General features: G+C 45.5%; 1 protein-coding gene across 3 annotated transcripts; it reads left to right on the top strand.

The window, feature by feature from the left end:
• Positions 1-20,115: 20,115 nt before the first annotated feature.
• LOC114808698 (alpha-1,3-mannosyl-glycoprotein 2-beta-N-acetylglucosaminyltransferase-like) lies at positions 20,116-37,276 on the top strand. 3 transcript variants are annotated; one of them, XM_029056519.1, is made up of 2 exons: positions 20,116-20,213; positions 34,497-37,276. In XM_029056519.1, exon 2 carries the CDS (start codon positions 34,644-34,646, stop codon positions 36,003-36,005), a length of 1,362 nt encoding a protein of 453 aa, XP_028912352.1. In that variant the 5' UTR covers positions 20,116-20,213; positions 34,497-34,643; the 3' UTR covers positions 36,006-37,276. The 3 variants fall into 3 exon arrangements, 2 of the variants coding, with proteins under 2 accessions (XP_028912352.1, XP_028912351.1); XR_003756505.1 differs by lacking the exons at positions 20,116-20,213; positions 34,497-37,276 and adding exons at positions 20,345-20,471; positions 21,936-21,975; XM_029056518.1 differs by lacking the exon at positions 20,116-20,213 and adding an exon at positions 20,357-20,471.
• The last annotated feature ends 34,813 nt before the right edge of the window (positions 37,277-72,089 follow it).

Genomic DNA, 72,089 nt, shown 5'->3' with positions numbered 1-72,089 from the left:
TAACATTAACTAACCTGACTTTTGATGCTCTAGGCATGTGATCATAATATTTCTGATATTTGTTAAAGCCTCTCACTAAGGGCCAAGAACTGTATTAAGTGCCGAGGTAAATACAAGATGATTGGTTTTGACACAATCCTTCTCCCACTGAGGCTCACAGTTTAAGTGGGAAAGAGAATGTGTATTTAATTTCCATCTTCTAGATGAAGGAACCGAGTAGGGGAGAGTCAGAATGCTTACTGAATTCTTCAGGAGAGAGACCAAGTGATCTTCATTAGCACAGGCACAAAGGGACTATGACATTAGGAGGAGAAATTTGTCCCGGGAGACTGAAACCTCAGGGCCCTTGCATTCCTTTTTTTGCTGTTGCAGAAGATGAAGCATTGGGGTGTTCCCAAAAGAGAGGGAGGCCGACTCCTCTGTCAGATACGTCTTGCAAAACTGTAGGAAGTTCATTATCCCCACTAATAGGCTCCATGCTTGATCTGCTTAATTGGTTTTTCGGGGACCAAATTGGGTTTGGCAACCCAAGCTGGGGCTTGGACACTTTTGCGAGCTTGATAGGCAAGGTGGAGAAGCAGCCTTTTGCAATTCAGATAGTAAAAGTAATAACTGTGGTATTTGTTAAGTATTACTCTGGGCCAGGCACTGTACTAAGCTCTTGGGTGGATACAGGATTATCAGGTGGTACACAGTGCCTATCTCACATGAGGTCAGAACAGTCCCAAGTAGGAGGACAAAACCGGTGTGGCTGTGAATTTGGCAAAAATGGAGAATGGTTGTAGAGAGCGGTCTCTTAACCTGTCTTGTTAATTTTGAGTCCTCTAATCTGAGCCCCATCCTCTTAAACATCTGTCCTTCTCCTCTAAACTGTAAACTGATTATTGGGCAGGTAATGTGTCCGCTAATTCTGTTTCACTGTGCTCTCCCAAGTGCTTAATACAGGGCTCTGCGCATAGTAAGTGCTCAATAAATATTATTGATTGACTGACTGACTGACTGACTGACTGACTGACTGGAGAATTGCAGTTTGGAACAGCAGGGTTACACATATGCATATATCCCACAATATCCTATCTTTCTCTCCTCTCCCTCTACTATCAAGCAACCAATCAGTGGTATGAGTTGAAGCCTCATTAAGGAGGAAACACTGCATACCCTTTAGATTACAGTAGGCACAAGATGCACATTCCCTGCCTTCAAGGAGGTTGCCATTTGAAGAAGGAGACGCGCAGACAATTGCTTTATGAACTATGGGGAGCAGGAGAAAGACCAAGGATAGAACAGGTAATTTAAACAGTAGTTACCCTTGCCCTCCTCAAGCTGGGGAAGAAAGGTAAGACCCGAGCTGCTTCTACTGTGGAGTTCCCCGTAGAGAGCCGCTGCTACCACAAGGTGACCCTTCCCCTCCCCAGCTCCAAACCCGTGTTCTGGGTTGAGCTCTGCAGTGTAGGAAGGGAGATTTAAGCCGTGTTGTTTCCCCATGATCTGAGGTGAGCCTCACAGTGCAGAGAGGGAATGCTGAGCTGGTACCGCTCCTCCTCTCCCCACTCCCTCTCTCCTGGGGTGCCACACCAAAGGTCAGGTGCACCGCCATTTTACAACACCTCTGCAAGTGCCTCTGTGCCCGCTTGCAGCAGGCCCGGCTTACTGTTGAACTAGCTGCAGGACTGTTGCGCTCTTCCCACATACACCCTGATTCCGCAGGCCATGATGCTTCCCCCAGTCCCTGTTCTGGAGTGCAACTTGCAGCAGCTTCTGGATCCACCTCCAATCCCCTCATCACATCTTGTTAGTGACCGTATTGTCCCGTCGTTCCCCAACACGTTGATATTTGGGGATGCCACCCCGCCAAGGCCACGAGGCTCCAACATGGTGGGTAGGACCACAGGTAAAGATCAACAGACCATTGGAAGAGGGACTAAGAGTGATGAATGGGTACCACTGGAAACAGAGGGATGCTAACTTCCTTTTCAACTGCCAATGAGAAGTCACGAAACCCAAGAGATTAACACAGGAACTAATGAGTGTTTGGATTTTGGGGGAGTCCAAGGGGAGCTGACCACTTCAGTGGGGGGCAGGCTTATGCAAATGAATAGGTAAGTACCCCATGCTCAATACCTGGACCAGAAGCCACTTGCATAGGGCTCCCAGGAGAGAGTAAGTCAACCCTTTGGGAAACTCAAATCCCTAAGTGGCCAAGGAGGTGTTGCTGAGCCAACAGAAATTCCCAAATGTTTTCATGAGTAGTCTTCATTACTACTCATTAATCATTAATCATTAGTCATTAATCAAGACGGATTAAAGATTCCTAACTTGGAATAAATTTCTTACTGGGTTCTCTACACTCCACCTCTCTGGGAGTGGTACCATCAGTAATCTAAGGCAGAATAGTGGGTTGAAGGGAAGAGAGTTGCTATTAGTCTCCAACTTCAAATCCGAGTACAACTTGTGTTGATCAGTGTCCAGATTCTTCTTATTCTGGGGGATCAAGGAGGCTGATGCAGGTGGATTAGGATGAGTGATCTGGTGCTTACCTTCTCACTGTGCCTCTTTCTCACCTGTCCCACCTTCAACCCCTGGCACATGTCCTATCTCTGGCCTGGAACACCCTCCCTACTCAAATCTGCCAAACAATAAAACTTTCCCCCTTCAAAGCCCTATTGAAGGTTCACCTCCTCCATGAGGTCTTCCCAGACTAAACCCCTCTTTTCCTCAGCTCCCCCTCCCCTCCATGTCACACTGTCTCGCTACCTCTGGTCTCCCCCTGCCCCCTTTCCACAGCGCTTGTGTATAAATGTACATATCTATAATTCTATTTATTTATATGGATGCCTGCTTACTTGTTTTGATGTCTGTCTTCCCCCTTCTAGACTCTAGGCCCGCTATGGGCAGGGATTGTCTCTATTGCTGAATTGTACTTTCCAAGAGCTTAGTACTCTGCACACAGTAAGCACTCCAAAAATATCACTGAATGAATGAATGGATAACACGTTAGCAGTTTGGAGGAAGAGGAAAAGGCATATTTTAGCTATGTTGTGAAAGTGGTACTGACAGAACTTGGTGATGGATTGAATATGTGAGTTGAAAGACAGAGAGGAGTCAAGAATAATGCCAAGTTATAGGCTTGTGAGACAGGAAGGCTGGTGGTGTCGTCTACAGTGATGGACAGTCAGGGAATCAGGGGGAGACCAGGGCTTGAGTGGGAGATAAGAAGATAAGATAAGACAAGGTCAAGAAGTGTAATTATTAATTTAAAAGGTTGGAGGAAACGCCTGTAGCTACTGCTCACGGTTATCTGAAGGGATGAGAGAGACAGCCTGGACTGGAGGAGACCTTGTAATCAGAGATACCTGCGCTGGTCTTGGCCATTCTCGGACTGAATGCTAATGGAGAATAATCATCCTGGGTTGGAAGGCTTAAATGGTGTCAGGGATCTCATCCCTCTGGGTTGAGGGCTTAATGGCAGCAGGATCTTTTATGATTAATGTTTTGTGCATGATAATGAACTTATTTAATGGTGACACTGAATATCGTGGTTTGTTCTATCGCTGAAGCTGAGTCACGAGGCCCTGCCCCAGCCCTAATTTGGGCCTACTGGGAACATAACAGCAGCAGGCTGAAATACAGACTGGAGTTGGGAGAGACAGGAGGCAGGAGCGTCAGCAAGGAAAATGATAGAGTCATCAAGGTGGGATAAAATAAATCCTTGGATTAACATGGTGGCAATTTGGATGTGAGGTAACCCCCCCCCCCCATTTAGGTGGTGGGAGGCAGAAGAGGATTCCACGAAAGAACGGAGAATGAGTGGTCAGAGAAATAGGAGAACAAGAAGGGAGTAGTATCAGTGAGCCAAAGTTGGATAATGTTTCCAGGGTGAAAAGGGTGGTCGAGAATGTCAAAGACAACAGAGAGGTGGAGGAGGATTAGGATGGAGAAGACGTTGGATTTAGCGAGGAGGAGATCAGTTTTGACATTCGACAGGGCAGTTTCTGTACGGTGAAGGGGACAGAAGTCAGATCAGAGGGGGTCAAGAAAGAATTGGAAGGGAGGAGCCTGAGGCAGCAGGTATAGGCAACTTGCTCAAGGCGTTTGGAGAGGAATGGTAGGAGGGAGATGGGGCAATAACAGGAGGCAGCATGGGGTGAAGGGAGGTTTTTTTAGGATGGGGAGATATGAGCATGTTTGAAAGAAATGTGGCCTCCTGTCCAATCTCCCATTGAAGGCCCCTCACCCAGGTCTGGATATCCAACTCCAGCAGATAATGGACTGCTTCTCTATATGGACTTGCTGAAATGGGCTCAGAGCCTCATGGGGTCCAGATGCCTTCTGGGAACAGAAGTATTAGCAGAGTTGGATTAAGATTTCACTGACCTTCTGTCAACTAGATTCAATCCCTCAAGACCATTCCCCCTCTCTGTTCTCTGGAAACATCTCCATCTTCTCCTCTGTAGCTGGGACCCTAGGCAATAAATAAACCTGAGTTGTGTAGAACTTAGGGTGCAGCACTGGTGATGGAGCACCAAAAGATAGGATTTGAGGGGTAATAATAATAATAATGTTGGTATTTGTTAAGCGTTTACTATGTGCAGAGCACTGTCCTAAGCGCTGGGTAGACACAGGGGAATCAAGTTGTCCCACATGGGGCTCACAGTCTTCATCCTCATTTTTTTTTTTACAGATGAGGTAACTGAGGCACAGAGAAGTTAAGTGACTTGCCCACAGTCACACAGCTGACAGGTGGCAGAGCTGGGATTCGAACTGGTAGTGGGTAGTGGAGGAACCACTGGGAAGGGAAAGGAAAAAGCGGGAGCCAAAGGAAAGGAAGACTGAAATACAGACTGGAGATGTTTTCACGAGTAGTCTTCAGGAGAGACTCACTGCTTGGAAGGGGGATCACTGGCAACGATTTATGTTACCCTGCCAGAGAGGGTGAAGGGCCGTGTGTCTATCAACTCTTCTCTTCCAAGACCTTAATACAGTGCTCTGCATGCAGTATGTGCTCACTAAATGCCATTGATTGATTGATTAATTGGAGGGATTTATAGGGAAAAGAGGTAGAGGGGTTTGAGGAAGCTGATGAGTGGGAGGAGATTGATGAAAGGGAAGGAAGGTAGTTAGGGTGGGAGAAATGGGAAATAGCTGGGAGCTAATTTGAAGGGGAAAGCTAGAGAGACTGAGAGAAAGGAACTTGTTGCCGACAAGGCAACAACCTACCATGGTCTCTGGAAGAGAACCTACAAAAACCCACGACTCCTTTCCAGCCCCAGCATCCCAACATAATTAATTAAAGAGTGAAACAAAATTCCAGAGATCTGATGCAGTGCTGTATACTTGAAGCAGGTGAATTGGAACACCCACTGATAGTGTCCCCTTCAATGTAATGGAGCCAGGGATGTCCCTTATTTATGGTATTTGTTAAGTGCTTACTATGGGCTGGGCACTGGTCTAAGAGCTTGGGTAGATAGAAGCTAATTGGGTTGGACACACTCCCTGTTCCACCTAGGCTCACAGTCTTAATCCCTATTTTACAGATGAGTTAACTGAGGCCACACAGAAGTGCCTCTAGGTCACGCAGCAGACGAATGTGACCTCAAAAAGCTCCAGGGGTTGCCCATCCACCCGCCACATCAAACAAAAACTCCTCATCATTGACTTTAAAGCACTCAATCACGTGGCCCCCTTCTACCTCACCTCGCTACTCTCCTACTACAGACCAGCCTGCACACTTCTCTCCTCTAATGCTAACATTCTCACTGTGCCTCATTCTCATCTTTCTTGCCTTTGACCCCTCACCCACATCCTGTCTGTGGCCTGGAATGCCGTCCCTCCTCAAATCCAGCAGACAATTACTCTAGCCCTCTTACAGTCACTTAATTCTCTGTGCCTCAGTTACCTCATCTGTAAAATGGTGGTGAATACTGTGAACCCTACGTGGGACAACCTGATTACCTTGTATCTACCCCAGCGCTTAGAACAGTGCTTGGCACATAACACATACCAACATTATTATTAAAAGCCTTATTGAAGGCAAATCTCCCCCAACAGGCCGTCCCTGACAAAGCCTCCTTTTCCTCTTCCCCCACTGCCTTCCGCATCAGCCAACTTCCTCTCTTTGTTCATCCCCCTTCCCAGCCCCACAGAACTTCTGTAGCATGGCTCAGTGGAATGAGCACGGGCTTAGGAATCAGAAGTCATGGGTTCTAATCCCAGCTCCTCCACCTGTCAGCTGTGTGATTTAGGGCAAGTCACTTTACTTCTCGATGCCTCAGTTCCCTCATCTGTAAAATGGGGATTGAGACTTGAGCCACACGTGGGACAACCTGATTACCCTGTATCTACCCCAGCGCTTAGAACAGTGTTCGGCACATAGTAAGCGCTTAACAAATACCAGCATCGTCATCATCATCATATCCATAATTTATTTATATTAATGTCTGTCTCCCCAGCTCTAGACTGGAAGCTCGTTATGGACAGGAATGTGTCTGTTTATTGTTGTATTGTACTGTCCCAAGCACTTAGTAGGGTGCTCTGCACACAGTAAGCAGTCAAAATGTATGATTGAATGAATGAATGGAAGTGGCGGAGCCCAGATTAGAACCCAGGTCCTTCTGACTCCCGGGCTGAGGCTTTCTCCACTAGGCCACGCTGCTTCTCCCTATTCCCCCTTTACCTCTCAGCGTTCCATTCCCCTCCTTGGTTCTGCTCTGGTGACAGGTTTCCTGTTCTCCAAAGTTACCTTGGGGCAATCGGAGTCATTTCTAATGTATGCCTGCATATTTTGGAGGGCTCCCTGATAGAGTCAGCATAATCCTTTCAATTGGCATGGTCAGATCAGCTGGCATGACCTCTGTACCTTGAAAATCCCCTATCAGTCAATAGTATTTATTGAGTGCTTACTGTGTACAGAGCACTGCACTAAATGTTTGTGAGAGTACAGTGCAACAAAGTTAGTAGCCATATTTCATGCCCACAGTGAGTTTTCAGTCTAGGGGAATCTGAGCCATAGCTGGAATTTCCATCCTTCTTGTCTCACAGGTCCGTAACCTTGGTGTTATCCTTGACTACTCTCTGTTATTCAACACATATATTCAATCTGTCACTAAATCCTGTAGGCCCCACCTTCACAGCAGAGCTAAAATCTGCCCTTTCCTCTTCATCTAAACTGCTACCACGTTAATACAATCACTCATCCTATCCTGCCTGGACTACTGCATCAGCCTCCTTGTTGATATCCCAGCCTCCTGTCTCTCCCCACTCTAGGCCATACTTCACTCTGCTGCCCCGATTACTTTTCCACCTAAAAGTTCAGGATATGTCATCCCGCTCCTCACAAACTTCCAGTGGTTATCCATCCACCTGAGCATCCAACAAAAACTCCTCATCATTGCCTTTAAAGCACTCCACCACCTTGTCCCCTCTTGCTTCTTCTTGCTTCTCTCCTCTATAACCCAGCTGCACAATCTGCTCCTTTTGTTCTAGCCTTCTGACTGTGCCTCAGTTTTGCCTCTTTCACCACCGACCCCTAGCCCATGTCCTGCCTCTGGCCTGGAAAACCTTCCCCCTTCAAATCTGACTGACAGTTACTCTCCCTCTCTTCAAAGCCTTATTGAAGGCACACCTCCTCCAAGAAGCTTTCCTTTTCTCATCTCTCATTCCTTTCTGCATCACCTGTACTTGCTCCCTTTGCTCTTCCCCGCCTCCCAGCCCCACGACACTTACATACATATCTGTAATTTATTTATTTTTAATTGATGTCTGTCTCCCCTGCTCTAGACAGTAAACTTGTTGTGGGCTGGGAATGTGTCAGTTTACTGTTGTATTGTACTCACCCAAGCACTTAGTATAGTGTTCTGCACACATTAAGCACTCAATAAATATGATTGAATGAATGAATGAATGAATAAATGATCACCTGGAGACAGGTAATAATGTTGGTATTTGTTAAGCGCTTACTATGTGCAAAGCGCTGCTCTAAGCGCTGGGGAGAGACAAGGTGATCACGTTATCCCACATGGGGCTCACAATCTTCATCATCATTTTACAGGTGAGGTAACTGAGGCTCAGAGCAGTTAAGTCACTTGCCCAAAATCATACAGTTGACTAGTGGTGGTACCGGGATTAAAACCCAAGACCTTTGACTCCCAAGCCTGGGCTCTTTCCACTGAGCCACGCTGCTTCTCTGCACCGTGGAGTTTTCCGCAGGCAGAGTTTTCTTGCCCCTCTGTGATTATTACTTTCAACCATCCCCCTCCCTTCCCTTTTTTCCTTTCGTAACTGTGGTTTTGAGGCTCTTTCTGGAGAAGATGGGATCATCTCTTTCTTGCTGCCGTTCAAATGTCATTAATGGCTGTTGCCAGTTGCTGTTCTGATCCCATCACCCTGCCTTGTGCTTCATTCATTACTGTGCCATGAACGTGTCTGATTTGCCCTGTCCTCCTGTTCCTTCTCATAAACCACTCACCTATACAATTTGAATAATTTGATCATTTCCTTCCCCACCAGCCTCAAATGTCATCCATCTTAACAGAACTATCTAAGGAGTAGGAAAGGGACCTAGGAGTGGATGAAAAGAGTTAGTTAGATCAGTAGAAGGGAGCTAGTTTGAGGCATAAGGGAGTTAGCTTAAGATAAGAAGGAACTTAACAGTTCCACAGTGCTTTTCAGGACTGTGTTCTGTAATATGCTAATGAAACATAATTTTTCGAGATGATCCCATTGAGCCGTGATTTCATGGAATCTTCCCACCTGGTCTCTGCAAACTTTATATTAGGAGGTCGCTGGACTTTCTGAGCAGGAGGACTGCACTGGGGAAGAGAGAGATGGGATTTTGTGTTGAAATTCGTGTAATGTAATCCAGATCCCAGGTCTACAATTGATAATATGTAGAAGCCAGAGTTAGCTTAAAATACAAATCCTATTAATTCCCAAATGCTTGCAAATTTCAATAAAGATGACTAACAGACTCATCTTCCACTGGAGCAAGGAAAACTATAAATTCTCCAGGGGTTAAGGAGTGGATGGGGAGCAGGCAGTTGGAATTGCTGTCAGATGTCAGATACAGATGTCAAATACAGATGACTCGGGAAAGGCAGAGGTGGGGACGGAGACAGGGCCATGTAGGATAGTATTTCAACCCACTGGCCTCGAGGTTGATAGGCTTGATAGAGTGCAAAGACATAGGAGGAGGTCAACAACGTGGGTGTCACAGCCCTGTGGCAGCACTGACCCAGCCAAAAGGGGAAAGGAAACTCACTGGGTGTGGAGAGTAAAAGATATGTGGAGAGAAAACTATGAAGGCTTGACATTAAGTTTTCATGAGGGCACATATCCTCCAAGAGGCCTTCCCTGAATAAGCCCTTCTTTCCTCTTCTCCACTCTCTTCTGTGTTGCCTTGACTTGCTTCTTTTTTTCATCACCCCCAGACCCACAGCAAGTATGGCTATATCTATAATTTTACTTATTTGTATGAATGTCTGTCTCCCCCTCTAGACTATATGCTCACTGTAGACAGGGAATGTGTCGGTTCTATTGTTGTATTGTGCTGTCCCAATGACTTCTTACAGTGCTTTGCACAAAGTAAGCACTCCAGAGATACAAGCGACTGACTGACTGACTGACTTCATCATTAATGGTACTTACAGTAGGTACTGTGTGCACAACACTGTACATAAGCACTTGGGAATCTATAATTCAAAAGACTTGGTTGACATGTCCCCTGTCCTCACTAAACTTACACTCTAAAGGGGTGGACAGGTAATAGTGCAAATAAATCATTTGTAATATGTAACTTAGAGATTGGTTATATATTAACAAGTATAATTATTATTATTGCTTATGATCGTTTTTGTCAGAGGCAATATGGCTTAGGGTCAGCCAAGACTAGATCTTTCAGGTCTGGTCATTATGCTTCAGGCTGGTAGTGTGACCTTGAATAAGTCACTTGATCTTTCTATCATACAGTTTCAGTAAGTGGGGTTAATATACCCGCTCTTACTGGCATGACCATGATCATGATGATGAGTAATCATGAACCCTCACATGACTTAGTGGTCATGTTTGCCCTGATTTTTGGGTATATTTCATATCTAACACTGAGCTAGGCATAAACAATGAATTTTTCAATCGCTGTCTGTCCACAGGGCTCAATTTTCCCTCCTTTTGAAAATGCATAAATTGAACCTGGTGTTAGAGGTATTGAAGTGGCAATCTGGGCCAGAGCCAAGTTTGTCGCATTAAACTCATTCCTTCTGTGGGCTTCCTGAGGGGAAAGAGGAAAGACTGTTATTAACAATAATAATAATAATGACATTTGTTAAGCACTTACTCTATGCCAGGCACTGTACTAAGCACTGGATCTGTCTTCCTATCCTTGATTCTCCTTTGTGGACTCAGGGATGTGATCTTCCAATATATATATTACTCTTTCTTTACAGAGGAGTCTCATATGACACATGGTGAATAATAATAATGATGTTAGCATTTGTTAAGCTCTTATTAGGTATTAGGCACTGTACTGAGTGCTGAGGTAGATACAAGCAAATCTGGTGGGACAAAGTCCTTGTCCCACATGGGCTCACAGTCTCAATTTCCATTTTACAGATGAGCAAATTGAGTCGCAGAGAGGTGAAGTGACTTGCCCAAGGTCACACAGCAGACAAGTGGCAGAGCTGGGTTTGGAGATGTAGATCTGTGTTTCATCTGCATAGAGGTGGTAGTCAAAGCCATGAGAGCAAATGAGTTCACCAAGGGAGTGAGTGTAAATGGAGAACAGAAGATGAAGGGGAGGTGGAGGAGAAGGAGTAAGATGATAATGATTTTGATCTTGGCGATTGGGGAAAATGGACTGATCCTCCCTATAGGAGGCTCACGTCTAGTGTCCTTACTCCCCAGGTCTGTCCCTCAATATAACCTTCTGACTCACAGCTCCATAGTTTATCCCCTAAGCCATCAGTGATGATGATAATGATTCATTCATTCATTCAATAGTATTTACTGAGCGCTTACTATGTGCAGAACACTGTACTAAGCGCTTGGAATGTACAAGTCGGCAACAGATAGAGACAGTCCCTGCCCTTTGATGGGCTTACAGTCTAATCGAGGGAGACAGGCAGACAAGAACAATGGCAATTAATAGAGTCAAGGGGAAGAACATCTCATGATAACAATAGCAAATAAATAGAATCAGGGTAATGTACATCTCATTAAACAAAATAAACAAAATAAACAAAATAAACAAAATAAGTAGGGTGATGAAGATATATGCAGTTGAGCGGACAAGTACAGGGCTGAGGGAGTGGGACGGGAGAGGGGGCAGAGGAGAGGAAAAGGCTGGAGAAGAGGGTTTAGCTACAGAGAGGTGAAGGGGGAGTAGAGGGAGCAGAGGGAAAAAAGGGGGAGCTCAGTCTGGGAAGACCTCTTGGAGGAGGTGAAGAGGGGAAATGAATTAGATTGTCGGAGGTGAGGAGGGAGGGCATTCCAGAATTAAGGAAGGACGTGGCCCAGGGGTCGATGGCGGGATAGGCGAGACCGAGGGATGGTGAGGAGGTGGGCGGCAGAGGAGCGGAGCGTGCGCAGTGGACAGTAGGAAGAGAGAAGGGAGGAGAGGTAGGAGGGGACAAGGTGATGGAGAGCCTTGAAGCCTAGAGTGAGGAGTTTTTGTTTTGAGCGCAGATCGTTAAGCAACCACTGGAGGTGTTTAAGAAGGGGAGTGACATGTCCAGATCGTTTCTGCAGGAAGATGAGCCGGGCAGCGGAGTGAAGAATAGACTGGACCGGGACGAGAGAGGAGGAAGGGAGATAAGAGAGAAGGCTGACACAGTAGTCTAGCCGGCATATAACGAGAGCCTGTAGCAGTAAGGTAGCCCTTAAGGTGGAGAGGAAAGGGCGGATCTTGGCGATGCTGTAAAGGTAAGGATCAGTTGTGTAGGGTGAACGAGAGAGATGAGTCAAAGATGACCTCGAGGTTGTGGGCCTGAGAGACGAGAGGATGATCGTACCATCCACGGTGATAGAGAAGTCTGGGAGAGGACCGGGCTTGGGAGGGAAGATGAGAAGCTCAGTTTTGTTCACGTTGAGTTTTAGATGGCGGGCAGACATCCAGGTGGAGATGTCCTGGAGGGAGGAGGAGATGTGAGCCTGAAGGGACGGGGAGAGGACAGGGGCAGAGATGTAGATCTGTGTTTCATCTGCATAGAAGTGGTAGTCAAAGCCGTGAGAGCGAATGAGTTCACCAAGGGAGTGAGTGTAAATGGAGAACAGAAGATGAAGAGGAGGTGGAGGAGAAGGAGTAAGATGATAATGATTTTGATCTTGGCGATAGGGGAAAATGGACTGATCCTCCCTATAGGAGGCTCAAGTCTAGTGTCCCTACTCCCCAGATCTGTCCCTCAATATACATCTAGCCACATGGCCCCAAGACAGCCCCATACTGGTGTTCCCCAGAGCATTCCAGTGGCAATCAATCAATCAATCAATCAATCAGTGGTATTTGACTGCCTTCCACCTGTTAGACACTGTACTAAGCAAATGGGAGAATACAACAGCAAGAGACATGTTGGCTACCCCCAAGGATCTTAGTATTTAATGGGGAGATGTTATTTACAAGCCGGGTAACCTAGAAGAAAAAGGATAAATCAGGGAGTGGTACAAACATTTCCGCATGAAACAGTTGAACAAATAATTGAATGTACATGTTAATATATGTATAGAAAGCATATATAAATAAAAATATATGTACTTGAGTGCTGAAGGTAACAGTGAAGTACACAGGTTTGATAAGAGTGGGTGTTGGGCTTACAAAATTGGGATGTTGGGAAATAAATAGAAAAAACTTCCTGTAGGCAGTGAGAGTTTAGGAGGACTTTGAAGATGGGAAAGGTAAATTGGGTTTGGGATAGGGGGATTCCTCTAGTTGATAGATTCTTCTATTATAAATAACAGATGAATCTCAGTCCAGTCTCAAAGTCTTTGGGACTGAAAACCTTTGTAAAAGAATTTATGAGGTTGATAGTGGTTCACTCAACATCCCTTGTACACTCTCACATGTGTCAGTCCTATTCTTACTGCATCAGTGAGTGCAGTGAGGAGTAAATTCGCAGAGGTGTAACACACTGCAGACTGCACAGGATGGTATTTGACCATAACATAGTGGTCAAAATGTACTGTAGCTACTTAACCCAGGAGGCAGCTACCTTGGTAGCCTCTGAGGTCTTCACCACCCTTCTAGCCAGTTACTTTTCATGATTCCTGATGAGCTTGTCCACCATGTGCAACATCCTGAGTGGTCTGCAGTTCCCACGATTGCATAGATCCAATAGGCAATCCCTTCCTTCTGGCTGTTTCACCACTTCTACCCACCTCCCCTTGCCACCTCCTACCATAATGAAAACACTGGCAAGAATTTGGGAGAAGGAAGGGGAGCAGCACTTCTTCACACAAATCATAGTAGTTTAAGATATGTTGCTAGAAAGAGGGCAGTCTCTTGGGTGAGAGGGCCAGGGTGGGCATCCCCTTTTGGTCCATGTTTTCATTCAATCAGTCAATCACTCAATCACCTTGCCCCCATTTTACCTCACCTCACTACTCTCCTACTAGATGCAGCCTGATCACTTTGCTGCTGTGTTGCCAATCTACTCATCATACTTCGATCTTGTCCACCTCACTACTTACCTCTTGCCCATTTCCTGTCACTTGTCTGGAATACTCTCCCTTTTCATATTTACCCATCCTGCTGCCAACACACACTCTCCAGCTGCTGGAAGGAATCCTAGGCTGGGCCCCGCGGGCCGTACCCTGTTCCCCAAGTAAGATCCAACCTCCTTCCTTCCATTTATCTCCTCACTGACCTCCCTGCCTCCTGTCTCCCTTAACTCCAATCCGTGGATTTTTCGTGGATCAACCTGTTTCACAGATCATTTATCAACAAAAATATTCAGTTCTGACTCTCCATTTCTCAAGAATCTTGAATGGCTGCCCATTCACCTCCACATCAAACCGAATCTCCTTACCATTGACTTTAAAGCACTCAGTCAGCTTTTCCTCAGCCTACCTCAACTCATTAATCTCCTACTACAGTCCAGCCCACACACTCTGCTCTAGTGCCAGTTTATTCACTGTGTCCCGATCTCATCTACTGCTCCACCCATGTCCTCCCCCTAGCCTCGAACTCCCTCCCCCTCAGACCACCTCTCTATCCCCCTTCAAAGTATGACAGAGGTCACATATTCTCCAAAAAGCCTTCCCCAAATAAGCCCTTTATTCCCCTCCTCACTCTCCCTTCTGTTTCATCTATATACTTGGATCTGTGACCTTTGGACATTTAATATTCACCCCACTACCAATCCCACAACACTTATGAATATATCTTTGAATTTTATATTATGTTATTTATTCGTATTAGTGTCTGTCTCCCCCTCTAGATTGTAAACTTCTTGTGGGCAGAGAATTTATCTGTTATAATTATTATATTGTCCTCTTCCCAAATGCTTAATACAGTGCTCTGCACACAGTAAGCACTCAATATATACAATTAATTGATTGAGCATTTACTGTGTGCAGAGCACTGTCAAAAAGCACTTGGGAAAGAACAACATAAAGAAGCTTATAGGCAACTTTCCTGCCCATAATGGGCAAGAGAGACACACAATAATACAAATAAATGAATTATGGATATGTACATAAGTACTGTGGTGATGAGGGAAGGGTGAATAAATGGTGCAAATCAAAGTGTTATGGGAGTTCACCTATAAACAAGGAAGGGACAAGTAACTCAGTTTAAGGTTTTAAGAGAAACAAGAAAGCATAGAGTGTTTTTCAGTGGTTGGCACCAGCTTCTTTAATCCACCCCTTCCATTGATCAGTCAAGGAATGGTATTTAGTGAGAGCTTGTACTAAGCACTTGGAAAAATACATCAGAAGGAAGACACAATTACTCTGTCAGCAAGGGGCTTACAGTATAATGGGAGAGACGGACAGAAATTATTTACACATACTGAAATTTGGAGAGAATGTAAGGGTACAATTGGGAGTAGCACGATTCTGTCAGGATGAACTAGTTGAATCAATGCCTAATGTACATTTGAAAATATGTCTATTCTTAGTTGGTGAAAATGGATATAAAAACATAAATGCTGAAGTTGGCTGTTAGGCCGATAGAGGTTGGATTGTTAATAATTAATTGAGGAAGCTGTCTTGAAAGAGATGGGATGTGAGAATGGCTCTGAAGGCTGGGAGAATTGTGGTCTGGTGGATTTGAGTTGTGAAAGAGGTCCAGACCAGGGAAAGAGCATGAGGAAGGAGATGGCGTCAGAAGAAACTAGAACAGTGAGAAATTGATCTGGAAGAGGTAAAGGGGGAGAGCTGAGGAGAAGCGAGGGAAGACCTCTGTATTGTAGCAGGTAGGAGTCTCTTTCATGGGGAACTCCCATTTGGTTTTGTCCTCCCCAAGGAAAAGCCCCCCAGGACCAGCTTCTTCAGTTCTCCCTTCAGTGTCTGACAGGAGCCAGACAGGTCAAAGAAGAAGCTGAAAGAACAAGACAGTATATGAGAAGTGCTTGGATCAATTTGATAGCAGTTTGGATAGAGAAGAAGGGGTTAATTTTACCAGTGTTTTGAAGGTAAAACTGAAAGGATTTCACAATCAGCTGTCCAGATCACCTTTCTACAGGAACCTTCTGAACACATCAGCCCCCTCCTCAAAAATATCCAGTGCTTGCCTAGCCACCTCTAGGTATTGAACAAAAACTCCTCTCCATTGGCTTTAAAGCAGTCCACCACCTTGTACCCTCTATCTCACCTTGCTGCTCTACTACAGTCCAGCCTCATGCTTTTCCCTCTAGTGCTAACCCTCTTACTGTGCCTCGATCTCACCTGTCTTGCTGCCAACCTCTGGCCCACGTCCTACCTCTGTCTTGGAATGCCCTTCCTCCTCAAATCCTACAGACAGTTGCTCTCCCCACCTTCAAAGCCTTACTGAAGGCACATCTACTTCAAGAGGCCTTCCCAGACATTTCAGATTGTCCAGGATTTTTCAGTCTACCTTACCTTCCAAGAGACTTTTCCTCCTCTCCCATTCCCTTCTGCTTCACCCTGACTTGCTCACTATGGTCTCCACCTTGCAGTCTGTCTGCCCCCCTCCACCCCCAAGACTGTAAGCCTGCTGTGGGCAGGGAATGTTACTGTTTATTTTGTATTGTACTTTCCCAAGCACTTAGTACAGTCATCAGCACACAGTAAGCACTTAGTGAATATAATTGATTGATCGATTGAATGAATGAATGAATGAATGAATGAATGAATGAATGGGTGAGAATAGATGCAGAACTGAACCTTGAGGCACTCAGACAGTTAGATGAGAAACAGAGTAGGAGCCTGTGAAAGAGATGGAGAAGGAGGTGTGATAGAGATAGGAGGATCACTTGGAGAGCACAGCATCAGTGAAACCAAAGTTAGTTGTTATTTCCAGAAGAAGGGAGTGTCAAAGGCAGCAGAAAGCTCAAGGTGGATTCCGGTGGAGTAGGTCACTGGATTTGGCAAGAGGGAAGTCATTAGTGACCTTAAAGAGAACCATTTCTGTGGAGTTAAGGGAGTGGAAGCCAGACTGCAGGGAACTGAAGAGAGATTTTGAGGAGAGAAAGTGATAGCAGCAAGTGTAGGCAGCTCACTCAACTAAATTAGAGAGGAATGACAGAAAGGAGATGGGCTAATAAACTGGAAGGTGCCATGGAATCAGGGCACCTGGTTTACAATCTGAGAGAGATTATAAATTTGCTATAGGTTAGAAAACATGTCGACTAATTCTGCTGTATTATACTCTCCCAAGTGCTCAGCACAGTGCTCTGCACATAGCAAGTGCTCAAAAAATATGATTGAGTGATTGATTGAGAACAGGTATCCATTTCACAGATGGGGAAACTGAGGTCTATAGTGACTACTGGTCTGAGGTCACACAGCAAGTCACTGGCAGACTAGAATCCCAATCTACACAGAAACGAGCCCTGGCTTCTCTGGGAATATCAAGAAGACTTCATCACATCCTGCTTTCACCATTCCACCTTCCCCTCCTTCAAAGCCCAAAGCATTTGCCTCTACCACCCCCTCCAGATACTTGTTGCTGTCATCTACCAGCCTCCTGGTCCCACCTCTGACTTTTTCAACTACCTAAACTGCTTTCTCACCTTCCTTCTCTTCTTCTCTCTGCCCACTCTGATCCTCGGAGACTTCAACATCCACATGAATGTACCCAGTGACTCCTCTGCCGCCTGCCTGCTAACCCTCCTCGACTCTGCCAACGACCTGCTGCACCATACCTCGCCCACTCACCGACTCGGTCACACCCTCCAACTCATCATCTCCTACCACTGCACTACCTCCTCCCTCACCAACTCTGAAATCCCTCTCTCTGACCATAACCTTCTCATCTGCCTCATCTCTCACACTCCCTTCCCCTGCAAATCTTTGCTACTCCCCCACAGAGACCTCCACTCTCTTGATCCCATCCATCTTTCCAAAAGCATCTCTGCCCACCTGCTCCCCGTCCTCACTTCCCACTCTCGATGATCAGGTCTCCGCTCTCAACTCCACCCTCTCTACTCATCTAAACTCTCTCGCCCCCCTTTCCCTCCGCCGCTCTCGCTCCACCAACCCACAGCCCTGGGTTACCGCCTCTGTCCGCCTCCTACGCGCCTATGCTCAAGATGGCCAGCGCTGCTGGAGAAAGTCCAAGCACCAAGCCAACCTCATACATTTCAAATTTATCCTTTCCTGCCTTAACTCTGCCCTCTCCTCCGCCAGGCAAAACTTCTCCTCCCTCATCGACACCCATGCCCATCACTCCCACCAATAGTTTCAGACCTTTTACTCTCTCCTTAGGCCCCCTCCCCCATCCCTCACCCCCAATGATCTGGCCACCTACTTCATCACAAAAATCAACACAATCAGGTTTGAGCTGCCCAAAGTCAACCCTCCTCCACCTGCCTCTCCACCCTCCCACCCCTCTCCCCTACTTTCCCATCTTTCCCTGCAGTACCCTCAGAGGAGATCTCCTCCCTCTTCGCAAGTGCCACCCCCTCCACCTGTGCCTCGGACCCCATTCCCGCTCACCTTACAAAAACCATCGCCCCTGCCCTCCTCCCTTCCTTAACTTCTATCTTTAACCACTCACTCTCCAATGGCTTCTTCCCCTCTCCCTTCAAACATGCCCAAGCCTCCCCCATCCTAAAAAAACTCTCTCTTGATCCCACTTTCCCTTCCAGTTATCGGCCTATCTCCCTACTACTCTTCCTTTCCAAGATCCTAGAACGAATCATCTACACTCGCTGCTTACAATTCCTTAACTCCCATTCTCTCCTGGACCCCCTCCAATCTGGCTTCCGTCCCCTCCACTCTACTGAGACTGCTCTCTCTAACATCACCCATGACCTCCTTCTTGCCAAATCCAGTGGCTCCTACTCCATTCTAATCCTCCTTGACCTCTCAGCTGTCTTTGACACTGTCGACCATCCCCTCCTCCTCCATACCTTATCTCACCTTGGCTTCACAGACTCCGACCTCTCCTGGTTCTCCTCTTATCTCTCTGGCCGGTCATTCTCGGTCTCCTTTGCAGGCTCCTCCTCCCCCTCCCATCCTCTGTTGGAGTTCTTCAAGGGTCAGTTTTGGCCCTCTTCTGTTCTCCATCTACATTCACTTCCTCGGTGAACTCATCCACTCTCACGGCTTCAACTACCATCTCTACGCATATGTCACATATCTAAATCTCTGCCCCATCCTCTCCCTCTCCTTTCAGGCTCGTATCTCCTCCTGCCTCCAGGACGTCTCCACCTGGATGTCTGCCCGCCACCTAAAACTCAACATGACCAAAACTGAGCTCCTCATTTTCCCTCCCAAGCCCGGTCCTCTCCTAGACTTCTCTGTCACTTTGGATGGTACAACCATCCTTTCCAGCTCTCAGGCCCGCAACCTCGGCATCATCTTTGACTTGGCTCTCTCGTTCACCCCACACATCCAATCCATTACCAAGACCTGCCAGTCTCACCTTTATAATATCGCCAAGATCCGCCCTTTCCTCTCCACTCAAATGGCTACCTTACTGCTACAAGCTCTCATTATATCCCAGCTAGACTACTCTGTCAGCCTTCTCTCTGATCTCCCTTCCTCCTCTCTCTCCCCGCTCCAGTCTACTCTTCACTCCCCTGCCTGGCTCATCTTTCTGCAGAAACGCTCTGGGCATGTCACTCCCCTTCTTAAAAACCTCCAATGGTTGCCTATCAACCTCTTGACAAAACAAAAACTTCTTACTCTGGGCTTCAAGGCTCTCCATCACCTTGCCCGCTCCTACCTCTCCTCCCTTCTCTCTTTCTACTGACCACCCCGCATGCTCCGCTCTTCTGTTGCCCACCTCCTCACCGTCCCTCGGTCTCACCTATCCCGCCGTCGACCCCTGGGCCACGTCCTCCCATGGTCCTGGAATGCCCTCCCTCCTCACCTCTGCCAAACTAATTCTCTTCCCCTCTTCAAAACCCTATTTAAAGCTCACCTCTTCCAAAAAGCCTTCCCAGACTGAGCTCCCCTTTTCCCTCTGCTCCCTCTACCCACCCTTCACCTCTCCACAGCTAAACCCTCTTCTTCCCTCTTTCCCTCTGCTCCTTCCCCTCTCCTGTCCCAGACCCTCAGCAGTGTACTCGTCCGCTCAACTGTATATATCTTCATCACCCTATTTATTTTGTTTAATGAGATGTACATCACCCTGATTCTATTTATTTGCTATTGTTTTAATGAAGAACATCCCTTGACTCTGTTTATTGCCATTGTTCTTGTCTGCTTGTCTTCCCCGATTAGACTGTAAGCCCGTCAAAGGGCAGGGACTATCTCTATCTGTTGCCGATTTGTACATTCCAAGCGCTTAGTACAGTGTTCTGTACATAGTAAGCGCTCAATAAATACTATTGAATTAATGCCTTCCCTCTCCCGAGTCCCTCCTTTCAGCAGCTCCAGCCGACGGCGCGCATGCGCACCTTTCTTTCCATTCCACCACCACCCTAGTTCTCCCCGCGCTAACTCTCGCTTAATCTGACCAACTCTAGGCATCCACCGTTTTACACTGCTCTGACACGTGACCTGCCGCGCACCGTGCGTCATTCTCGTCCATTAACTCGCGAGCTCGGAGGTCCACAACAACTTGTCAAGGGGGTACGGAAACACAGGAAAACGAGAAGGTGAGTGGAGTGGGCGGGGAATGGGAGCTAAAATATTGGGCGGGCGTGGGGGCGGTGCTGGTTGCTAGGGGTTTACTTCCGGCGGTTTCGGGCGGAAGCAGTTGTGGTCCCGAATAGTACCAGGGGTGGGAGGGACAGTGATGTTGGGGTGAGTGGGAAAGGGAAGGGAATGGGTGGAGAGAGCCGGAGCAGCGCCATGAAGAGGCTTCTCCTCCTCAACCCCCACTCCCCCCGTCCCGGGCGAGCGGCAGCGATCAGGTAACGACCCCCAGGCACGCCCCCGCGGGGGATTTATTCAAAGAAGGGGAATGGGTGCCGCTGTTAGCGCAGATGAGAAGTACCCGGGGATTTTACCCCTGGGAGGGAAAATGGGCTATATAAAGAGATTACGACCCGGCGGGGTACTGTAAAGAGTTCACTGGGGAAAGGGGTGTGTGGGTTATATTACGAGATTTTAATTATATTATGGAAGGTTCATTAATTCGTTCATTCAGTAGTATTTATTGAACGCTTACTATGCAAAGCACTGTATTAAGCGCTTGGAATTTACAATTCGGCAACAGATAGAGACAATCCCTGCTCAATAACGGGCTCAAAGTCTAAACGGGGGAAACAGCAAAGCAAAACAGTACAAAACAAAACATCATCAAGATAAATAGAATCATGGAGATATACACCTCATTAACAAAGTAAATAGGGTAATATATAGTATATATAGATGAGCACAGTGCTGAGTGGAAGGGGGAAGAGCAGAGGGCGGGGAGGTAAGGGGAAGAGGAGGAGCAGAGGGAAAGGGGGGCTCAGTCTAGGAAGGCTTCCTGTCAGTAGGGCTTTGAAGAGGGGAAGAGAGTTAGTTTGGCAGACCTGACGAGGGAGGGCATTCCGGGACAGCGGTAGGACGTGGGCCAGGGATTGACGGCGGGACAGGCGCGAACGGGGGACCGTGAGAAGGTGAGCGGTAGAGGAGCAGAGTTTACGGGGTGGGCAGTAGAAGGAGAGAAGGGAGGAGAGATAGGAGGAGGCAAGGTGATGGAAAACTTTGAAGGACAGAATGAGGAGTTTTTGTTTCATGTGAAGGTTGATAGGCAACACTGGAGGTTTTTGAGGAGGGGAGTGACATGTCCAGAGCGTTTCTGTAGGAGGATGATCCGGGCAGCAAAATAAAGAATAGACTGGAGTGGGAAGAAACAAGGAAGGGAGATCAGAGAGAAGGCTGATACAGTAATCCAGCCGGGATATTATGAGAGCTTGTACCTGCGTGGTAGAAGTTTGGATGGAGAGGAAAGGGCAGATCTTGGCGATATTGAGAAGGTGAAACTGGTAGGTGTTCGTGACGGATTGGATGTGTGAGGTGAATGAGAGAGCTTGGTCAAGGATGACAGCAATGTTGCAGACCTGTGAGACGGGAAGGATGGGCCTGCCATCCACAGTAACAGGGAAGTCAGGAAGAGGACAGGGTGTGGGAGGGAAGATAAAGAGCTCAGTCTTGGACACGTTGAGTTTTAGGTGGCGGGCAGACATCCAGGTGGAGACATCCTGGAGGCTGGAGGAGATATGATCCTGGAGGGAAGGGGAGAGAACCGGGGAGGAGATGTAGATTTGGGTGTCATCTCTGTAGAGATTAAGAGTTGAAGCCGTGGAAGTGAGTAAGTTTACCAAGGGGGTGAGTATGGACGGAGAACAGGAGGGGAACAAGAACTGACCCTTGAGGAACCCCTGCAGTTAATGAATGGAATGTGGAGGAGGAGCCTGCAAAGAGGACCAAGAATGAACGGCCAAAAAGATAAGAGGAGAACCAGAAGAGGACGGAGTCCGTGAAGCCAAGGTGAGATAAAGTGTGGAGGAGGGGGGTGACAATCAACAGTGTCAGAGGCAGCTGAGAAAGAGGTTGAGGAGGATTTGGATAGAGTAGGAGCCATTGGATTTGCTAAGAAGGAGGACACTGATGACTTTTGAGAGGACAGTTTTGGTAGAGTGGAGAGGATGGAAGCCAGATTGAAGGGGGTTCAGAAGAGAGTTGGAGTTGAGGAATTCAAGGCAGCGAGTGAAGGCGACTCATTCTAGGAGTTTGGAAAGGAACGGTAGGAGGGAGATAGAAAGAAAACTGAGGTTTTCAAAAGTGAGGTTGAGAGATTTTTTTTTAGGATGGGGGCGACATGGATATGTTTGAAGGTAGAGGGGAAGAAGCCAATGGAGAATGAGTTGTTAGAGATAGAAGTTATGGAGGGGAGGAGGGAAAGGGGTGATAGTTTTTATAAGGTAAGCGGGAATGGGGTCTGAAGCACAGGTGGAGGGAGTGGCACTTGTGACGAGGGAGGAGATTTCCTCTGAAGATACTGCAGAGAAGGATGGGAATGTAGAGGAGAGGGTTGGGAGCCGGGGGATAGAGAAGGGGGAGGGGTGACTTGATAGTATTATTTTTCGTAATGAAGTAAGTTGCCAGATGGTTAGGGCTGAGGGATGGAGGAGGGGGAGAAACACGGGGTCTGAGGAGAGAGTTAAAAGTCCAGAACAATTTGTGGAGGTGATGGGCATGGGCGTCAATGGGGAATTGGATGTTGAAATCCCCAAGGATAAGGGGTTTCAGTGTAAATTCATTATGGGTAGGGAATGTGTCCACTAATTCTGTTCTCTTGTATCAAGCTCTTAGTACAGTGCTCTGCACACAGTAAGCACTGAATAAATGTCACTTAGTAAGTATCATTGATTGATATCACAAGAAAGATTTTGAAATTATTCCATTATAAGGAAAGAAATAGGCACGAGAGGAAAAATATAGCTAGGTGACATTATTGCAGGGATAGGCATGTGTGTACTGTGAGTGTGGCAGGGGAGTGCATTCATTAAAAGGTGAATATCTGGGGCTATGCCATGAAGAATAAGTAGAGTTAATCAATCAGTAGTATTTACTGAGTGTTTAGTAAGTTCAAGCACAGTCCTAAGTGCTTAGGAAAGTACAATAATAGTCTTTGCTCTAGAGGGGTTTACAGTCTAGTGGGGAGCCGGACAAAGTATATTGCAAGTAGGGAAAGCAACTGACTATAAGGACATAAACATACTGCTTTTTCCGAGTAGGGTGAGTGGGCAGGGTACAGATGTAAATATATATGTGATGAAGAGTTGGGTGGTGACATAGTGAAATTAGTCAGGGAAAACTCCTTGGGACAAATGTGATTTTAGTAGGACTCTGAAGGTGGGAAGAGTGGTAGTCTGTTGGGTATGAAGGGAGACAGGACATACTGGAAGGAGGGGCAGAGTGCACGGGCAACTACAAGAGAAGAGCTTGATGCACAGTAAATAGTTTGGTGTTAGAGAAAAGAGGAGGAGATTAAATATCTATGGAGAAGATATTTAATTACCTCCTCATGGAGGGATAACGTAGTAAAAAGATAACTGGTTCAGTGGGAGTGGTGATGTATAACCATTCTGTGGAAGAAAAACTTCACACTATGTGTAGAAAAAGATATGTGAGAGGCAAGTTTATTACTACTGCTACTGCTTCCAGCACCAACAGGGACAGGCTGTTGAGCAACAGAGATTAATTCATTCAGTCGTATTTATTGAACACTTACTGTTGGCAAAGGACTGAACTAAGTCCCCTGCTAGTCAAGGCCACCTTGGTTCTGAAAAAAAAACAGAGCTTCCTAGTGCAGCGTCTAATTTAGTATAAGTACAATACAGGGTAAATACATTAGGATAGGTAGCAACACCTTTTAGGGCTAAGTTTTCTACCTCATTCTCAAGGGGATTAAACCCATTTAACCACACTAAAGGAGTAGTTTCATCTTGTTGTCAACTATTCCTGGAGAGTAAAGTGAAGATATGTTGTGAACTGGATTGCTTTCATAACCAGAGGCAGGCCTAGTGCTGAAAAGGCTACGAGAGAGAGAAGGGGGCAAATGCAGGAGCTTGACCATTTTTCTTCCACACGTTCAAGGATGGGGATATCAAAAGATGATCTCCCAGGAAGGAGGACAATTTCTGATGGGCTCTCAACAAGTAGAGAACAGGTGTTTGGATTTACCAGAAGGTAAGGAATGGAGGTATTATTTGACTCTCTTTCTGGAGAGTGGTACCTGTGGTTAGATCTTCCATCAGGAGGGGAACCGGGAGATCACTGCAGCCCAAAGGCAGGCACCAGGTTGTTCTGCCTCATTTCAGGGGAATACAAGTGGTTCATTCATTCATTCATTCATTGAGCACTGCACTCCGCACTCGGAAAGTACAATTCAGCAATAAATAGAGGCAATCCCTACCCATCGGGCTCAAGTCTAGAAGGGGGAAGTCAGGCAGCAAAAAAACCAAAGCAAATGGTCAGGAATCAATACCATCAATGTAATGAAATAGAATTATAGACATATACACTTCATGTGTACATACATACATAAGTGCTTTGGGGTGGTGGGGTAGAGCAGAGGGAGGGAGTAGGGACGATTGGGAGGGAAGAAAGAGCATTCATTCAGTAATATTTATTGAGTGCTTACTATGTGCAGAGCACTGTACTAAGAGCTTGGAATGTACAATTCGGCAACAGATAGAGACATTCCCTGCCCAGTGACGGGCTCACAGTCTAATTGGGGGTGGCAGATGGCAGAGCAAAGCAGAACGAAACAAAAACAAGACAACATTATCACAATAAATAGAATCAAGGGGAGGTACACGTCATTAACAAAATAAATAGGGTAAAAAATAATATATACAAGTGAGCACAGTGCTGGGTTGGGGGGAAGGAGGAGAGGTAAAGGGGGCTCATCTGAAGTGAGGGGAAGGGGGAGGAGCAGAGGAAAAGAGGGAGCAGAGGGAAAAGGGGGTTGGTCAGTCTGGGAAGGCCTCCAGGAGGAGGTGAGCTTTCAGTAGGGCTTTGAAGAGGGGGAAGTGTGCTAGGAGGTGAGCACTGGAGTAGAGCCATGTCTAATATCTATACTGGGGCTAATTGCTTTCTATAATCCCTGGAGAAGAGAGTTAATCATGCCGGAAGTGGATAATAAAGTAAGCTGGGGACCATGACAATTTGTTCCCTTGGGGGTTGTCATTTCTGAGCAGTGGTTGGCTTGGGGACAGCATGAATTTCTGGAGGATTTTTCAGAGTGTATGAATGAAAAATTCAAAATTGCTTCTCAGGAACATGATCGACAGACTATTCCCTGAGTGGCAGTCATGAGAAGATAATCCTCATGGAGGAACTTAACAAGCAAAAACCCATGGAAAGCCATGCCACTCTCCCACCCTTCTCCCACACTCTTAAGTTTTACTGCCACACAAGAACAATAAAGTACAGGTTGGCTGTCCTAGGGTAAGAAAATGCCAGCGTTGTGAGGCGGGAAAGCCCAAAGTTTCCTGAATCTGACAGTTCCTAAAACAATGTGCAAAGGGCTCTTTTACCCTTCTCCATCTCCAGAAAATGATAGTCTAGCATAAGGTCTCAGGATGACGATACTGTGCCCATGCTTAGACATGTGGGACATGGTTTGGGTCCAACCTGATAAATGTGTATCTACCCCAGGACTTACAGCAGTGCTTGACACGTAGTAAGCATTTCACAAATAGCATAAAAATAAAAAAACAGCTGGTAAGAGTTCCCAAAAAGATGTTAGAGTGAAGATTTAGGACTACAATATTGGGAGGAGCACACAGGCTAAAATGAGGAGAGCATTGTACTCAGTTTGGGGATGTTCAGTAAAACAGAGTTGGTGCTCACGATGTTTGTCCATCAGGAGGATACAATCTACAGTCAGAGGCAGACCACTGATAGTGTCACTAAGAGAGTATAAAGTTATGTACTTAAGTGCACTGGGGCCCAGGGTGAATATCAAAGTATAAAAGAGGTACATGGGGGCAGAGCAGGTAGAGGTAATGAAGGGTTAGGGAAAGCTTCTTGCAGGAGATGAGATTTTAAGGAGGTTTTTGAATGTGGGGAGAGTGCTGGATTGTGGGATATGAAGGGGGAAGGTCTTCCAAGAAGGAGGAATCATGGGCAAGGAGTCAGTAACAAAATAGACAAGATTGAGGCATTGTGAGTAGGTTGGCATTAGAGGAGTGAAGTGTGTGGGCTGGGATGTAGTTCAGACCCCATTCCCTCCCACCTTATAAAAACCCTTTTCCCTTCCCTCCTCCCCTCCTTAACTTCCATCTTCAACCGTTCTCCAACAGTTTTTTCCCTTCTGCCTTCGAACATGCCCATGTTTCCCCAATCTTAAAAAAACCCTCCTTTGACCCCCACAGTCCCCTCCACTTTTTGCCTCATCTCCCACCTACCCTTCCTTTCTGAACTCTTGGAGCGAGTCGTCTGCACTCGCTGCCTTAAATTCCTCTCCTCCAACTGTCTTCTGGACCCCCTCCAATCTGGTTTCTGTCTCCTCCACTCCATTGAAGCTACCCTCTCAATAACCTCCTTCTTGCCAAATCCAATGGCTATCCTAATCCTTCACGACCTCTCAGCTGCCTTTGACAGTGTCAGCCATCCCCTTCTCTTCAACACGTTATCCAACCTGAGCTTCACTGACTATGTCCTCTCCTGGTTCTCCTCTTATCTCTGGCCGCTCATTCTCAGTTTCCTTCATGAACTTCTCCTCCCACTTCCATCCCCCAACTGTAGGGGTTCCTCAAGCGTCAGTTCTTGGTTCCCTTCTGTTCTCCATCTATACTCACTTCTTTGGTGAACTCATTTGCTCCCACGGCTTCACCTCTCATCTCTACACAGATGACACCCAAATCTACATCTCCTCCCCGTCCTCTGTCCCTCCCTCCAGTCTCGCAGCTCCTCCTGCCTTCAGGACATCTCTGCCTGGATGTCCTCCACTATCTAATACTCAACATGTCCAAAACTGAGGTCCTTATCTTCTCTCCCAAACCCCGTCCTCTCCCTGACTTTCTCATCACTGTGGATGGCACTACCATCCTTCCCATTTTACGAGTCCGCGAACTTGGTGTCATCCTTGATACCACTCTCTCATTGATCCCACACATCCAATCCATCACCAAATCCTGCTGGTCTCACCTTCACATTGCCAAGATCTGTCCTTTCCTCTCCATCCAAACAGCTATCTTGTTAGTACAATCACTCGTCCTATCTTGACCGGGTTTCTGCATTAGCAGTCTCTCCCAACTTCCTGTTTCTCCCCTCTTCAGCCTGCTGCCCAGATTATTTTTCTTCAGAAATGTTCTGGGCAAGTCACCCGCTGCTGAAAAAATCTCCTGTGGCTGTCTATCAACCTCTGTATCAGGCAAAAACTCCTCACTGTTAGCTTCACAGCTCTCCCTAACCTTGCCCCCTCCTACTTTAACTTCCTTCGCTCCTTCTACATCCCAGCCCGTACTCTCCATTTCTCTGGTGCTAACTTCCTCACTGTGCCTTGTTCTCACTTGTCCTGCTGTTGACCCCCTAGCCCACATCCTACTTCTTGCCTGGAATACCCTCCCTCCTCAATTCCACCAAACAATCACTCTCCCCCGGTTCAAAGCCCTACTGAAGGCTCCCCTCCTCCAGTCGGCCTTCCCAGATTGAGCACTCCTTTTCCTCAGCTCCCCTCCCCATCACCCCAACTCTCTCCCTTTGCTCTATCTCCTCCTTCCTGCCCCATAGTACTTATGTATATATGTACATATCGATAATTGTGTTTATGTTAATGCTTGCATGCTTGTTTTGCTGTGTTTATATCTCTCTAATTCTATTTATTTATATTTTGTTTTAATGTCTGTCTCCCCCTCTTCTAGACTGTAAGCCCACTATGGGCAGGGATTGTCTCTCTCCTGTTCTCACCTGTCCCGCTGTTTGACCTGTTCCTTTCCTGCTCTCGCCTTTTCCTCACCATCACTGATACCTAGATTGCTCACCCAGATTACACGGTCTCTTCTGCTTTGTCCAGTGGAGGCCTCTTCTTCTCCTACTCCCTCACTCACCGGGAAAGGAGGAAGTGTCGACTTCCATCTCACACCCCAATGGAGCTTTCGCACCATCCCTCCTCCCCATTCCTTTCCTTCCCCACCTTTGAAGCCCATATTGTCCACCTCTGCCACCCCCTCCAGATTCTTGTAGCCATCATCTAACTCCCCCTGATCCCACTTCCAACTTCTTTAACCATTTTGACCCCATTCTCACCTTCCTTTTCTCCTTTTCCATACTTTCTCTGATACTCAGAGACTTCAATATCCTCATGGATGGTGACTCCTCTGCCACCCACCTTCTGTTTACTCCTTGACTCGGCCAACCTCCTGCTCCACCCTACCTCGCCCAGTCACCAACTTGTTCACACCCTCGATCTCATCATCTCTTACTGCTGCACTATCTCCCCCTCACCAACTCTGAAATCTCTATTTCTGACCATAGCCTTCTCACCTGCCTCCTCTCTCACACTCCTTCCCCTTGTAAATCTGTATTACTCTCCTACAGAGACTCCTCTCTCTGGACCCTATCCATCTCTCTCAGTGCATCACACCCCACCTGGCCTCCCTGTCTACTCTGCCCACTCTTGGATGACCAGATTGATGCTGTCAACTCCACCCTACTCAACTCACTCACTCCCCCATGCCTTCGTCGCTGTCACACCACTAACCCACAGATTTAGATCACTGCCATTGTCCACATCTTTCGCTCTTATGCTCAAGCTGCTGAATGCTACTGGTGAAAGTCTAAACACCAGGTCAACTTTGTTCACTTAAAATTTAACCTTTCCTGCCTTAACTCTGCCCTCACCTCTGCCAGGTAAAGCTATTTTTCTTCCCTTATTGACACCCATGACCATGACCCACATCAGCTCTTCCAGACATTTAACTCCCTCTTCAGGCCCCCGTTCCTCCCTGGCCTCCATTCCTCACCCCCAACGATCCGGCCACCTACTTCATTAGAAAAACTAACACCATCAGATCTGAGTTCCCCAAAGTCACTCCTCCCCCTTCTCTTTCATTCATTCATTCACTCACTCACTCACTCACTCATTCAATTATACTTATTGAGTGCTTACTGTGTGCAGAGCAATGTACTAAGTGCTTGGAAAGTATAGTATAGAGACAGCCTGAACCCAACAATGGGCTCACAGTCTAGAAGGCGGGGGAGATAGACAACAGAACAAAGCAAAACAAGTAGACAGGCATCAATAGCATCAAATTAGATAAATATAATTAGAGATATATTCATATCATTAATAATGTAGAGTAATTCGTATGTATAAATATACACAAGTGCTATGTGGGGGAGGAGGGGGTAGAGCAGAGGGAGGGAGGGGGTTGATGGGGAGGGGAGGAGGAGCAGAGGAAAAGGGGGGATCAGTCTGGGAAGGCCTCCTGGAGGAGGTGAGCTTTCAGTAGGGCTTTAAAGAGGGGAAGAGAGCCAGTTTGGCGAATGTGAGCAGGAAAGCATTCCAGGCCAGAGGTACGAGTGGGCCAGGGGCTGACAGTGGGACAGGTGAGAACGAAGCACAGTGATGAAGTTAGTGGCAGAGGAGCAGAGTGTGCTGGCTGGGCTGTAGACAGAGAGAAGGGAGATGAGGTAGGAGGGGTCAAGGTGATGGAGAGCTTTGAAGCCAATAAGAGTTTTTGCTTCATGTGAAGGTTGATAGGCAACCACTGGAGATTTTTGAGGAAGGGAGTGACATGCCCAGAGCGCTTCTATAGAAAGTTAATCCGGTAGCAGAGTGAAGTATAGACCAAAGTGGGGAGAGACAGGATGGGAGATGAGAACGGAAGCTGATGCAGTAATCCAGTCAGGGTATGATGAGAGATTGTATCAACAATGTAGCAGTTTAGATGAAGAGTAAAGGGCAGATTTTGGCGATGTTTTGAAGGTGAGATTGGTAGCTTTTGGTGACGGATTGGATGTGTGGGGTGAATGAGAGAGCAGAGTCAAGGATGACACCAAGATTGCAGTCTTTTATCCCCTTCCGTTCAACCCCCTCCTTTACTTTCCCATCCTATCCAGCAATATCTTCAGAAGAGAAGATATTCAGGTGCCACCCCTCCACCTGTGCTTCAGACCCCATTCCCTCTCACCTTATAAAAACTCTCACCCTTTCCTCCTCCCCTCCTAAACTTCCATCTTCAACTGCTAACTTTCCAACGGCTTCTTTCCATCTGCCTTCAAACATGCCCACATCTCCCCCATCCTAAAAAACCCCTCTCTTGAACCCACTGCCCCCTCCAGTTATTGCCCTATCTCCCTCTTGCCCTTTCTTTCCAACCTTTAGAGCGTCTACACTCGCCTTGAATTCCTCAACTTCAACTCTCTCCTGGACCCCTTCCAGTCTGATTTCCGTCCCTTCCACTCCACTGAAACTGCCCTTTCTGAGGTCACCATTGACCGCCTTCTTGCCAAATCCAGTGGCTCCTACTCCTACTCTATTCTTGGCCTCTTAGCTTCCTTTGACGCTATCGACCATCCCCTTCTCCTCAAACGATATCCAACCTCAGCTTCGCAGACTCCGTCCTCTCCTGGTCCTCCTCTTATCTCTCTGGCCATTCATTCTCAGTCTCCTTTTAACTCATTCGCTCCCACAAATTCAACTTTCATCTCTACGCAGGTGACACCCAAATCTACATCTCCCCGTTCTCTCTCCCTCCCTGCAGGCTTGCATTTCCTCTTGCCTTCAGGACACCTGCACCTGAATGTCTGCCCGCCAGCTGAGCTCATTATCTTCCCTTCCCAATCCTGTCCTCTCCCTGACTTCCGTCACTGTGGATGGCATAGCCTTCCTTCCCGTCTCACAAACCTACAACCTTGGTGTCATCCTGGACTCCGATCTCTCATACCCTTGGTATCATCCTTGACTCCAATCTCTCATTCACCCCATATATCCAATCCATCAGCAAATTCTACTGGTCTCACTTCCATAACAATCGCGAAGATCCACCCATTCCACTCCATCCAAACCTCTACACATGCCGCTCCTCTGCCACTAACCTCCTCAGTGTGCCTCATTCCTGCCTGTCCCGCTGTCGACTCTTGGCCCACATCCTACTTCTAATCTGGAATACCTTCCCCCCTCACATCTGCCAAACTAACTCTCTTCCCCTCTTGAAAGCCCTTCTGAGAGCTCACCTCCTCCAGTAGGCCTTTGCAGACTGAGCCCTCCTTTTCCCTCTGCTCCTCCTCCCCTCCCCATTTCCCCTACTCCCTTCCTCTGCTCTACCCCCTTTCCCTCCCCATAGCACTTGCATATATTTGTACATATTTGTTGCTCTATTGTATTAATGATGTGCATTTACCTATGGTTCTATTTATTTATTTTGATGGTATTGATGCATGTCTTCTTGTTTTGTTGTCTGTCTCCCACTTCTAGACCATTGTTGGGTAGGGATTGTCTCTATCTGCTGTCAAATTGCATTTCCCAAGCTTTTAGTACAGTACTGTGCACACGAAGCACAGTAAATACAAGTGAGTGAATGAATGAATGAATGAAATGAATGCTATCTTGTTAGTACAATCACCCGTTCTATGCTGACTGTATTTATGCATCAGCATTTTTCCTAGTATCCCAACCTCCTATCTCTCCCTGCTTCAGTCTGTACTTCTCTCTGCTGCCCAGATTATCTTTCTACAGAAATGCTCTGGGCATGTCACCCTCCTCCTCCAAAATGTCCAGTGGTTTGCCTATTAACTTTAGCATGAAGCAAAAACTCCTTACTATTAGAGAAGCAGTGTGGCTCAGTGGCCCGGGCTTTGGAGTCAGGGCTCATGAGTTTGAATCCCAGCTCTGCCACTTGTCAGCTGTGTGACTGTTGGCAAGTCACTTAACTTCTCTGTGCCTCAGTTCCCTCATCTGTAAAATGGGGATTAAGACTGTGAGCCCTACATGGGACAGCCTGATTCCCCTGTGTCTACCCAAGCGCTTAGAACAGTGCTCTGCACATAGTAAGCACTTAACAAATACCAACATTATTATTATTATTGGCTTCAAAGCTCTCCATCGTTTTGCCCTTCCTACCTCACCTCCCTCCTCTCCTTCTACAACCCAACCCACACACTCCACTCCACTGCTGCAAACCTCCTCACTTTGCCTTGTTCTCACCTGTCCCACTGTCAACCCCTGGTCTATATCCTACCTCTGGCCTGGAATGCCCTTCCTCCTCTCATCTGCCAAACTAGCTCCCTTCCCCCCTTCAAAACAGTACTGAGAGCTCACCTCCTCCAAGAGGACCTCCCCTCCCCATCACCCCTACTCCCTCCTTCTGCTCTATCCCCTTACCCATCTCAAAGCACTTCTATATACTTGTACATATTTATTATTCTACTAATGATGTGTATTTACCTATAATTCTGTTTAACTGTTTTGTTGCTATTGATGCTTGATCTGTTGATTGATTGATCTGTTGATCTGTTGCCGACTTGTTCATCCCAAGCGCTTAGTACAGTGCTCTGCACATAGTAAGCGCTCAATAAATACTATTGAAAATACTATTGAATGAATGCTTGTCTACTTGTTTGTTTTGTTGTCTGTCTCCCCCTTCTGGGCTTTGAGCCTGTTGTTGGGTAGGGATTGTCTCTATCTGTTGTCAAATTGTACTTTCCAAGCGCTTAGTAAAATGCTGTGTACACAGTAAGCACTCAGTAAATACAATTTAATGAATTAATTAATTCAGAAGACATATGGTGGACTTGACGTCCGAATGCTGATCACTTGATTCCCCATGCCTGATCCTTTCTACTAGGCTACTCTTCTTTGGTGTCAAAATGGGCAAGACTTCAGTCCTTGAGCATTGGAGGAAAGTTACACTCTCACTCCTAATCCAGCAGGGTTTCAGGGAATTCAAGGTATTGGGTATTTGTTGAGTTCTGTGCTCCAGTGGCTTGGACTGTAAGGTCGGGAGAGATGAATCTCTAGAACTGAAGAAAAAAAAACTTGGGGTCAGGATTCTGGCTTTTACTATTTCTGGCACGTTATGTGCTTGCCCCTCTCCTCTCTCCCCCGCAGTTTCCAGAAATGAAACTTCCAGGTTGGAAAATTCTCCTCCCTATCCTAACTTCCTTCTGCCCTAGTTCGCATAGGAATTCATATAAAATTAAAACCAATGACAGGAGGAAACAGAGCGTAACGTTGGTAACCTGAGGACAGTAGAGTTGGGAGCTGAGAGTTGGATGATGCTTTAGAATCAGGGTAGGTGTGTCCAATTTGGGAGATTTAGGGGCTGTTGGAGCCAGATCTCTAGGCCTTCAAATTGAGAGACTAGTGCCTGGGTCCAGAAGGTGGACTTGATGGAGGGAAAAATCAGGGTTTGAGCACTAAGAATAAGAAGCAAATATAAAACTAGAATGGAGCTGAGGCCCTAGGAGAGAAGAAAGCAGAAAGCTGGGTCACAGGAATTAGTTTATAGTGACAAAGGCTGGGAACAGAATGCAGGAAGATAGTGTGGTCTAGTGGAGAGAGCACAGGTCTGGGAGTCAGAAGGACCTGAGTTCTAATCCTGGCTCCACTATTTGCTGTGTGGCCTTGGACAAATCATTTCTCTGTGCCTAGGTTACCTCATCTGTACAATGGGGATTAAAACTGTGAGCCCCATGTGGGACGGGCTGTGTCTACCTGTTTAGCTTTAACTCTCCCACTGTCTCCCCTTCCTGAGGTAAGCTATCCTTGTCCCCAAGACTCCTCTAGTTATTGCTCCATATACTTCCTACCATTCCTGTTCAAACTCCTCGAGCAGGTTTACACTGCATGTCGTTACTTCCTCTCTTCCAAATCTCTTCTTGATCTTCTGAAATCCAGCTTCTATCCCCTCTGCTACACGGAAACATCTCTCTAAGGTCAGTAATGACCACCTTACCAAGTACAGTGGACTCTCAACCATCTTAATCCTCTTTGACCTCTCAGCTGTCTTTGAAACTGTGGACCACCACGTTTCCATTGAAACACTGTGTTTCCACTGACACTGCCCTCTCCTGGTTCTCCTATCTCTCTGGCTGATCCTTCTCAATCTTTTTCACTGGTCCCACCTCTGCACACCACCACCCTACCCCACTGAAACTATGACAGCCCCTCAAAACTCCATCTACATCTACTCCCTTGAAGAACTCCATTGGTTTCAGCTACCATCTCTAGTGCTAATGACCGTAGAAGTGATCATGGATTGACTAGATATAATCCCTTCCCTCAAAGAGTTTCTAGTCTAAGGAAGGCAGAGAGAAACAATAGAAGGAATTCCAGATAAGGGGAAGAATCAGAGCTTAGAGTGAGATCCAGAGGTGCTGGTTGGAAACTTCCTTTGTCTAGTGGGTTCCAGGTGCCCTGTTTCTCCCAGCATGAATGGGTTGTGTTAGAACCGCTTGATAATGACACGTCTCCTCTCTTCCCTGTCAAGGTCCGTGGCTGCTATCTGAGCTGGCATGTAGGCAAATCCCCTCAGACAGAGGACTGGGGGTGCCGAGCAGAGGAGGAGCTGCGAGGGGCCCCCTCTCCCTTATTGCCATCCCCGCACCACACTCCCTGCCCTGGCCGTGGGGCTAGGATGCTGAAGAAGCAGCGTACGGGACTGGTGCTGTGGGGTGCCATCCTCTTCATGGCCTGGAATGCCCTTCTCCTCTTCTTCTTCTGGACCCGTCCATCCCCCAGTGGCCTTACCCCAGCTGCACCCTTCGCCAAAGACCGTGCCAGTCTAACCCGCGAAGTGATCCGTCTGGCCCAGGATGCTGAGGTGGAGCTGGAGCGCCAGCGTGGGCTGCTCCAACAGATACGGGAGCACAGCGCCCTCTGGAGCCGGTGGCAGGCCGAGGTGGCGGTCGTGGGGGCTGAGGCCGTGGCGAGGGGCTCCCTGGCCCACCTGCCCACTACCCCAGCCCTGCCTGCTCTCCCAGTTCTGGTAATCGCCTGTGATCGCAGTACGGTCCGCCGCTGCCTGGACAAGCTGCTCCATTATCGGCCCTCAGCTGAACGATTCCCCATCATTGTCAGCCAGGACTGCGGGCACGAGGAGACAGCAAGGGTCATCGCCTCATACGGCAACACAGTCATGCATATCAAGCAGCCGGATCTGGGTGACCTCCCCATGCCCCCTGAGCACCGCAAGTTTCAAGGATACTATAGGATCGCTCGCCACTACCGCTGGGCCCTGAGCCAGATTTTTCACACCTTCAAATACCAGGCGGCTGTTGTGGTGGAGGATGACTTGGAGGTAGCCCCAGACTTCTTCGAGTACTTCCAGGCCACCTATCCACTGCTGCGGGCTGATCTCTCACTCTGGTGCGTGTCGGCCTGGCATGACAACGGAAAGGAGCAGATGGTGGATGTGACCCGGCCCGACCTGATCTACCGCACAGACTTCTTCCCCGGCCTGGGCTGGCTCCTGCTGGCCGAGCTGTGGGATGAGCTGGAGCCCAAGTGGCCCCGGGCCTTCTGGGACGACTGGATGCGTCGGCCTGAGCAGCGACAGGAACGGGCCTGCCTGCGGCCCGAGATCTCGCGGACGCTCACCTTTGGCCGCAAGGGGGTCAGCCAAGGGCAGTTCTTCGACCAGCACCTCAAATTTATCAAGCTGAACCAGGGCTTTGTGCCCTTCTCCCAGCTGGACCTGTCCTATCTGCAGCGGGAGGCCTACGACCGGGACTTCCCCGCCCAGGTGTACGCCGCCCCCGTGCTGCGGGTGGAGGACCTGCAGGCCAACCGGCAGCGGGAGCTGGGGGAGGTGCGTGTGCAGTACACCAGCCGGGACAGCTTCAAAGCCTTTGCCAAAGCCCTGGGGGTCATGGACGACCTCAAGTCGGGCATCCCCCGAGCCGGCTACCGGGGCATTGTCAGCTTTCTCTTCCGGGGCCGACGGGTGTACCTAGCCCCACCGGAGGACTGGACTGGCTATGACCCCAGCTGGAGTTAGCCGTGGGAGGGAGGCCTTTTCCTCTCTTCCCCTGCCATGGGAAGAGCTGGGACTTTGGGTGGGATCTCCTCCTCCTCTTCCTTCCTCAGTTCTGTTTTTTCAATCTTAAGATTGCTGTTTTTCTCCATTCTTTCCGAGTGGCATTTGAGTGCATCTTCTCCTCCAGATTGTGGGCAGGGAGGGTTGGAGGCCACATAGTCAAAACAGAGATGTGGTGTTACAGGCCAGAGCTCATCCAAGGAGGACAGAGGATCCAGCCGTCTTATAGCCAGGGAGACAGGGCACATCCTTCATGCTCTGGGATGTTTTTGTTTCCACTCTGTGCCTGAGAACCTGCTCCCTCTTCCCCTAAGGGCTGGGAGGGAAGTGGCTAACAGCCTGCTCTCTCTTTCCAGCCTCCCCTTTGGGGGAGGGTCCCTCAGCAGTTCTGTCCCTCTAGTCTGGGGCTCACCCCATCCTCTCGGGCTTGGAAATAGAGCTGCATGGGTTCCCACCCCGAGAGCTGGGGTTCCATGATTCTGGGCAAAACAAGACACTAAAGGGAAATTGGGGTAGGTCTGTTCAGTGTTGTCATGCATTTTTCTTTCTCATTTCTGTCTCTTTTGTGTCTCTTACCTCCATTTGTGTGTTTTGAGGGCCCCTCTGTTTTCTCTTGTGCTGTCCTCACCTCTGTCTCTCTCCCCCACCCTACCTCCACTTCAGTCAAGGTCCTGCTTGCTCTGAAGAAAATAAATTTGGAGGTGGGAGGAGTCTTTCCAGGCCCTGGAGTGCTCAGGGGAGGGAGGGGAGAGGTGAAGATAAAAAAGATATCTTCATCTGTTCTCAAGTCCTCCCTGTTGCTTCTGACAAGATTAGGTCATGAGTCTGGGCAAGACTAGAGAAAAGAAACGATAATTGTCTCCCCTTCCCCCACCAATTCCCCTCCCACCCTTCACTGTCAAAATAAATATTCCCACCTTCTCAACCTTTTTTTCAGAAAAATGGGTCTCAGGCATTTTAGACGTTCACTATAGAAGATGCTTCCTCTTATGGTATTGAAATGTTTTGGCTCTTCTCCCCCAGCAGTGGAATACTGGAAAATGGGAATGGCAATTTGAAGCACCACTTCTCCAAGGCCCTGAACCCAGCAGTCCAGGGGGAACCCGCTGGGCTAATGTAGGGGTAGCAAATGTCTATTTTTTTGTTTCTTTATTCTTTCCTGACCTTGGTTCCATGGAAGAAAATTTGAAGGTGCAGAATTATTTTCCAGAATAAAATAAAAGCTGACTTCATATCCTGAGGCTTATTTCTCTCTGCGGAAAGAGATGGCCAGAGGAAAGAATAAACAAAAAGGGTACAGAGGGCAAGAAGGTGGGAAGGATATGACGGAGGGGAGATGGAGGGAGTAGAAGGGAAGGAAGGAAGGACAGAAGTAGGGAAAAAGAGGGAAAAGTGAGAAATTGGAAGGAAGGGAGTAGGAAGAAGTAATGTGGTGTCAAATTGCCACTCACCCTCCTGGGATCAGGAAGGTATGTTGTTAAAATAAAATTGGGCCAGTTCAGAACTACAGTTGGCCACTTACCTTATTCAAGCCAGAAAGCATAGGATCCTATACCCTGCTTTGAGAAGCAGGGAACAATCAAAAAAGGCTGGCCAAGACATCATGATTTTATAGACTGGGTGGCAGAAAGTGTTTTTCCTCATTATGGGTAGTAAAGGACCGTGCTACTGTGCTGGTGCTGGGATCATCTAGGATTCGAGAGATGGGGCAGGGTCTTCTACCATTGGCATTTAGCCCCCAGAGACTTGCATTGGCTCAGATACCCACAGGCACAAATCCTGGAATCCCAAAAGGGCAGCAAAGCAGGAGAGCTGTGGGTGAAAGAGAGGTTAGCAAGGTCAATTAGCTTCCCTAGGGAGAGGGACTTTGATTGTCTTGTCCCTTTTTCTGGTGGGGTGGGGGTGGAAGTGGAAGGCAGAGAGCTGCTGGGAAGGCAGTAGCAGTTTGGGTGAAGCTTTAGTCCTTGCCAGCTTAGGCCCCCTCAAAGACCCGCCCTCCACTCTCCCTGACAATGCAGGAGATCATACCTCTTCCCAAGTCTGCCCAATTTGAAGTATGCTCTGTATGTGCTCTGGCAGAGCCAGGGGACGGCCATCCTGTTTCTTATATTATTATTGGTACAATTCTTTTTATCAATTTGTTCCCTTATCCTCATTAGATTAGCCACAATTCTTCTGTGGGTCTGGTCCTTACTTCCATTTTCATAAGGACGGTGTTTAAAATGCTGCAGATTATCTCGGGCGAGTAATCTTCATCCCTCCTCCTGGCACTTCAGCCCAGCTTCCTCCTTCCTGGAGAATGGAGGTTACATTAAGGAAGATTTTTCATTCAATCAATCAATACTGACTGATTGAAAAATACCATCGATCAATTGCTTACTGCCCTTGTGGAGTAAATGTCATCCCTCTCATTGAAATTTCAGTCCAGGTTCCCCTGCTTCCTGAAGATTGGAGATTACATCAAAGATTTTTCTAATCCAGGCTCTGCCATTTCTCTGCTGTGTGTCCTTGGACAGGTCACTTCACTTCTTTGTGCCTCGACTGCCTCATCTGTAAAATGGGGATTAAGATGGTGAGCCCTACGTGAGACATGAATTGTGTCCAACCTGATTAGCTTGTATCTATCTCAGTGCTTAGTGCAGTGCCTGGCACATAGTAAGCACTTAAATATCATAAAACAATAAATAGTTTTGATTGATTAATTGATAGCTGACTGCTCTAGGGGAGTAACCTCCTCTTTTATTGGTATTTCAATCCAAGTTCTCCCCTCCCTGGAGTTTGGAGGTAATATTGAAGATTTTCACACATATGTACTGATTGTTAAATACCATTGATACTGACTTCTCTTTTTTTTTACGGAGTTTGTTAAGCACTTATTATGTGCCAGACACTGTTCTAAGTGATGAAGTAGATACAAAGTAATCAGACTGGACACAGTGTATGTCCCAAATGGGGCTCATAGTCTTAATCCCCAATTTAAGGATGGGTAACTGAGGCACAGAAAAGTGGAGTTGCTGCCCATTCTTCTTACTGGCATTTTGGTCCAAGTACCCCTCCCTACGTATTGGAGGTAACACTGAGGGAGACTTTCAACCAGTTTTCTTTTAATGATAATGTTGGTATTTGCTAAGCGCTTACTATGTGCAGAGCACTGTTCTAAGCCCTGGGGTAAACACAGGGGAATCAGGTTGTCCCACGTGGGGCTCACAGTCTTAATCCCCATTTTACAGATGAGGGAACTGAGGCACAGAGAAGTGACTTGCCCACAGTCACACAGCTGACAAGTGGCAGAGCTGGGATTCGAACTCATGAGCCCTGACTCCAAAGCCCGTGCTCTTTCCACTGCGCCATGCTAATGATATTTATTAAGTGCTTACTATGTATACTATGTACCAGGCACTGTAATGAGTAATGGGTTAGATAGAAGCTAATCAGGTTGGGCACAGTCATGTCCTGCATGAGGCTCAAAAATCTTATCACCATTTTACAGAAGAGGTAATTAAAGAACAGAGAACTTGCCCTAACAGACAAGTGGTGGAGCTGGGTTTAGAATCCAGGTCCTTTTGACTCATAGGCAAGTGCTCTGTCTATTAGACCCTCCTATTCATCCTGGTCTCCTTTGACTTCTTTGCTCGGGCCGTGCTGGAGGTCAAGTCAGCCTCAGGGCCCCTCAAGGCTTCTGGAACTTGCAGAGCCCACCTCTCTTTGGGGTCAATCTTCTATGGCTCCATCCTCTCCCAAGCAGTTAGAACAGTGGTCTAAACATGGTAAGTACCCAATACATATCACAGGTGGTGATGATGATGATGATGATGATTCCTCACTTGCCTGTTGGGTAATCTTGGCAAGTCACCTCTTTGTGCTTCAGATTTCTCATCTGCAAAATGGGGATTCAGTGCCTGTATTTCTCTTCCTACTTGGACTTCCCAACTGTGACTTGGACCTCCAACTTGGGGCAGGAAATCTGTCTGATCTGATCATCTTGTGTCTACTCTAGTGCTTAATACAGTGATTGGCCCATAGTAAATACTTAATACATACCCCTGTTGTTATTGGGAGAGATCTGTAGAGTAAGTAGATGTGATCTGTGCCCTCATTTACCAGATCCCAAAGGAAGGAACTCAGCTGAGGGTTTTGAGAAGCCAAACGGGTACCTATACTTCTGCCTTGACTTGACTTGGCTTTTACCTGTGGCTTGATGGTGGAACAGTCACCTAATCTGTAAATGCCTGTTTTTTCTTGGGTTACTAGTAATAGTAATAATAATGGTATTTATTAAATACTTACAATGTATTGCACTGTAGTAAGTGCTAGGACAAGATTGGGCCCAGTCCCTGTCCCAGATGGTGTTCACAATTTAAAAGTGTGGGAGAATAGATATTTTACCACCATTTTACAGATGAGAAAACTTGGGCATAGAGAGGTCAAATGGCTTGTTCAAAGTTGTATAGCAGGCAAGAGGCGAAGATGGGATTTGAACCCAGTTTGTCTGACCCCTAGGCCTGGGTTCTTTCCATTAGGCCATGCTGAACCTCCAAAAACAAGAGCATTGTACATAGGGTTCACAGTCTAAGAGGAAGAACAGCTATTTAAACCCCATTTCGACTAATGAGGAAACTGAGTCTCAGAGAAGTAATGGGACTTTAGGAAACTGAGTGACCTAGTGGAAAGCACAAGGGCTTCGGAGTAACAGGATCTGGGTTCTAATCCCTGCTGTGCCAATTGCTTGCTGTTTGACCCTGGACAAGTTACTTAACTTCTGTGCCCCAGTTCTCCCATTCTTCCCATTTAAATTGTGATCCCCAAGATGGACAGTGACTATGTCCAACCTAATTAACTTGTAAGTACCCCAGCACTTAGAACAGTTGTGTCAAAACTTGCCGCCCTAGGTCATACTTCACTTTGCTGCCTGGGTCATTTTTCTACAAAAACATTCAGAACTTGTTTCTCAACTTCTCAAGAAACTCCACTGGTTGCCCATCCACCTTCACATCAAACAAAAATTCATCATCATTGGCTTCAAAGAACTCAACCATCTCGCCCCCTCCTACTTTACCTTGATAGTCTACTACAACCCAGCCTGCATACTTCACTCCTCTAATGCTAACTTTCATTCATTCATTCATTCAATAGTATTTATTGAGCGCTTACTATGTGCAGAGCACTGTACTAAGCGCTTGGAATGAGCAAGTCGGCAACAGAGACAGTCCCTGCCGTTTGAAGGGCTTACAGTCTAATCGGGGGAGACGGACAGACAAGAACAATGGCAATAAATAGAGTCAAGGGGAAGAACATCTCGTAAAAACAATGGCAACTAAATAGAATCAAGGCAATGTACAATTCATTAACAAAATAAAGAGGGTAATGGAAATATATACAGTTGAGCGGACGAGTACAGTGCTGTGGGGATGGGAAGGGAGAGGTGGAGGAGCAGAGGGAAAGGTGGAAAAGAGGGTTTAGCTGCAGAGAGGTAAAGGGGGGGTGGTAGAGGGAGTAGAGGGAGAAGAGAAGCTCAGTCTGGGAAGGCCTCTTGGAGGAGGTGAGTTTTAAGTAGGGTTTTGAAGAGGGGAAGAGAATGAGTTTGGTGGAGGTGATGAGGGAGGGCATTCCAGGACCACGGGAGGACGTGGCCCAGGGGTCAACGGCGGAATAGGCGAGACCGAGGGACGGTGAGGAGGTGGGCGGCAGAGAAGCGGAGCGTGCAGGGTGGGCGGTAGAAAGAAGGGAGGAGAGGTAGGAAGGGGCAAGGTGATGTAGAGCCTTGAAGCCTAGAGTGAGGAGTTTTTGAGGAGTAACCTTCTCACTGTACCTCAATCTCATCTATCTTGCTGCTGTCACCTCGCTTATGTGTGCCGGTCCTCGCTCCTCACATCCAACAGATAATTTCCCTCATTCAAAGCGTTATTGAAGTCACACCTCCTCCAAGAGGCCTTCGCAGACTTTGTCCTCCTTTCCTATTCTCCCACTCCCTTTTGCATCACCCTGACTTGCTTCTTTTGTTCATCGCCTCTGCCCCCGCAAAGCCTTTGTACATATCTGTAATTTATTTACATTAATGTCTGCCTCCTCCTCTAGACTGTAAACTCATTGTGAGCAAGGAATATGCCTGATTATTGTTATACTGTACTCTCCCAAGCACTTACTAGAGTGCTCTCCCTACAGTTAGCATTTAATAAATACAACTGAGTGAATGAATGAACATGTTAGTGCTTCATAAATATGATTTTTTTTTTAAGTGATTTGCCCAAGATCTAACAGCAGGAGAATCCTTATTCTGGTGTACGTAACTTTACACTTAACTGCTTCTCAATCTGTAATTTGTTTTAACGTCTGTTTCCCCTACTAGATTGTAAATCCAACAGGCCACTTCTTATTCTGGTGAACATAACTTTACACTTTACTGGTTCCCAATCTGTAGTTTGCTTTTACATATGTCTCCCCAACTTGATTGTAAGTCCACAGAGGGCAGGGACCATGTCTATCAATTCTACTGTACTCTCCCAAGTGCTTAGTACTTCACTCACTGGTTTTGTCTTATTTATTTAGCCTTTACTGTGTGCAAACCACTGTGCTAAGCCCTTGGAAGAATACAGTATAACAACAAACAGATATATTACTGCCCACAATAAGCTCCACAGTCTAGAAGGAGAGACAGACATTAATATAAATAAATAAATAGGTAAATAGCTATATGTGTAAGTGCTGTGGGGTTGGGAGGGGTAGGTACAAGGTAATCAAGTTGTCCCACATGGGACTTACATTTTTAATCCCTATTTCACAGATGAGGTAAAAACTGAGGCAAAGAGAAATTGACTTGTCCAAAGTCACGGAGGTGACAAGTGGTGGAGCCGGGATTAGAACCCCCAAGCCTATCCTTTTTCCTACTTTCCAAGCGGTTAGTACAGTGCTCTATACACAGTAAGCGTTCAATAAAAACGATTGAATGAATGAGTAGAAGCCCACAGGCAAAGAATAAGGAGAAAGCCAGAAACTTGGGGGATTTATAGTTGCCAGAAGTAACTTTGAAGTCTGCATACATTCAAGAATCTCAGGATGTCAGGATTGGGTATCTAGACCACTTTCTGGCATCAGGCAGATGACAGCACCACTTTGCTGTCAGCAACCCAGGAAGCTCCCCACTTTGTCCTAATCCTGAGGGTAACACTGCCTTGGGTCATTTCCTAGTAGCAGGCAATTATAAAGCCAGTGTGAACATGTTTTGGAAAGAGCCTGGGCTTTGGAGTCAGCGGTCATGGGTTCGAATCCTGGCTCGGCCACTTGTCAACTGTGTGACTTTGGGCAAGTACTTAACTTCTCGGTGCCTCAGTTACCTCATCTGTAAAATGGGGATTAAGACTGTGAGCCCGACGTGGGACAACCTGATTCCCCTGTGTCTACCCCAGCGCTTAGAACAGTGCTCAGCACATAGTAAGCGCTTAACAAATACCAACATTATTATTAATAATAATATTATTAATATTAATAGTAATGTTGGTATTAATAATAATAATGTTGGTATTTGTTAAGCGCTTACTATGTGCTGAGCACTGTTCTAAGCACAGGGAGAGATACAGGGTAATCAGGTTGTCCCATGTGAGGCTCACAGTTAATCCCCATTTTACAGATGAGGGAACTGAGGCACAGAGAAGTTGTGACTTGCCCACAGTCACACAGCTGACAAGTGGCGAAGCCATGACTCTGGCTCCCAAGCTCGGGCTCTTTCCACTGAGCCTCGCTGATATCTGAGGGAGGGCTTTTAGACTGGGGATGGGCTTTGAGCTTGTGGCTCTTGGCTTTACTTCTAGCAGAGCATATTCTGAGTGAGCATTTCAATTTCAAGCCAACAGTAATGATAACTTATTGCAGTACTTCTCCTACATCTGATCCTATGACTTTAGATATCATCAGATGGTGGAATGAGGGAGAAGATAGGAGTTGGAAGGGAAGGTAGGATATTCATTCATTTATTCATTCATTCAGTTGTATTTATTGAGAGTTTATTCTGTTCAAAGCACTGTCCTGAGTCCTAAAGAGAGACAATCTCTGCCCACAGTGGGCTCACAGTCTAGAGGAGGGAGCCAGATATCAATTCAAGTAAACAGGCATCAATATAAATAAAATTATAGATATGTAGATATATACATAAGTATATATACATAAGTGCTATGGGGAAGGAGGAAGAGCAAAGGGAGCAAATCAAGGTGATGCAGAAGAGAGGGGGAGCTGAGGAAAAGCAGGACTTAGTCTGAGAAGGCTTCTTGGAGGAGTTGCACCTTTGAAGGGGGAACAGTGATTATCTGATGGATTTGAGGAGGGAGGGTATTCCAGGCCAGAGATAGGACCTGGGCCACAGCTTGATGGTGAGACAAGCACAGTGAGAAGGTTAGCACCAGAAGAGTTGAGTATGCGGGCTGGGTTAAGGAAGAAAAGAAGGGAGATGAGGTAGGAGGGCACAAAGTGACAGGGAGCTTTAAAGCCAATAGTAAGGAGTTTTTGTTTGATATGGAGGCGGATAGGCAACCACTGGAGATTTTAGAGGAGGGGGACAACATGCCCTGAAGGTTTTAATATATAATCTGGGCACTGAAGTGAAGTATCCACTTCACTGAAGTGAAGTATGGGAGAGGCAGGAGGATGGGAGGTCAGAAAGGAGGCTGATGCAGTAGTCCAGTCGGGATAGGATAAATTATTATACCAAAGTGGTAGTGGTTTGGATGGAGAGGAAAGGGTGGATCTTGGTGATGTGAAGATGAGAGCCATGGGATTTTGTGATGTGAAAATGAGAGCGATGGGATTTTGTGATGTACGTGGCTATGTGGGAGCGAATGAGTTCTCCAAGAGAGGAGTGTTGATGGAGAATAGAAGGGGACCAAGAACTGAATCTTGAGGAACCCCTACAGTTAGTGGATGGGAGGGGGAGGAGGAGCCCATGAAGGAGACTGAGAATGAGCAGCCGCAGAAATAAGAGAAGAATCAGGAGAGGACGGAATCAGTTGAAACCAAGGTTGGATAATATATCCAGAAAGGGTTGGTCGAACAGTGTCAACAGCACCTGAGAGGTTGAGGAGGATGAGAATGGAATAGGAGCCACTGGATTTGGCAAGAAGGAGATCACTGGTGATAGAATGAAAAGGGCAGAAAGCCAGATTGGAAGGCATCGAAGAGAGAGTTGGAGGAGAGGAATTCAAGGCAGTGACTATAGAAGACTCGCTCAGGGAGTTTGGAGAGGAAAGGTAGGATAGGAGGGAAATGGGGTGATAATTGGAAGGGGCTGTGGGGAGAATGATGATGATGATGGGGAGAATCCAAACAACTTTCAGTTTTTTTGTTTTAATTGTAAGGCTCTTCCCCTCCCATGCTCCCTGCCCTCAATTCTTGAGTTGGGAGCCACATCTAGAAAGACAGAGAACAGGTTCAAATGGGTTCAAACAAGCAACCAAGGTTATTTTCCAGTGCATAGAACAGCTCCTTATCTGGTCCACATCCTTCTTCTGTCCCAGTCCTGTCCTCTTATCCAATGTCTATCAAAAACCTTGAGAAAACCAAATATTATCAAATAAAGTTAATTACTATTGTTTTCCTGTTTTCCTTTCATCCCCTTTTAGACTCTGAATGTCTTGAAAGCAGGGTTGCCTGCAGAGAGAAGGTTGGGGGGTCTCTTCTGGTCCAGAGAGGGCAGGGCAAGGTCAGGGCAGGAGCAGGTCATGGTGGAGGAGGAAGGGGAATAAGATGAGGAAAAGCCTCAGATCTTCAGCCCCCAGACTTTCCTCACCCTGGCCCTCCCTGTTGTGTCACTCTCAGCAACACTACTTCCACTGGTTCTCTCTTCCACTTCCAAGCTGGTCTGGCCTCATTCCTCCATTTGCAGGCCCAGGAAGGTGAAGACAGATATGCATGCAAGTTAACCAAGGCTACACAAGATTAGCTGTGAGGTTCATTAAATCAGAGCCACAACCCACCCCCACCCCCCAAAAAATTATAAAAATATCTCCCTAAATGCAGATATTCTTATGATTTGAGGAGACCTGGAAGGTGGAAGGGGAGGAGGAGAGGAGAGTGATGCTAGAGAAAATCCAGGAAACATAAGAAAGGAAAAAGCTGGGACAAATAACACGTGACAAAGCTACTTTCCTGGAGAATTTGTAAAACAGACATTGGATCCGCTGTGAATTCAAGAAGAATTGTTTTCTCCTCTCCTGATAGAGTTCCCACTCTTTTGCTATTTCAAAACATAAGGATGTGCTGAGAATGAGAAAGAGGAGGATGGGTCATTGAAGATGCTGAAAATACTGCAAAGGTGGTGTTTATAGTAATGATCAAGAGGAACAGGGAGAATTGTGATCACATAACCTTAACGTCAGGAAAATGGAATCTGTCACCTACAGAATGAAGGAGTAGAAAGAAAAGGTTAGAGAAGAGAAGGGAAGAATGGTTGAGGTGTTTATCAGAAACAGAGAGGTGTTCTTATCCTTAGAAGTGACTCTGCCCATTGTCATTGATCCCTCAACCCTGGCCTCTCTTTTTACTCCATTCTGTCCAGTGGGAGAAATGTATATAGAAAAGTTGTGGAATGTAGAATTGAGGGAAGATGGCCATTCACTCTCTCCCTATCATCACTCCCTAAGATGCACCAGCTAATGCTTTCTCTAGGTGTTCAAAGCTGTCCTCACTCCCACAGACGAAGTAATCTTGGAAGAATATGCAGAGAACTTGTCTTCTCTCTGACCAATTCATTCAATCTTATTTATTGAGTGCTTACTGTGAGCAAAGCACTGTACTAAGCACTGGAGCGAATACAGGATAATAACTCATAGAAACATTCCTTCCCACACAGTGAGCTCACAGTGTAGAGGAGGAGACCAACATTACTATAAATAGATAAATTGCATGTACTTACAGATATATACATATGTACTGTGGGGAGAGAGGAAGATGAATGCAAGAGCAAGAAAGAACAGTGTAGAAAGGAGTGGGAGAATAGGAGAGGAGGGCTTAGTCAGAAAAGACTTCTTGGAGGAGATGTGCCTTCAAAGACTTGGAAGTTGGGGAGACAAATTTTTATTGATATCTATGTGCAAGTCCTTTGACACTCCTGGGATTGAGTCAATTAATCAATATCAGTATCAGTCAGTGATATTAATTCAATATTTTCTGTGCCCAGAGTGCTGTGTAAAGCACTTGGGAGAGTACAATACAACAGATTTGGTAGTCACATTCCTTTTACAGAACTTACAGTATAGGGTAGGAGACAGACATTAAAATAAACTATGAAAAGTATATGTGTTTGTTGTACTTTAAATCCTTAGTGCAGTGCTCTGCATGCAATAAGCACTCAATAAATAGATTGAATGAATGAATATATGTGCTATGGCAGGGGAAAATTATGGAGTCACTGTCAGAAAGTTAAAGGTTACAGGTTCTAGATCACAGACAATATAGGAAAGGGAGGAGGAGAAATGAGGTCTTAGTTGGAGAAGGCATCTTGCAGGGAGTGTGATTTTAATAAGGCTTTGGAAGTGGGAAGATTGGTGATCTGTCATATATGAAGGGGGAGGGAGTTGAGACAAGAGGGAGGATATGGGAAAGGGGCTGGTGGCAAGACTAATGAAATATGGATAGAATGGTATTAGAGGAGGAAAGTGTGAGGGCCAGGTAGAAATAGGAAATCAGTGAGGCCAGAATGGAGAGAAATTAATTTTAAGCCAATGCTGTGAATATTCTGCTTGAATGTGAGGTGGATGAGCAACCACTGGAATTTAACTGAACAGTTGGGAGATGTGGATGGAAAGAGTTTTTTTAGAAAAATTATCCAGGCAACAGAGTGAAGTATGAACTGTCATGGGGAAGACAGGCAGCAGGTGAAGTATGAACCCATTCCTGGTGCCAGGAACATACAGCCTCAAGCAATCCTTCACTACATAAATCATGAGCAAAACTGCACAGTTGATGCAATAAAAGGACATGAAACAAAAGACAAGAGGGATAGTCTGGGTAGCTCTGCACTCCTGGAAGGATTTTGGGGAAGAGCTGGTATTATGGATGTGCTGGACCTGTTTGCAGTGTTGGTGAAGGCGAAGCAACATGGTATAGTGATTAGAGCAAGGGTCTGGGAGTCAGAAGGTCATGGGTTCTAATCCTGACTTTGCCACTTGTCTTCACTGTGTGACCTTAGGCAAGTCACTTCATCTCTCTGTTCCTCAGTTACCTCATCTTTAAAATGAGGCTTGAGACTGCAAGCCCTACTTGGGATAGGGATCATGTCCAAACCAATTTGCTTGTATAGTAAGCACAGTATAATAAGCATAATAAGCTTGTATAAAAGTACAATAATAATAATAATAATGTTGGTATTTATTAAGTGCTTACTATGTGCCGAGCACTGTTCTAAGCGCTGGGGTAGACACAGGGGAATCAGGTTGTCCCACGTGGGGCTCACAGTCTTAATCCCCATTTTACAGATGAGGGAACTGAGGCACAGAGAAGTTAAGTGACTTGCCCACAGTCACACAGCCGACAAGTGGCAGAGCTGGGATTCGAACTCATGAGCCCTGACTCCAAAGCCCGTGCTCTTTCCACTGAGCCACGCTGCTTCTCCTGCTCGGCACATAGTAAGCGCTTAACAAATACCAACATTATTAGTACAGTGCATGGCCCATAGTAAACGCTTAACAAAAACTACAATTATTATTAGTATTACCATGTAGCCACTAAACCAGCTCCTGAACAACACAAAGATGACATCTCAGAAAGTCAAAGCAATAATAAATGTAATACCTTCTAAACCAATCACATCTAATGAACCTGAACAAAATTCCCTGTCAACATAGCACTCTTAGTGACTTCAGTCATTCTTAGAATATTTGCCTTAAAACAGAGGATCCAGTGTAAGTGAAGAAAGTGAGGATGAACTTGTGGGAAGCAATGGGAAGTACTGGAACTGATTTTGACAGTCTGTTACACGTTTATGAGATATGGGGTGCAAAAGAAAAGACCCTTGGAGACTCTCCTCATATACAGGATGTTCTGGCAGCCAATAACACCCAAAATTTCCTTCTACCCAGTGGCCAATAACATCCCTAGGATAGTTTTGGTCAGAGCATCACTGTGTTGTCCACAGTCAGGTGGGTGGGGATGATCAGGTCTATGGGTTTTAACTGGTGGGGCTGGGAAATGAAGACATGGACATTCAGCAGCAGCAGTAGAACTGAGTTTCCCAGAAGCCCAGTTCCAGTCTGAGCCAGGAAGAAAATGAAGAAAACCAAATCCTCCAAAAGCATTTTCTGATTTCCTTCATATCCACAGAACTCATAGGATCTTATGGAAACAGCTACGATAGGAATTATCAACCTTAAATTCTCAGATGAGAGAAATTCAGATATCAAAAACAGTATCTGACTTCCTTTCTTCCAAATGAAGGCTACATCTACTATGTGTAATTTGAAAATAACAACTTCTCGTTATTGGCCCTACTGTTCATCATGAAAATGCTAGAAAGTTATGGGTTCCTTGATGCTGGGATTTGGTTGGTAAAATTGTCTTGAGCTGGAGTCAGTATATTCAGAGATTGATGATAAGAACCCAAACAATAATTAGATTTTAGCTGATTTGCTTTAGTTACTGGGGGAAATCCCTGCCCATTTATACCTTCCCAAGTAATATTACTAATAATAGTATAATTAGCATCAGTAACAGTATCAGTGGTAATAGTAACAGCTATTAGTAGCAGGAGTAGTAGTAGTAACAGCTTTTCCACTATTCATTTTCTTCACTCCCATGAATGAGCAGCAGAGTGGTGGTGGTGGAAATCCAGATATCAGGCTTGTCCACCTGGGTGCTTTAAATCTTCCCTTTTCTCTGTCCAGGAACAGTATTTCTCCATCCTTATTGATTCCCATTGCCATTGCCCTTGCCATTTGTTTCAGCTGTAGAATTCCTTCATCAAAACCCCTGAGAACCTTGCTTTCTCCACCTGTTTCCCCTAATGACATGGCCACATGCTTTAGTGAGAAATTTGAAACCATCAGGCATAAACTCCCAATTATCTCCCATGCTCCTCTCCAGGAACCCCTCCTCCTGACTCTTCATTTCTCACATTTTTCTGCCAGTACCTCGAAAAGAGATCTCCTGCATTCTCTCAAAATCCACCCTCTCCAACTGTTCCTGTGACCTCAACCCTTTGCATTTCATCAAAGCTCTTTCCTCTGTCCCTTCTTTGCTTTCTGACAACCAGCTTCAAGAGTTCATTCCCCAAGACTTTTTTCCCATTGTTTTCAAATACAGTCATGGTTTCCCTAGCATAGAAAAACTTTCCCTTGACCCTGTGACTCCCTCTAGTTATCATCCCTTCTCCCTCCTATCATTCTTCTACACACTCCTTGATAAAAATGTCTACACCCACTCTGTCCACTTTCTACCCTCCTTAACCCTTGCCAATCTCCCAACCACTCCACCAATGATCTCCTTCTTGTGAAATCCAACAGATTCTTCTCCAAGTCAATCATATTTCCTGAGAACTTTCTGTGTGCAAAGTACTAAAGCCCTTGGAAGAGCACAATATAACAATATAATAATAGAAATAAGTATGGTATTTGTTAAGTGCTTACTATGTATCAAGCACCGTTTTAAGCAACTCTTCAAAGCAATAGAACAGACATATTTACTGCCACATCTATCTTTAATCTTCCTCGACTTCCCAGTTGCTTTTAACATTGTGAACCATCTCCTTCTCCTCTAAACATCCCACCTTGGCTTGTGAGCAAGTCTTCTCTCATGGAACTGTACACCATCTTGGCTACACTGTCACTGTTCTCTCAAGATTCTCCATATATCTCTCCAGCTACTGTTTCTCAATGGACTCCTCTTATGGACTCCTCTTCAGTCCTCAGTCCCCTAATTCTGGGAGTCCCTCGTTCTTAGTTTTGGGTCTCCTACTAATCTCCATCTATACCCACTCCCTTGCAGAATTTATTCACTCCCATGGTTTGAACTACTATCTCTATGTGGATAATTCCCAAATCACATCTCCACCCCTGTTCTTTTTCCTTCTTTTCAGTCTTGCATATCCTCTTCTCTTTAGGACATCCTTATTTGGATATATCACCAACACCTCAAGTATAACGTGTCCAATACAAAAATCCTAATCTTCCCACCTAAACTTTATCCTCCCCCTGACTTTTCCATTGCTGTAGACTGCACCACCATCCTTCCCATCTCACAGACATGTAACCTTGGTGTTATGGGGATTAGGATTGTGAATCCCATGTTGGACACGAACTGTGTCCAAATGTTAGTTTGTGCTCCCAGTGCTCACAACAGTGTCTGGCAAAGACCATTTTTATTAAAAATCCTTAACTCATCTCTCATTCCATTCCATATTTAATATTTTACCAGATCTTGTTATTTCAACCTTCTCAAGGTTATTTCAACCTCCTCTCCATCTAAACTACATCCAGTTTCCAGTTTACTGTTTAAACTCCATCTAAACTTCTAAGACAGTAATCCAAACATTTATCTTATCTCACCATGATCATTGCATCAACTTCCTTGGCTGACCATATGCTTTCTTCTCCCCCAACTCCATTCGGTACTTCATTCTGCTGCCTAGGTAATTTTTTGACAAAACTGTTCATTCCATATTTGTTTATTACTCCAGAACCTCCAGTGGTTTTTCACCCACCTCTGCATCAAACAGAAGCTCCTTTCCATTTGTTCTAAAGCACTCGATCATTTTGTCCCTTCCTATCTTACTTCCCTGATTTCCTATTACAGTCCAACCCTCTTCAACTATCTAGTGTGAACTTACTCACTCTACCTTGATCTCATCTCTCTCACTGACAAACTCTTCCTCACATGCTGCCTCTGTCCTGGAATGCGCTGCTATTTCCCATCATTCTCTGCATCAAGAGCCTTATTTAAAGTACATCTTATCCAAGACTCCTACCCTTATTAAGCCCTTGTTTTCTCTTCCCTCCTCTTCTTTCTGTATCACCTTGTACCCTTTACTTACCCTCACAGCTGTTATGTACATATCCACAATTTATTCATATTAATGTCTGTATCTTCCTTTAAATTGTAAGCTTGCTGTGGGCAGGTAACGTATCTATCAACTTTCCTAATATATTCACCAGAAATCTTAATACAGTGTACTGTGCAAAGTAAATACTCAATAAATGATTGATAGCAGTATTAGCAGCAATGGTAATCATATTTATTGAGAGCTTACTGTGTGGAACACTGTACTGAGCACTTGAGAGTGTACAATAGAGACATTCCCTGCCCAGAGTGAGCTTATACTCTAGAAGGAGAGACAGAATTGATAAAAATGAAATTACAGATATTTACATAGGTGCTTTGGGGATGGGACAAATAAAGGGAAAATTCAGAGAGATGCAGAAGGGAGTGGGAGAAGAAGAAAGGAGGGCTTATTCAGGAAAGGTCTCATGGACGAGAAGTAGCTTCAATTAATCTTTGAATTGGGGGGGAGTTATTATCCATAGTAACAGTAGTAGGAGTGGGAGCATAAGAGCAGCCTGGCCTAGTATAAAGATCCTAGGCCTGGGAGTCATAGGTCCTGGGTTCTAATATAATTTCTGCCAGTTTTCCTGCTATGTAACCTTGGGCAAATCACTTAACTTGATATGTCTCAGTTTCTTTATCTGTTAAAATGTTACCTTGTACCTCCCCCATTGCTTAGAACAACACTTGGCACATAGGAAGTGCTTAACAAATACCATCATTATTATCATTATTATTAAATTGGGATTATATGTTTATTTACCAGGCTTTATTCACTTTGACCCTTATGTGTGACAGGGACTGTGGACAACCTGATTAACATATACCTGCTCCAATGCTTAGAGTGGTGCTTAACACATAACAAAACCTAAAAAAACCCCATAATTATAGTAGTAATAGCAGTATTAGTACCAGTATTAGTAAAAATATTAGTACTAACAAGATGCAGTAGTAGCAGTACCAGTAATAATAGAAGTCCTATTGATAGTAATAGTGGTAAAGCAGCAGTTACATTTGGAGTAGTAGTGCTAATAAGAAAAGTAGTAGTAATAGTACTAACAATAGGTGCAAGAGCAGAAGTGGTAGGAACAGTAGTAGTGGAAGAAGTAGTAGTAATTTTTATGGCAATAGTATTCATTTAGTGATTGAAAAAGAATCATAAAAAAAGAGAAAATTACAAATTGCTTAAATTGAATTGGAACAACATTTCATTGAGACACCAAGAATTGTGGTAATCACATACCTAATACCTTCCATAGTATTTAGAGTATTCATATCTAGAAAAAGGTAAAGAAACGAGAAGAAGGGGAAGGAAGGGAGGATGAACTTGGACATTCTGAGTTTGAGTTGCACCCAGCAATAAATGCTAGAAATAATAGTGGTGATCTGGAACATGCTTAAGAGACTCATGGTGCAGAATCTAAAGGCCCTAGGACACTCTTCTGATGTATAGGCTGATCTGATGATCTGGCACCCTAGGGCTTTTCATAACGTTCTCCCTCCTGAAGACCATCACCACACCTGGGACAGGTTTGTTTGAGAAGCACTGTTAGTTGGGTGAGGATCAAGTCAATTGCTTTTAATTGGGAGGGCTGGAAAATGATCCTTATATAGAACAGCAACATTGTTGAGTTCCCCAGGAGGCTGATCCCAGTCTAAGCCAGAAAGAAAATAGAAAAGACCAACTAACAAAGATATAGTCTTCATTTTTTCACACTGTTGAGTTCAGAGAAATTTACAAATTCAAACCAAAGGGAATTATCAACCTTAACTCCTCAAGTGGCTCCTGAGAGCATTGTCGGACTTCCTCTGCATACCATCTAACTCAGGACTACCCAGTATTTTTGGTCTTTGGTCAGCCAGGCAAAAAGATTATCTGTTCTTTCAAGGAAGTCATTTTACTACAGTGCTCATTCTCTGTCTCTTTTGTGGTCTCCTCCTCTGCCTCTCATCCCTTAGTATGAGATGTGGGAGATCTTCAAGGTTCATTTCTGAGTCCCTTTATAATTCTGCATCTTCACCTACTCCCTTGGAGAACTACCTCACCTCCCTTCTCTCTTTCTACTGTCCCCTCCCTGTATACTCTGCTCCTCTGCTGCTCTCCTCCTTACGGTTCCCCATTCATTCCTGTCCCACCATCAATCCCTGGCCCATGTCCTACTGTTCTCCTGGAATGCCCTCCTTCCTCACATCTGCCAAACTAACTCTCTTACCCTCTTCAAAGCCCTACTTTCAATAGTATTTATGAGAGCTCACCTCCTCCAGGAGGCCTTCCCAGACTGAGCCCCCTTTCCCTCTGCTCTTCCCCCTTCCCCTCCCCTCAGCACTGTGCATATTTGTTTTGTTAATGAGGTGTATATCTCCATTATTTTATTTATCTTGATGATGTTGTTTTGTTCTGTTTTGCTTTGCTGTCTGTCTCCCTTGTTTAGCCCTTTACTGGGCAGGGATTGTCTCTATCTGTTGCCAAATTTTATGTTCCAGGAGCTTAGTACAGTGCTCTGCACATAGTAAGCACTCAATAAATACTATTGAATGAATGAATTAATTAACTTGTCATGCTTCAGTCATATTTATAATAATGTTAGTATTTGTTAAGCACTTACTATGTGCAGAGCACTGTTCTAAGCGCTGGGGTAGACACAGGGGAATCAGGTTGTCCCACGTGGGGCTCACAGTCGTAATCCCCATTTTACAGATGAGGTAACTGAGGCACAGAGAAGTTAAGTGACTTGTCCACAGTCACACAGCTGACAAGTGGCAGAGCTGGGATTCGAACTCATGACCTCTGACTCCCAAGCCCGGGCTCTTTCCACTGAACCTTGCAGCTTTTCTTTTTATTGATTTCTTACTGTGCTCAGAGCACTATACTAAGTGATTGGGAGAATATAACATTATAAATAGGCACATTCCCCACCTACAAGGAGTTCACAGCTTAGTGTTGGAATCGGACTGTATAAATAAAAAATGACATATATTTACATTAGTGCTGTGGGAATGAGAGGGGAGATGAATAAAGAGCGCAAGACAGGACAGTACAGAAGGGAGTAGAGAAAAGGAAAAGAAGACTTATTCAGGAATGGCCTTCAATAAGGCTTTGAAGGAGAGAGGGGTAATGATCAGATAGGAAGAGGCATTCCAGACCAGAGTAAGAACATGGATAAGAGATTGGTGGTTAAGATAGGCGAGTTCAAGGAATGAAGTGTGTGGGGCACATTGTACTAGGAGGACAGGTGAATTGAGGTGAGAGAGTAAGGGGCAAGGTGACTTTGGGCTTTAAAGCCAAAGGTAACTAGTTTCTGTTTCATGAAAACATCAATAAGCAAACACTGGAAGTCCTGGAGGAGTGAGAAAACGTATACTCAACATTTTTCTAGAAAAATAATCCGGGCAGTAGGTATGGACTGGAACGTGGAGGCAGGAGACTAAAACAGTAATCAAAATGGAATAGAATGATTGGGTTGTATTAACATGGTAGCTGTTTGGAAAGAGAGGAGGTAGTGGATATTAGGAGTACTTTGAAAGTTGAACTGACAGGATTTAGTGATAGATTGAATGTGAGGGTTAAGAGAAAAAAGTTGAGGATAATTCCAAGGATATAGCCTTATGAGGCAAGAAGGATTGTGGTGACATCTACAGTGATGAGAAAGGGGAAGGACAGGATTTTGGGGGGAAGTTAAGGAGTTCTGTTTTGTACATGGTATGTTTGAGGTGGCAGAAGGACATTCCAGTAGAAATGTCTTCAAGGCAGGGGTAAAATATGAGACTCCAAAGAGGGAGAGAGATCAGGACTCGAGATGTGAATTTGGGAGTCATCTAAAAAAAGATGGCAATTTCCCCTCCTACACCACTATGGACCCAGACTGGAGAAGGTCAAAGAGAAGGTCAAAGAGGTCAAAGGTACCGCAACTTCAGAAAATGGGTGACAGAGTTTGGAGAGAAATTGTAAGAAGAAGATGGAGGTTTAACTGGAAGGAACCATGAAGTCAATGGAGAGTTTTTTAGGATAGGGGAGACCTGGACACATTTGAAAGCTATGGGGAAGAAGCCATTGGAGAACAAGCAGTTAAAGATAGTGGTTAGAGAAAGAAGAAGAGTGGGGGCAAGTGTTTTGATTAGGTGCGAAAGGAGGAAGTCAGATACTCAAGTTGATTTTGAGAGAAGGCGGGGAGGGTCAAAGGATCATAGGTCTCTGAGGGGGAGAAAAGTAGAGTTCATGGAGAAAAGGTGTGAGAAAGAGAAGGAAGGTAAGGAGGTTGTGGTCAGATAGAGAGATTTCAGAAGAGGGATGAGAAGCAGCGTGGCTCAGTGGAAAGAGCAAGGGTTTAGGAATCAGAGGTCTTGGGTTCTAATCCCAGCTGCGCCAATCATCAGCTGTGTGACTTTTGGGCAAGTCATTTAACTTCTCTGGGCCTCAGTTCCCTCATCTGTGAAATGTAGATGAAAACTGTGAGCCCCACATGGGACAACCCAATTACCCTGTATCAACCCCGGTGCTTAAAACAGTGCACTGCACATAGTAAGTGATTAACAAATACCGACATTATGATTATGATTATTATTATTATTCAGGGATGGTGAGGGTAAAAATCATGCAGTGCCTAGAGATGTTGAGATCAAGTTGGTGAGTGGGCATCCTGGTCTCTAAGCTCAAGATGGGTCAGTGCAGTTGAGAAATGACATTTTTGTGGATATTAAAATCCCCAAGGATTGCTGTGGGGATGTTTGAAACAGAGAAAGGATCTGAGAAGATGATCAAAATGGTTTCAAAAGTTGAAAATGGGGCCTGGGGGATGGTAGTTAACTATTACTAAAAGCAGGAGTGGGTGGTTAGAGGCAGAGGAAATTGATTTCAGAGGTAAGGAAAGATGGGTATGCGGGAGGTAGAATGGTGCAATAAGAGTATTGAGGTGGGGTGTGGCCTATATAAGTTTGTATCCCAGTGAGTCTGGGGGAGTAGTTTAAAATGAAGTCCTCTTTAGAGAGAGTGGCAAGGGTGACCATGCCATCTGATGAGAGCCAGGTTTTAGTGATGGTAAGGAGGAGCAGAATCTGGCTCAGAAATAGGTCAAGGATGAAAGGAAGCCTCCCCATGGTAGAGTGGGGTTTCTTTAGGCTGCACATAGCTGAGGTTGTGGGGGAGGTAGTGAGGAAGAGGACACTTAAATCCAACAGACTCTTCCCCGTTTCAAAGCCTGAAGGACTGAAGGCATATTTCCTCCATGAGGCCTTCCTTGACTATGCCCCCCATTTCCCCTTCTCCCCCTTCCTTCTGCATTGCCCTGACTTGCTTCCGCTGTTCATCACTCTCCCAGTCCTACAGCACTTATGTACATATATGTAATTAATTTATTTTATATTGATTTCTGTCTCCTCCCAGTTTGACTGTAAGCTTGTTTTAAGGAACTTGCCTCTTTATTGTACTCTCCCAAGAGATGAGTTCAGGGTTCACCACACAGTAAGTGCTCACTATATATGATTGTTTGAATGAATGGATGAACTACCATCTCTCTGCAGATGATTTCCAAATCTACATCTCCACTCTTGATCTCAATAATTTCACCCCCACGCTCAACCTTATAGCACTTGTGTACATATCTACAATTCATTTTAATGTTAATTTTTATGCGTGGTCAATCATTTTCCCTGCATATCTAATCATTACTTCTCCCTTTCAGATTACAAGACCATTACAACTCAGAAAGTCACCACGTTAATACAGTGTCAAGCCTTTCTCTACTATATAAATCAGGAGCACAAAAGTGTGAAGTTGTTGTAATTAAAAGAAACAAAGCAAATGATAAGGAGCATGATGATCTGGGTGGCTCTGGACTCAGGGGAAAATTTGAGGAAGAGGCTGATGCTGTGGATGTGCTGGATTTGTTTGCGCTGTTGGTGAAGCCCAATTGGGTAAGCCCATCAAAGGGCAGGGACTGTCTCTTTCTGTTACCAATTTGTACATTCCAAGCACTTAGTACAGTGCTCTGCACATAGTAAATGCTCAGTAAATACTATTGAATGAATGAATATAGCTCCTGGACCAGCTTATGAGGAACACAAGATGACATCTCAGGTAGTCAAGGCAATTTATATTTGCTGTATCATCTAAAAAGTAGCATTTAGTGAACTAGAACAAAATTCCCGACTGAAGCATTTTAGATTACTCTTAAGGTTTTCATGTCTAACAATAAGCCTCTAGAGGATCCAAAAGAAGAGGAAGGAAGATAGGATGAACCTGGGAGCTCTGATTTTAGCTGAGCCCAGCAGGAGGTGCCAGAACTGATGGTGATGGCCTGGAACATGCTTAGGAGACACAGGGTGCTGATGGAAAGGCCCTGGGAGATTCTCCTCATATGCAGAATGATTTGGCACCCCATGGCATTCATAGTAGTAGCATTACTGTGTTGGCCATCATCGGATAGGTGATGATCAGATCCTTAAGCTTTATCTGGCAAGGCTGGGAAATTAAGATGAAGATAGAGAACAGCAGCAGTTCTGAGTTTTTCAGATGAGCCAGAAAGCAAATGGAGGCAGTGTCCTCCTAAAGCTTTTTCTTTGCTTCCTTCAGATCTAATAAACTGATAGTACTTTAATAAGACAAACCCAAATCGAATTATCAACCTTAAAACCTCAAATGAGAGAAACTGAGAAACTGGTGTTGCTATTTGCCTTCTATGTGACCTAGGACAAGCCACTTGAGTTTTCTGTGCCCAAATTTCCTTATCTGTTAAATGGGGCTTTAATGCCTGTTCTCTTTACTATTACTCATAGCTAATTTCATTTTACAGTGCTCTACACATAATAAATGCTCAAAAATACCATTTATTGATGATTCCTTACCCTGTGAGCCTCGTGTTGGGCAAGGACTAAGTGTGATCCGAGTAATCCTATTGTTTAGAAGAGCCTGCCACCACTTAAGCCTTGGACTTCTAATTAGCAGTAGTACGATAGCAGAACGATAGAACGATATCAGTAGAATGATAGCAGTAAAAGCTATAGTAGTAGTAGTAAGATTGTAACAGTAGGAGTAGTCGCCACTACAGGAGCAATATTAATTGAAGTAATAATATTAGCAGCAACAGTTGCTACTACAGTAGTAATAACAATAGTAGTAATTACAGTAGTAGTGATAGTAGTAGAACCCCCTGAGGCGCAGCCTCTGCCTGCCCGGCCCCAATTCCCGTCAAGCCCCCACTTCGCCTGCCGCTCGCCGACTCATCTGTGCCTCCTCTGCCTCCCTCGGGGAGCTGAGCTTTGGACCGCCCAGCCCCGCACCTGCCTCATCCTTTCCCAACCTGGACCTCCGCACCCCTGCTCGGAAACTCCGACACTAAAGATCTTCGTCCCCACAGACCCCCAGCCACCAGCTCCCATTCCACCCCCCACTCGGGCCCGGGGACATTGCGCTCCTCTTCTCGGCCCTGGGGACATTGTGCTCCCCTGCTCGGCTCTAGGGACATTGTGTCCTCTGGGGACATTGTGTGCTCCTGCTCGGGCCCGGGGACATTGTGCTCCCCAACCGCCTCCCGACTCCGCCTGAGGCGGCCATTTTGGGAAGCCCTCACTCCCTCTTCCCCCTTGAGGTGATCCATCTCCCCCGCCCCCGCCCCGGGCGACCATGTCATTGTTCTCACCGTGTTACTTTACCTTAGCCGCCGCCCACGGCCGCAACCCACCCCAGACAACCTCAGGGCCCCCCGCCCCCCGCCACAGGGACATTTGGTCATGAGCTCTGGGACTCTCTCGGCCGGTAGCTGCTTGACTTTGAGTCTGATTGGGTAGGGTCGGGTCGTCCCCCAACCCTGGTCATCACCCGCTTAATTAACACTACTGTATTGTATCATTCATTCAATAGTATTTATTGAGCGCTTACTATGTGCAGATCACTGTACTAAGCGCTTGGAATGAACAAGTCGGCAACAGATAGAGACAGTCCCTGCCGTTTGACAGGCTTACAGTCTAATGGCGAGAGACAGACAGACAAGAACAATGGCAATATACTGTATCATGTTGCTATATTACCGATTTCATTTGTTACTGTTTATCGTTGTCAGTGCTGCCACCCACCTCTCTGGCCTCACCATGTCCCTCCTCCCCCCTTCCTCCCTCCCGCCCCTTCCTATCCTCCCCTTCCCCTTCCCCTCTCTCACTCAGCTCTTTCCCGCTCTCTCCTCTGTCTCCTCCCCCCCTCCCCTCCCCCACCCTAGAACCCCACTTTACTAGCGCTACCCCCTTCCCCCTCCCCCTACTCTCCCCCACCAACAAACCCCCTCCTCACCCCCTCCCCCCTTCTCTCTTCCCCACCCATGATCCTAGTCCTCCTGTCCCACTGCTACCCCTCATCCCCCTCTCCCCATCCAGGCCCCCGCCACCTCCTTCCCATCCAAACCCTTCCCTCCCCCCATCCTTTCCCCCCCTCCCCCCTTGCACCCACAGCTACTTTCAAGTGTGGCCTCTGGAACCCCCCGCTCTATTACAGGTAAGCTACCCTTCGTCCATGACCTTTTCCTCTCCCGCTCTCTCCTCCTCCTCACCCTTTCAGAAATGTGGCTCACTCCCGAAGACACGGTCTCCACCGCTGCTCTCTCCAGTGGAGGCCTCTCCTTCTCCCACTCCCCCAGACTCACCGGTAAGGGAGGAGGCGTCGGTTTCCTCCTCTCACCCCGTTGCCGCTTCCGCACTATCCGTCCTCCCCCCTCCCTCTCCTTCCCCTCCTTCGAAGCCCAGATCATTCACCTCTACCACCCCCTCCAGATACTTGTCGCTGTCATCTACCGCCCTCCTGGTCCCACCTCCGACTTCTTCAACCACCTTGACCGCTTTCTCACCTTCCTTCTCTCCTTCTCTCTGCCCACTCTGATCCTTGGAGACTTCAACATCCATATGGATGTATCTGATGACTCCTCTGCCGCCCACCTGCTATCCCTCCTCGACTCTGCCGACCTCCTCCTCCACCATACCGCGCCCACTCACCGACTCGGTCACACCCACGATCTCGTCATCTCCTACTGTTGCACTACCTCCTCCCTCACCAACTCTGAAATCCCTCTCTCAGACCATAACATTCTCACCTGCCTCATCTCTCACACTCCCTCCCCCCGCAAATCTTCCCTACTGCCCCACAGAGACCTCCACTCTCTTGATCCCATCCGTCTTTCCAAAAGCATCTCTCCTCACCTGCCACCCTGTCCTTACTTCCCACTCTCGATGATCAGGTCTCCGCTCTCAACTCCACCCTGTCTACTCATCTCGAGTCTCTCGCCCCCCTTTCCCTCTGCCACTCTCGCTCCACTAATCCACAGCCCTGGATCACCTCCCCGTCCGCCTCCTACACTCCTATGCTCAAGCTGCTGAGCGCTGCTGGCTAAAATCCAAGCACCAAGCCGACCTCACACACTTTCCTGCCTTAACTCTGCCCTGTCCTCCGCCAAGCAAAACTTCTTCTCCTCCCTCATCGACACCCATGCCCGTCATCCCCGCCAATTGTTCCGGACCTTTAACTCTCTCCTTAGGCCCCCTGTTCCTCCCCCTCCCCCATCTCTCACCCCCAATGATCTGGCCACCTATTTCCTCACAAAAATCAACACTATCAGATCTGAGCTCCCCAAAGTCACCCCTCCGCCTCTCCCCTCCCCCACACCAACCCTCTCCCCTACTTTCCCATCCTTCCCTGCAGTATCCTCAGAGGAGATCTCTGAGGATCCTCAGAGGAGACCTCCTCGGAAGTGCCACCCCCTCCACCTGCACCTCGGACCCCATTCCCTCTCACCTTATTAAAACCATTGCCCCTGCCCTCCTCCCTTCCTTAACTACTATTTTTAACCACTCAATCTCCAATGGCTCCTTCCCCTCTGCCTTCAAACATGCCCACGTCTCCCCCATCCTAAAAAAACCTGCTCTTGACCCCACTTCCCCCTCCAGTTATTGCCCTATCTCCCTACTACCCTTCCTTTCCAAAATCCTAGAACAAGTCATCTACAATTGCTGCTTAGATTTCCTTAACTCCCATTCTCTCCTGGACCCCCTCCAATCTGGCTTCCGTCCCCTCCACTCTACCGAGACTGCTCTCTCTAAGGTCACCCGTGACCTCCTTCTTGCCAAATCCAATGGCTCCTACTCCATTCTAATCCTCTTTGACCTCTCTGTTGCCTTTGACACTGTCGACCATCCCCTCTTCCTCCATACCTTATCTCACCTTGGCTTCACGGACTCCGTCCTCTCGCGGTTCTCCTCTTACCTCTCTGGCCGGTCATTCTCGGTCTCCTTCGCTGGAGCCTCCTCCTCCTCCCATCCTTTAACCATTGGAGTTCCTCAAGGGTCAGTTCTTGGCCCTCTTCTGTTCTCCATTTACACTCACTTCCTTGGTGAACTCATTCGCTCTCACAGCTTTGACTACCATCTCTATGCACATGACATGCAGATCTACATCTCCGCCCCTGTCCTCTCCCCGTCCCTTCAGGCTCGCATCTCCTCCTGCCTCCAGGATGTCTCCACCTGGATGTCGGCCCGCCACCTAAAACTCAACATGAGCAAGACTGAGCTCCTCATCTTCCCTCCCAAACCCGGTCCTCTCCCTGATTTCCCCATCACCGTGGATGGCACGACCATCCTTCCCATCTCTCAGGCCCGCAATCTCGGTGTCATCCTTGACTCGTCTCTCTCGTTCACCCCACACATCCTATCCGTTTCCAAGACCTGCCGGTTTCACCTTTACAATATCGCCAAGGTCCGCCCTTTCCTCTCCACCCAAACGGCTACCTTACTGCTACGGGCTCTCGTTATATCCCGGCTAGACTACTGTGTCAGCCTTCTCTCTGATCTCCCTCCTCTCTCGCCCCTCTCCAGTCTATTCTTCACTCTGCTGCCCGGCTCATCTTCCTGCAGAAACGCTCTGGGCATGTCACTCCCCTTCTTAAACTCCAGTGGCTGCCTATCCACCTCTTCTCCAAACAAAAACTCCTCACTTTAGGCTTCAAGGCTCTACATCACCTTGCCCCTTTCTACCTCTCCTCCCTTCTCTCTTTCTACTGCCCACCCCGCACGCTCCGCTCCTCCGCCGCCCACCTCCTCACCGTCCCTCGCTCTCGCCTATCCCGCCGTTGACCCCTGGGCCACGTCCTCCTGTGGTCCTGGAACGCCCTCCCTCCTCACCTCCACCAAACTCATTCTCTTCCCCTCTTCAAAACCCTACTTAAAACTCACCTCCTCCAAGAGGCCTTCCCAGACTGAGCTCCTCCTCTCCTTCTACTCCCTCTACCACCCCCCCTTCACATCTCTGCAGCTTAACCCTCTTTTCCCCCCATTTCCCTCTGCTCCTCCCCCTCTCCCTTCCCATCCCCTCAACACTGTATTCGTCTGCTCAACTGTATATATTTTCATTACCCTGTTCATTTTGTTAATGAAATGTACATCGCCTTGATTCTATTTAATTGCCATTGTTTTTATGAGATGTTCTTCCCCTTGACTCTATTTATTGCCATTGTTCTTGTCTGTCTGTCTCCCCCGATTAGACTGTAAGCCTGTCAAACGGCAGGGACTGTCTCTATCTGTTGCCGACTTGTTCATTCCAAGCGCTAAGTACAGTGCTCTGCACATAGTAAGCGCTCAATAAATACTATTGAATGAATGAATGAAATAATTAATAGTAAAAAACATAGTAGTAATTGGAGTAATAGTAGTAGCGAAAAAGTCGTTGGTAGAAAACAGTAGGTAACAAAACACTAATAGTGGCAAGAATTTAAGAAGTACATATAGTAATAGTATCACTTAAATGCTTACTGTGTGCAGAGCATCATTCTGGGAAATAATAAACAAGTGGAAATTGTACATACTCCCTGCCTCGCAGTGGCTCACAATCCAAAAAGTCAACACAAAGCACATAATATTAATGATTAAAGAATGCCAATTATTAAGTGCTTATTAGATTCTAAGGTCTAGAGTAGATATCAGGTTATAAGAAACCATCCTGTCCCACATAGGGCTTATAATCATATCCCCATTCTTTGCAAGAGGAAACTGAGACCCAGAGATGAAGGGATTTACTCAGGGTCAGAAGGTAAGGGAATGGTTGAATTGGCACCTGAATCCAAGTCCCTTGCCCCTTTCTGCTAAGCCACAAGGAGTTTAAATTACAAAATTTTAAAAAGATTGCATAAAGAGGACTGCAGAATTTTTCATTTGTTCTCACCTTACAAATTGGTTCTATTGGAATAAGATATTTTCATCACCAAGATTCTGAGGAGTGTAAATTCACATCAAATAGACAGCTCTTCCCCACTGGAGGCAGTCTACCAGGGGTCATAGGCTAGAGATAGAGGGTCATTGTCACTTACTGAACCAATAAGGATAGCTGCCTCAGAGCATATAGGGATGCCGTCTTTTGATTTCTGGGCTATTTGATATTTATCAAACACTTACTGTGTGCACAGCACAAGACTAAGAGCTTAGAAAAGTAGAGTACAAAAGAGTAGTAGTAATTGAAGTAGCATTAAGTCCTTAAGGTAATAATTAATAAAAATAATTATGGTGCATGTTAAGCCCTTATAATGTGCTAAGCACTGTTCTCAGTGCTGGAGTCAATTCAAATTAGTCATGGTAAACCCAGTCCCTGTCCCAGATAGGGCTCACATTCTTAATCCCCATTTTACAGATACAGTAACTGAGGCCTAGGGAAGAGAAGTGACTTGCCCATGATCCCTCACCCTCGGAGGCTCACCATCTAAAAATAAGATGGGGAGAGGAGACTGGTAATAGACAAAAGGGAATGATGAAGAAACAATACACTTAGATAAAATAAAGATGAAAGCACAAAAACGTAACTGTGAACATAATCAACGTAGGGTATAACAAGTCTCTTCAGACCAGGAGCTTATGGGTTAGAATTTACTAGACTAAAGAAGATTTCCTTATTTTTCTTACTTTCCCTCAGTGTCTTAGCACTACCTCCAGAGGTAGACATTTAGAATATGTTAAATGGCAAATCTCAAATTCTTATCCTTAAGGATGAAAGGTCAAAGAAGTTAATATAAAAGGCAAGATTGCGGGATAATTTACAAGTGGAGATGTCTTGAAAGCAGGAGTAGATGCAAGCCTGGAGGGAGGAGATATAAATTTATGTGTCGTCAGTATAGGTGACTCCTACAGAGCCCCAAGTCCCATGCTACCCTTTCTCTGCAATTTTACATTTCTGCCTGCCTTCGGGTTACCCTTTCTTGGTTGTTCCAGTAACACCTCAAATTTCAAATATCCTAAAACAGAACTCTTTATCTTACCGCCCCAAACTTTCTCCTCCTCCTGACTCTTAAACACACAATCTTGGCATTTTCCTAGACTCATTTCTCTCATTCCACCTGCATAATTGATCTGTTATCAAATCTTGCTGATTTTACTTCACCAAACAGCACTAGAATCTGACCGCTTCTCCATCCAAAATGGCCCAAAAACCTGTAATAGCTTAGACAACTGGATTAACTTTCTAATTGACTTACTTGTCTCCAAACTAGAGTTGCACCGAACTATTAACTTTAAACTATTAAATGAAAAGGATGAAGTTGATATGGCTTGACTTACATTGTCCTTACCTGATTCTCCTGTTATATTTATGGCTGTTCATTCTTATTCTCCTTCATGTGCTGCATCAAAGTTGATTCCTTCGAAGTTTAGTTCTGGGTCCCCTTCTATTCTCCCTCTATACTCACTCTCTTGAAGAACTAATTTACTCCCATACCTTCAATTACCACCTCTTTGCAGATGATACCTCAAATCTATATCTCCAGAGCTGATCTCTCTCTTTTATTACAGGCCCTCATTTCCTTCTACGTGATTATCCTCCCATCACCTAAAGCTAAAAGTGTGCAAAACAGAACTCCTAATCTTCTCACCCAAACCCATCATTCTCTTTACCTTTAAATGGCACCATCATCCTTCCTCTCTCCACAGACTTTAACCTTGGTGTTATCTTTTACATCTCTCATTCAACTCACGTATACCATCCATCACTAAATTCTGTGAGTCGTATCTCACATCACAAAAATCTGTCCTTTCCTCTCCATCAAAAATACTAATACAATGATTCTACCACTCAAACTATCTTACTTAGATTACTGCATCAGCCACCTTGCTGACCTCCCTGTCTCCTGTTTATACCTAGCCAGTCTATACTTTGTACTGCTGCCCAGATCATTTTTCTATAAAAATGCTCAGGACATGCTTCACCAGTGTTTGCCAAAACACCTCCACAACAAACAAAACTCCTCACCATTGGTTTTAAAGCACACAGTCAACTTGCCCTCTCTTACCTTTCTTCATTACTCTTGTACAAACCAGTGCATGCTTAGCTTATCTAATTAACTTTCTCACTGTGTCTCAATCTGATTTATCTCTCCCTTGATCCCTTAACCACTCATGCCTCTATCCTGAAATAGTTTCTTACCTCAATTCAATCATCATCTGTTGGAAAGCAGAGCACTGCAGAGCACTGAACTAAGCAATTGGGAGAATATAATGTGCTATGATTCTTGCCCTCCCAGGTCTTTAAAATCTGCTCCAGAAGACAGACATTAATATGTTTTAAAGGGGGTTTTTCATTATTGTTATTTTCATTATTCAATAGTATTTATTAAGCGTTTACTATATGCAGAGCACTGTACTAAGTGCTTGGAATGTACAAATTGGTAACAGATAGAGACAGTGCCTGTCCTTTGACGGGCTAACAGTCTTATTATGGTATTTGTTAAATGCCTAATATGCATCAAGCACTGCTCTAAATGCTAGTGTAGATACAAGTTTTTAGGTTGGAAATGGCCCTCGTCTAACATGGGTCTCTCAGTATAAGTGAGTTGGAGAACAGGTTTAAACCTCATTTGATAACAGAGGAAACAGAGGTACAGAGAACTAAAATGATTGCTCAAGATCACATACCAATAATTTGGCAGATTCAGGATTAGAACTGGCCCAATTGACTCCCAGGACCATGGTCTTTCAACTAGGTCATATATTCTGAGCGTTGATATTAAGATTTAAAGATATTTAAATAAGCACAATAGAGAAAATTTGACAAAGGAGATGAGTTGAATACTCAAATCTTTACTGAGTTAGGACTCAAGTACATAGATAACTTGGAAGTACTGAAAGTGTCAGTTGAGGGGAATTAGGAAATAGACTAATCAGAATAAATCTCCTGGAAATGATGTGGTTTTAATAGGATCTTGAGAATGTGAGAGAGTCTGCAGGATGGGAAGGAGTAGGAAGGCAATTCTAAACAAAAGTTGAAAGGTCAGTATGAAAAGAATGACACACAATGAGTAGTTCGGCAGTAGGCAGTTGGGTGGCTGAATTGTAGTATATACGATAAATCCATGGACAGAGCTGATCAAGAGGTTTCAACACAAGCAGTGAGATCTTTCTGTTTGATAAATATGTATCAAGCAATATTTAGAAGATATTGAGTACTGGAAAGAAGTGCAGTGTTTTGAAAGAATGATCCAAGTATCAAAGTGAAGTATAAAAGGATAGACTTTTGGCAGGGAGGTCAGTGATGTAGGGAGGCTGATGCTGGAGTTGAGAGGAGATAGAGATGATATGCCACCCAGCCTTGCCTCCCTCTCCGCAGGGAGAGACCTCCCTGGATTCTCAGCAACCCATTACAGAAAACAGAAAACAAAAGTACTGGGTTTATTATTATTCATAATAATCTAATAATAATGGTATTTGATAAATGCTTACTCTGTGCCGAGAACTGTTTAAGTGTTGTTATAGATACATGTTAATCAGATTATCCCAAGTGGTGTGTGTTCCTAGGGATCACAGTCTTAATTCTGATTTTCCAGATGAGATAACTGAGGCACAGAAAAGTTAAGTATCTTGCCCAAGGTAACACAACAGACAGGTGGTGGACCCAGGGTTAGAACCCTCATCCTCTGACTCTCATGCTCTTTCCACCAAGCCTAACTTCCTTACTAGGAGCTCTCCTAGCCAGGATTTCTGAAATAGGGAAAGATATCAAGAGTGCTTCACCAATCAATCCAACAGTGGTATTTTCTGAACACTTACTCTGAACAGAGAATGTTATTATAAGCTTTTTAGAGTACAGTACTGTATGTAGCATGACGATACAAAAATGTCTTGAATTCAGAAGGAAATAGGAGCCTGAAGAGAGGGAAAGAGACCAGGGCTGGAGATGTAGAGATAGAGAATTTGCTATCAGGGGAGACAGATAAATAAATGTCAATACCTACAGCTACTTCCTAAAATTCTCAATTTTTTTTTAACTTCAACCACTACCTTTTGGAAACAAAAGGTATTGTATTGAACCCAGCGCTTTGTAAAGTTCCTGTCACATAGTAAGTACTTAGTAAATGCCGTAATTATTATTATTATTATGGTGAGGAGGATCCGTTCAGGAAGCAGATGACCCTGAGCCTCATCGCTGATCATGAGAATTCAGCATGACAGTAGAAAAAGGCTTGTCCTTGGGCTTGGGAGTAAAAGGTCATGAGTTCTAATTCTGACTTTGCATCTTGAGAGCTGTGTGACCTTGGGCCAGTCATTTAACTTCCTTGTGCTTCAGTTATTCATCTGTAAAATGGGGATTAAGAATGTGAGCCCTACCTGGGATTTCCTGATTTCCTTTCTATCTCAGAGTTTAGAACTGTGTTTGCCATATAGTAAGCCCTTAGCAAATACCATTATTATTATTATTATTATATGTTTCAACCATGTGTTCTTTGGGAAGGACGATATCGGCGCCCTCGAAGCGGAATCCAGAGATGTAAGATCCTTCTGCAAGAAGAAGAGCCTGAAGCTAGATCGCGAGCTTCTCAGAACAGGAGTTCTCAGTGTTAAAGAAAAGAGAGGACAAATCTGGGAAAACCTCCTAGAGCAGAAAGTATAATTTCAGAATGTCTTTGAAATTCTAGAGACCTCTGGTATGGCAGATTTAAAGAGGGAGTAAACTCCAGGTGGAGCAGAGTGAGGAAGAGGTTAGAGGTAGGAAACATAAAAATAGGATGAGGAAGGATAGAAATCATGTGCCTCTGCAGAGTGAAACCTGGGCTGGAGGAACCATTGGTCTGATCCAAAATTGGGAACATGTGTGCAAATATTCTTAAGAAATCCTAGGTCATTTGGGGACCTAGACGCAGAGAGGCTTTTATTAAATTTAATGTCTTCAGTGCATATGCTTCTGGCCCCTTCTATATCACTTGTGGTACTCCCAACCTTGTTCTTTCAAAGTCCTTAACAGAAGGAAAAGGAAATGGAGTCAGGCTTTGTAGACCAAAGTAAATAGATACAATACCCCCTTAACTTGAAACGCAAACTGAACATTGGAATTTTCTACAACTACATTGAGTTTGACATCCTGCCTAAAACAAGTATGTCTTTTTTTTTAAATGGTACTCTGTATTGGGTTAAATACAAGAGAATCAGGTTGGATACAAACCCTACCTTACAGACTGCTCAGATATTCTTAAAAAAAATCAACTTTATAAAAGAACAAATGATTCTTACACAAGGGAAGTAACTTTTTAGATAACATGCAATGTACTCAAATTAATGGTCCATCTGGGCTAGCATTCCAGTAGGGTTACAAAAGTTTCCTTCGAGAAACAGTGAGGGTTTCCCCTCCTGACATTTATTCTTATGGTTATCTAATCATATATCCTTTACCTTTTAGTAAGGACTATGGGCAATGTTCTAATTGAAGAAGTAGATAGAACTTAGATCCAATATATATTGTCTCTGTCCCAGAGGAACTCAGAGTGTAAGTAAGAGGGAGAACCCTTTAAGGCCCATTTTACAGATGAGAAAATAGTGACACAGAGAAATGAAATCAATTGCCCCAAATCACACAGCAGAGCTTAGCTTAGAAACTCTGCTCCTTTGACTCCTTTGCTCATTCTACTAGCTATGTTGTTTCTCTAGTGTGATTTCCAAACTTTGAATTGTGCTCGATTAAACCAAACTTGACATTTTAAGGAAAAAAGTCCCTAAGAAACCCGGTTTCACAGAAGAGTCCCTGTCATTGATAACATGGACAGTACAGGGAGTTAAATGTCCTGGATATTCTATAAATTTTCCTGCTGCGAGGTACGGAATTGGACCAAATATCCTCTTAAAATCACTCTAAGCTCTATAATTTTTTCATAATGACAACCCCCTTGAGTCAGTGATAAATAGTAATATAAAGGTTTGTAGCATGATATGATATGCTACATATGATAGTATACCAGTATGATAGTTTTATATTTGATTATTTATATATTCAATTACTTAGCACGACGTGCTTGGTGAAAGGAGTTCTAGAGGGAAGGGAGTTTGTTCCTTTTCAGGGACTTCTCATACTTTCAACCCAAACAGTGTCACAGCAACATTATGTGACATAACCATGCCAGCTCTGGAGTGAAATGAGCTCAAACTGCCTCTTCCCTATAATTTATGCTCAGGAGGTTGGCTTACAGGAATAGGTATGAGAAATTCATCATTGCCTCAGGTGGTGGGAGCACAGATCCTTTTAGGTGAGATACTGCAGAATAATTTTGAAGAAGAAAGTGAGGAAAAGGAGTTTGCTTCTGAAGAAATGGCAATACTGTTAGAAAGTCCTTTAATATATCCTTTGTGAGAGTAGATGTGTCGTCCTCATTGCCAGTCTCTTAAACTGCCCTTTCCCTCTGTGTGAACAATAGATTATACTACTGTATACTATGTATACATACATAGTATGTATGCTATGTATACATGTATATATATATACATAGTATATTTGCTATGTATGCATTCATAAATGTATATATATATACATATATGTATATATTTGGCTTGAATTATATAGTGCCAGCATTCTGTGGGGCCAGAAACCTTTTAGAGTGATTTTAATGTTTGGGAAAACCCGTGCTCTTCCTGGTACTTGGGAAACCTAAAAGAGAGTCACTATTCCAGCACAATAAACACCCTTATGAACTTAAATAACTGATATCTTGCATTAATTTGCTTGGCTAGTTTTAGAGCTCAGAACTTCCAATCAAGATATTACAACTTGACTTGGAGAGCAGCTAATTGAATTTATTGAGTGCAGCCTACATAGCACGGTAAATATCATGTGGGAGAATACAATTCAGTGGAGTTGGTAGACCCAATCCCTGCCTTCAAATAGCCTAAAGTCTAGGAGGGAAACAGATATTAAAATAAATTACAATTAAGGACGAGGATTCCTAGGAGAAGGGGGAGAGGGGGGATGAGGGTGTAATCAGATAATAGGAAGGGCACAAGCAAGAGAGTATAGTGAATATTTCCATTTTTATTAAAGCAAGGTTCTAGGCATATAGGTCAAGAGAATCTGTGAGATTTACTGGATTCAGTCTTGAATTGTTTTGATGTGTATGTATGTATAATTCTATTTGTTTATATTGATGCTTTTGATGCCTGTTAACTTGTTTTGATGTCTTTCTCTTCCCTTCTAAACTGTAAGTGCAGTGTGGGCAAGGATTGTCTCTCTTTATTGCTGAATTGAACTTTCCAAGAGCTCAGTACAGTACTCTGAATAAAAAGTTAGTGCTTACTAAATATGATAAATAAATTGAATACTGGCTACTGCTTTCACATGGAAGTTGTGTGGCCTAGAGGAAAGAACATGGAACAGGGAGTTAGAGAACCTGTTCCAACTCCTCCACTTGTCAGCTTAGAAGAAAGATCATGGGCTTGGGAGTCAGAGGTCATGGGTTCTATTTCTGGCTCTGCCACTTCTCTGCTTTGTGACCTTGAGCAAGTTTTGGGGAAGTCACTTCTCCGTGGCTCAGTTCCCACATCTGTAAAATGGGGATTAAGACTGTAAACCCCATGTGGGATAACCTGATTACCTTGTATCAACCCCAGCCCTTAGAAGAGTGCTGCGTATAGTAAAGTGCTTAACAAATACCATCATTTTCATTATTATTATTATTAATTTCACTTAACTGTTCATGTTTCCTCATCCAAAAAATGAAGATTCAAAAGCCTGTGCTCCTTCCTACATAGACTTTGAGGTTCAAGAGGAAC

This window comes from Ornithorhynchus anatinus, chromosome Y4 (assembly GCF_004115215.2).
Source record: "Ornithorhynchus anatinus isolate Pmale09 chromosome Y4, mOrnAna1.pri.v4, whole genome shotgun sequence".
NCBI classification, from domain to species: domain Eukaryota; kingdom Metazoa; phylum Chordata; class Mammalia; order Monotremata; family Ornithorhynchidae; genus Ornithorhynchus; species Ornithorhynchus anatinus.
This window is presented reverse-complemented; position numbering and strand designations above follow the sequence as displayed.

What these genes read in the sequence shown, in the direction of transcription:
- LOC114808698 (XM_029056519.1), top strand. Translation starts at nt 34,644, where the DNA reads ATGCTGAAGAAGCAGCGTACGGGACTGGTGCTGTGGGGTGCCATCCTC.